This window comes from Oncorhynchus nerka, linkage group LG4, assembly GCF_034236695.1.
Source record: "Oncorhynchus nerka isolate Pitt River linkage group LG4, Oner_Uvic_2.0, whole genome shotgun sequence".
Classification (NCBI taxonomy): domain Eukaryota; kingdom Metazoa; phylum Chordata; class Actinopteri; order Salmoniformes; family Salmonidae; genus Oncorhynchus; species Oncorhynchus nerka.
Genome location: NC_088399.1, coordinates 41,642,042 through 41,714,130, shown reverse-complemented (window position 1 = coordinate 41,714,130; position 72,089 = coordinate 41,642,042). Strand labels below are relative to the sequence as shown.

The following is a 72,089-nucleotide window of genomic DNA, read 5'->3' as shown; positions in this document are numbered from 1 at the left end:
ACGTAAATCCAAGACACTCCATTTAGTTCATTGCGATTAAGGTTAGGAGTTAGGTGAAAGGGTTAAGGTTAGGGTTAGGTTTTGGTGAAGGGTTAGCTAAAAGGGTTACGGTTGTGGTTAAGGTTAGCTAACATGCTAAGTAGTTGCAAAGTAGATAAAAGTAGTAAGTAGTTGCAAAGTTGTCCGTGATGACATTCGAACATGCAACCTTCGGGTTGCTAGACGTTGCTGTTATACGCCTTCCCATCCACCTCGACCAACCACCCTCCTTTCGTTTTTTGCCTTAAGTAAACTTCTATCTTATGTTACCATACCAAATGTAACATATCATATTAACTTGAGTGTCCTGGATTTACATATACTATGTTACATTTAGTCTGAGAGACCAGGCTGCAACATCATGTCACCTGGATGTCCATCAGAGTGTAATAGGAAGTGACATGGCCTTGACATTGTCTGTCCTAGGGCTATGGAGATGAGAGGCCATGTCATGGGACACTGAACATTGCAGCTACTTTACAAACGGTCAATAAAGGATTCGGTTCAGCTGGTAAGATTCCAGTGTATGTGGTTTTTGGGGACATTAAACATGCAGTGAAAATAGATTTGCTATCTAAAACGAATAAAAAATATAGAGGAATGTACCAGCACATACATGTACCTAAAAGATGTACAGTATTGGAGAATTGCAAAATCCTCATCACCAGACATCACATGCATGGGTCACCAAAATATACAGGGGTTTAGAATATGACGTTTTTAAATAACATGAGTCAGGTAAGCTATTCGGATATGGATATGATTTGAAAGCTAACAATTACTTAAGAGGGACGTTATCCACCACAGCAATCTTTCTGATGATTTCCCATGTGTCATGTCCCCCGAGTGAAAATCATATTGGACCTATTTTCTTGTTCCATGTATCCGACTCACACCCAATTTCATGGAAATTAAAGGGCTGGGTGCCTTTTGAAATGTAAATTGGGTATGCAGATTTGGACTGAATCAAAGTCTATCTCCCCTGTTGACACCGAGTGGAATAAGCTTTTCATGACCCATTATGCCTGTGCCAGTTGCAGACTCCACACTAATTAACGATGGGTTACAACTCCAGGACATTTTTTTTTAGGGAGGAGGTAGCATAGTTGACAGTTATGGCCAAACAGAAAATCAAACCAAGTTCCCCGTTTTGAATACTAATGTTGACCCAACTTTTCCATTAGCTGTAGAGAGGTTTATGAAAGGGCAAAACGTCCTGCTGGAAAGCCAAACTCATTGGGGTAAACCTAATCCGACGTAGTGTTAATAAAAAGAGTGGCTTTGTTTTGCAGACCTGTTGTGCTCCCAACAGGTTACGTGACAGGCATCATAAAGCCATGCCATTTGAAAATTGATGTGTCTCCCAATTTGTATGCACACATGCATGTATTCTATTTGTGTCATGTCAATGACGAGCGCGATAATGAGATGCTGACATTTGATGTTGAATTTAATAAGGAGTGACACTAATATTCATGGAACATAATCGCTTCATGAAGTTCATCCTCATCAATGTTCATTTTTCAATATACCACATAATAGAAACTCATTAACATTCAATACCAGGTTAGTCTCGTGGGGATGTTTGGACACTATGGTGAAAGGGCAAGAGAAGTTGCCCTGTCCCTCATGTCAGACAGGAGCAGAGTGTTGGGAGGCGTGTTATTGAAGCTAGCCGCCACACCAGAGTCACACATAAACCTCCAAGCTGCCCTTTGCAGTCAAACATGAAGTGGAAACAAACAGCCAAACACAAGGTCAATGTCAATCCAGTTCACATTGTCAGTGTGAAAGAATGCAGCCGTAAATCTTATCCCGTTAATGAAATCTCCACCTTACGTGACTTGTTAAGATGTTTGGTTTGCTAAGATGTTTCCTAATGAATGGTCTGTGATTCATTTAGCAGAGTGTAGTGGTTGCGATAGTCACTGAGAGTGCCGGCGGTATGTCAGTTTGACACTTGATATTCCACTCACGCCACTCTGTTTCCTTCCCCTAAGTGGAGAGAGTTGGCTCCGAGGTGCAGAGATATCCAAACTACACAACTCAATGCTTCCCTGCATCTATCAGCAGTGGTCTCTGTGTGTTCGCGTGAGCTTATTGGCACAACACAACAGCAAAATCCAGCTCAAATTACAGTTCTTCCACTCATTTTCCTTAGGAGGGAGAAATCAGTAGGCCAATATAGGCATAGGGAGGTACCACAAGTTAATTACTAAGGCCAGTCGCCTCCTCTGCATTTCAAACATAAATGAGCTAGACAGCTCATTGTTCAGAGAAGAAAAGGCAACTTCACTTTAAGACTGTCTCCTCCTCCAGTCTGATCTCATAGACTAGACGTAAAATAATACATGTAAATCTGGGACACTAAATTCACTATGATATATTATGTTTGGTATGGTTACATAAGACCGGTGGTTATTTAAGGCAAAAACAAACAACATTATGTGTGTATCACCTCATGGCAGAGTAGAGTAATTGAGGATCGTTGCTATGTGTGTGTGAACTACGACTGAATCGCTTTTAAAAAGGCTGTTCTCTGTCAACATCTTACACCATGCTCATAAAACTTCACCTGCCTCAATAGTCAAATAAAATTCCTCTCTAATTAGATGATAATATTGTCTTCTTTTTTTAAAGACCTAGGCCAGATGACTTTCAAATTGAACACTTGTGAACTGTTCTTGAAATAAATCCCTTTTTTTCACCTTTAAACAATGATTCCATGAATGCATTATTCATATGTTATTATCAAATGTTTTGTTTAGTTTAGCTACTCCTCTAGGTGTAGGTCTGGTCTGGACATTATACAAACACAAACATTACACGTCAATGATTTTACTCCTTGCTTGAACTAACTCATTTTTAGCTCTTTTGTCTAACTGTTTTGTCTTCCCAGACAAGTCCTTCCCTGCCCTCAGTGGAAGTGTTGAGCTCTTCTCCAACACCATCCATCCATGATGAGCCTGTCCTGCACTGAAATCAATTCTCTGAACACCTCAACGCATGCCTCATACCCTCATTCAATCACTGCTGTGATCCCTTGTGAACACTTTGTAAGTAGACCTCTCATTCCCATTCTCCATAATATTGTAACATAAATGTCTTTATTAAATGCTTTAGGTTAAAATAATGCGTCTTTGATTACCGCCTCCATGCGGTCCGCGCCTATACCGTGAGTCTCCCATCCTCCTCAACTAAGTCATCAGCTTCCACTGGTCTGGAAATTACTCCTCTAGGTCTGAACATTACTCCTCTAGGTCTGAACATTACCCCTCTAGGTCTGGACATTACCCTCTAGGTCTGGACATTACTCCTCTAGGTCTGAACATTACTCCTCTAGGTCTGACCATTACTCCTCTAGGTCTGAACATTACTCCTCTAGGTCTGGACATTATTCCTCTAGGTCTGAACATTACTCCTCTAGGTCTGAACATTACTCCTCTAGGTCTGAACATTACCCCTCTAGGTCTGGACATTACTCCTCTAGGTCTGGACATTACTCCTCTAGGTCTGGACATTACCCCTCTAGGTCTGAACATTACTCCTCTAGGTCTGGACATTACTCCTCTAGGTCTGAACATTACTCCTCTAGGTCTGGACATTACTCCTCTAGGTCTGAACATTACTCCTCTAGGTCTGAACATTACTACTCTAGGTCTGAACATTACTCCTCTAGGTTTGGACATTACTCCTCAAGGTCTGAACATTACTCCTCTAGGTCTGAACATTTCTCCTCTAGGTCTGGACATTACTCCTCTAGGTCTGGACATTACTCCTCTAGGTCTGAACATTACTCCTCTAGGTCTGGACATTACTCCTCTAGGTCTAAACATTTCTCCTCTAGGTCTGAACATTACTCCTCTAGGTCTGAACATTACTCCTCTAGGTCTGGACATTACTCCTCTAGGTCTGAACATTACTCCTCTAGGTCTGAACATTTCTCCTCTAGGTCTGAACATTACTCCTCTAGGTCTGGACATTACTCCTCTAGGTCTGGACATTACTCCTCTAGGTCTGAACATTACTCCTCTAGGTCTGACCATTACTCCTCTAGGTCTGAACATTACTCCTCTAAGTCTGAACCATACTCCTCTAGGTCTAGACATTATCCAACGAGGGAGAATGAGGACTCGAGGGACTTAACTATCATGGTACTGAATCGATCAGCCACTCCCTTATTTCCAAATGGCTTCCAGAACGCTTCAATAAGTCTGTACCATGGAAGGTATACCAGAAGTAGGTCAGGTAAAATCTCTCCTCTGTACCAATGAATTCCCCCAGCATTGAGTTACTGTTACTCTTTTAGACCCGAACAATTTCAATTACTGGGTAAAGCAGGATGGGAATTCCCAACTGCCGCCTGTCGCACCACTGCTCCAGCTGGGGAGACAGAGTATCACTCTGGGAGACGGAGGACGAGAGATTACCTTAAGAGAGGCGTTCTAAGAAACTAATCTGCCTCTGCATGCCAAACAAGCCTTGCGATGCCAGGCACAGAGGGATGAATGTGCAAAGAGGAGATTAATATGGCAGTCAAAAGGAAAGACCAGAGCAGTATTTTAATAGCCCACATATATCTAATTCAGGCAGCTGCTGTCCAGTAATACATCTTCACCCTTGGCTTAAACAATGTCACATCTTAATTGGAAGGGCATTATGGGGAGAATGTAAACATCTGTAAGTCCGAAAATCCCTCTGCTGCACAGCGCTAAATAGCATTGTGGGTATATGACTGAGAAATATATATATGTGACTTAAATGCAACATATCTGGTACAAAGTAAGAAAGAAAGAAAAACAGAAAGCAGAAGAACAATTGGTCCCAATTTATTTGGATAATCCGGATTTAAATGCGCTACAGATGGTCATACTACACTATAAGAACTAAAGTATGTGGACACGCCTTCAAATGATTGGATGTGGCTATTTCCACCACACCTGATTCTGACATTGTATAAAATTGAGCACACAGCCATGCAATCTCCATAGACAAACATTGGCAGTAGAGTGGCCTTACTGAAGTGCTCAGTGACTTTCAATGTGGCACTGTTGTAGGATACAAGTCAGTTTGTAAAATGTCTGCCTTGTTAGAGCTGCCCGGTCAACTGTAAGTGCTGTTATTGTGAAGTAGAAACATCTAGGAGCAACAATGGCTCAGCCGCAAAATGGTAGGCCTCACAAACTCACCGAACGGGACCTCCGAGTGCTGAATCACATAAAAATCGCCTGTCCTCGGTTGCAACACTCTCTACCGAGTTCCAAACTACCTCTGGAAGCAATGTTAGCACCTGTTTGTTGGGAGCTTCATAAAATGGGTTTCCATGGCCAAGCATCCACACATAAGCCTAAGACCACCATGTGCAATGCCAAGCATCGGCTGGAGTGGTGTAAAGCTCGCCGCCATTGGACTCTGGAGCAGTGGAAATGCGCTCTCTGGAGTAATGAATCACGCTTCACCATCTGGCAGTCCGATGAAGGAATCTGAGTTTGGCGGATGCCAGGAGAACGCTACCTGCCCGAATACATAGTGCCAACTTTAAAGTTTGGTGGAGGAGGAATAATGTTCTGGGGCTGTTTTCATGGTTCGGGCTAGCCCCATTTAGTTCCAGTGAAGGGAAATCTTAACGCTAAAGCATACAATGAAATTCCAGAAAATTCTAACTTTGTGGCAACAGTTTGGGGGAGGCCATTTCCTGTTTATGTATGACAATGCCCCTGTGCACAAAGCGAGGTAGATACAGAAATGATTTGTCAAGATCGGTGTGGAAGACCTTGATTGGCCTGCACATAGCCCTGACCTCAATCCCATAAAACACCTTTGGGATGAATTAGAATTGCGACTGCGAGCCAGTCCTAATCACCAAACATCAGTGCCCGACTTCACTAATGCTCTTGTGGCTGAATGGAAGCAAGTCCCTGCAGCAATGTTCCAACATTTAGTGGAAAGCCTCCCCAGAAGAGTGGAGGCTGTTATAGCAGCAAAGGGGGGGACAAACTCCATATTAATGCCTATGATTTTGGAATATGTTCGACAAGCAGGTGTCCACATACTTGTGTCATGTAGTGTATCAACAAACTATCTGTTCATAAGCAACTGCTTACTAAGGTTACGGATAGGTCAAGGGTTAGGTTTCCAATAAGGGTTAGGGTTAGTGTAGAGGTTAAGGTTGGGGCTAGGGTTAGGATAAGGGTTAAGGTTAGGATTAGAGCTAGTTAGTAGATTGTCAGTTGAAATGTTTCTGAAAGTCGGTAGATAGTCTGTAGGGCATCTAGAGATGGACTATCCAAATAAGGTGTCATCGAACAATTTGTAAGCTAGTCCAGAGAAAGACAGATCGAGAAAGAGAAAGACGAGTATTCTAATAGGACAGCCATGATGGTGGTTCCAGCCTCCAGCATTGTTATTCATGGTCTGGAGTGATTGAGGTACAGGGAGGCATCTCACCAAGACCACATGCCCACGTCCTGAACCTGAAATTGCCATTTGATTCAATGACAGTGGAACGAGATGAGAGTGTAATTAGAAACAACAACGGGAGCACAGCTTGGCAAGGAGATGGGATGGCACAGGCACAGGGATGTCTGCACTCTGCAGAGGTTTGCCACAGGAATGGAATGTGTGTTCTCTATCAAATTGCAGATGATTGTATATACCGGCATGTGGCTGAGAGGCTGATGAGGAATTCCATTCAATTCTATCTAAAATCCCCTTCAATGTAATCAGACTACAACACTCACAGGTCCTGAGTAACCAACGTGAATTGTCAGAGAAAACCTTATGCAGTAGCCAATGTCTTATTTCTTACCTAAAGGTAATCATTTGGTGATATTTTACTCTCATCACATAAAATCATCTTGCCGTCTACTAACCAAATGTCCACTACTGTAGAAGAAGTATACTGGAACTAGTATAAGTTGAAGCAATGTACTTATTGAGCCATGAAATGGTCACTGGGTTTTTCTCCCACACTCCTTCTCACCTAGTGCTGCTGCACCATAATGAGCAGTAAACTATAATCTGGATTTCCCAGGTGGTCTACAGTACACAGCGAGAGACAAGGAACTTGGTGACTTGCAGACAGTGACCTGTCAGGGACTTGCATTTTGGGGAGATAAAGACCTAACACAGAGAGTAAAGTAGCAGAGGAGCAGAGAGATGCTGTGATGCTGTTAGAGCCGATTTAGACATATTTGTATAAAAGACAGAAAATATAGCTCCATGTATGAGTGTGCATATACATGAAATAGGAATGTATGTAATTAAATATTAGGTACGTACCTTTATGATTTATATTTACCAGATATATTCCTTTGTTATTAGTGTACTTTAGTTTTGGTCTCCCCCTCTTTCCCATTCATTGTACTGTGGTAAGTGTGTTAGTGATAGGAAAAAGGCAGGAAGTTGGGCCTTCGGGGGGAGGGAAGTCCTAGCTAGATGCGGGAGCGGTATAGTCTTTTGAGCATACATACATACATAGAGTACCAGTCAAAAGCCACACCTGTTCATAAAAAAAAGCCACACCTGTTCACACACCTGTTCATTCAAGGGTTTTTCTTTATTTTTACTATATTCTACATTGTAGAATAATAGTGAAGATATCAAAACTATGAAATAACACATATGGAATCATGTTGTAGCCAAAAACGTATTAAAGTATTTATTACTTGACAAGAAAAATACATGCTATGGCCTCTTTGTATGTACAGTACCAGTCAAAGTTTGGACACACCTACTCATTCAAGGGTTTTTCTTTTATTTGTACTATTTTCTACATTGCATAATAATAGTGAAGACATCAAAACAATGAAATAACACATATGGAATCATGTAGTAACCAAAAAAGTGCAAAAGAAACCACATTTTTTATATTTGAGATTCTTCCAAGTAGCCACCCTTTGCCTTGATGACAGTTTTGCACACTCTTGACATTCTCTCAACCAGCTTCATGATGTAGTCACCTGGAATGTATTTCAATTAACAGCTGTGCCAAGTTAAAAGTTCATTTATGGAATTTCTTTACTTCTTAATGCATTTGAGCCAATCAGTTGTGTTGTGACAAGGTAGGGGTGGCATACAGAAGACCTCCCTATTTGGTAAAAGACAAAGTCCATATTATGGCAAGAACAGCTCAAATAAGCGAAGACAAACGACAGTCCATCATTACTTTAAGACAATGAAGGTCAGTCAATGCAGAACATTTCAAGAACTTTGAAAGTTTCTTCAAGTGTAGTTACAAAAATCATCAAGCGCTATGATGAAACTGGCTCTCATGAGGACCGCCAAGGAAAGGAAGACCCAGAGTTACATCTGCTGCAGAGAATAAGTTCATTAGAGTTACCAGCCTCAGAATTTGCAGCCCAAATAAATGCTTCACAGAGTTCAAGTAACAGAAACATCTCAACATCAACTGTTCAGAGGCGACTGTGTGAATCAGGCCTTCATGGTTGAATTGCTGCAAGGAAACCATTCGTAAAGGACACCAATAATAAGAAGAGACTTGCTTGGGCCAAGAAGCAAGAGCAATGGACATTAGACCGGTGGAAATCTGTCCTTTTGTTTTATGAGAAAATTGAAAATAAGGGTCCGATCCTTATGAGATTAACTTCTTTGGGAATGGGGGGCAGTATTGAGTAGCTTGGATGAATAAGGTGCCCAGAGTAAACTGCCTACTACTCAGGCCCAGTTGCTAATATATGCATAGTATTAGTAGATTTGGATAGAAAACACTCTGAAGTTTCTAAAGCTGTTTGAATGATGTCTGTGAGTATAACAGAAGTCATATGGCAGGCAAAAACCTGAGAAAAAAATCCAACCAGGAAGTGGGAAATCTGAGGTTTGTAGTGTTCAGGTCATTGCCTATCGAATATACAATGTCTATGGGGTCATATTGCACTTCCTAAGGCTTCCACTAGATGCCAACAGTCTTTAGAACCTTGTTTGAGGCTTCTACTGTGAAGGAGAGAGCGACCTGTGTTCCATTGCATTTCTACAAACAAAGGAATTCTCCGGTTGAAACATTTTTTAAATTTTTTTATTTCACCTTTATTTAACCAGGTAAGCAAGTTGAGAACAAGTTCTCATTTACAATTGCGACCTGGCCAAGATAAAGCAAAGCAGTTCGACACATACAACGACACAGAGTTACACATGGAGTAAAACAAACATACAGTCAATAATACAGTAAAAAAACAAAACAAAAAAAAACAAGTCTATATACAATGTGAGCAAATTAGGTGAGAAGGGATGTAAAGGCAAAAAAGGCCATGGTGGCAAAGTAAATACAATATAGCAAGTAAAACACTGGAATGGTAGTATTGCAATGGAAGAATGTGCAAAGTAGAAATAAAAATAATGGGGTGCAAAGGAGCAAAATAAATAAATAAATTAAATACAGTTGGGAAAGAGGTAGTTGTTTGGGCTAAATTATAGGTGGGCTATGTACAGGTGCAGTAATCTGTAAGATGCTCTGACTTTAAAGCTAGTGAGGGAGATAAGTGTTTCCAATTTAAGAGATTTTTGTGGTTCCAGTCATTGGCAGAGAACTGGAAGGAGAGTGCAAAGAAAGAATTGGTTTTGGGGTGACTAGAGAGATATACCTGCTGGAGCGTGGCAAGATGGGAGATATGTGACCAGCGAGCTGAGATAAGGGGGCTAGCAGGGTCTTGTAGATGACATGGAGCCAGTGGGTTTCGAGTATGACGAGGGCCAGCCAACGAGAGCGTACAGGTCGCAATGGTGGGTAGTATATGGGGCTTTGGTGACAAAACGGATAGCACTGTGATAGACTGCATCCAATTTGTTGAGTAGGGTATTGGAGGCTATTTTGTAAATGACTTTTTTGAAAGTCGAGGACACAGGATGGTCAATTTTACAAGGGTATGTTTGGCAGCATGAGTGAAGGATGCTTTGTTGCGAAATAAAGCCAATCTAGATTTAACTTTGGATTGAGATGTTTGATATGGGTCTGGAAGGAGAGTTTACAGTCTAACCAGACACCTAAGTATTTGTATTTCCACGTATTCAACATTTCCAGAGTAGTGATGTTGACAGGCGGGTAGGTGCAGGTATTTCTGAAGACATGCATTTAGTTTTACTTGTATTTAAGAGCAATTGGAGGCCACGGAAGGAGAGTTGTATGGCATTGAAGCTTGCCTGGAGGGTTGTTAACACAGTGTCCAAAGAAGGGCCGGAAGTATACAGAATGGTGTCGTCTGCATAGAGGTGGATCAGAGACTCACCAGCAGCAAGAGCGACCTCATTGATGTATACAGAGAAGAGAGTCGGTCCAAGAATTGAACCCTGTGGCACCCCATAGAGACTGCCAGAGGTCCGGACAGCAGAAACACTGAACTCTATCAGAGAAGTAGTTGTGAACCAGGCGAGGCAATCATTTGAGAAACCAAGGCTGTCGAGTCTGCCGATGAGGATGTGGTGGTTGACAGATCGAAAGCCTTGGCCAGATCATGAATACGGCTGCACAGTAATGTTTCTTATCGATCGGTTAAGATATTTTAGGACCTTGAGCGTGGCTGAGGTGCACCCATGACCAGCTCTGAAACCAGATTGCATAGCAGAGAAGGTATGGTGAGATTCGAAATGGTTAATCTGTTTGTTGACTTGGCTTTCGAAGACCTTAGAAAGGCATGGTAGGATAGATAATAGCAGTTTGGGTCAAGAGTGTCCCCCCTTTGAAGAGGGGGATGACCGCAGCTGCTTTCCAATCTTTGGGAATCTCAGATGACACGAAAGAGAGGTTGAACAGGCTAGTAATAGGGGTGGCAACAATTTCGGCAGATAATTTTAGAAAGAAAGGGTCCAGATTGTCTAGCCCGGCTGATTTGTAGGGGTCCAGATTTTTCAGCTCTTTCAGAACTTCAGCTGAATGGATTTGGGAGAAGGAGAAATGGGGAAAGTTGCTGTTGGGGGTGCAGTGCTGTTGACCGGGGTAGGAGTTGCCAGGTGGAAAGCATGGCCAGCCGTAGAAAAATGCTTATTGAAATTCTCAATTATGGTGGATTTATCAGTGGTGACAGTGTTTCCTATCTTCAGTGCAGTGGGCAGCTGGGAGGAGGTGTTCTTATTCTCCATGGACTTTACAGTGTCCCAGAACTTTTAGAGTTAGATTGAGGAAGCAAATTTCTGCTTGAAAAAGCTAGCCTTGGCTTTTCTAACTGCCTGTGTATAACGGTTTCTAGCTTCCCTGAACAGCTGCATATCACGGGGACTGTTCGATGCTAATGCAGAACGCCATAGGATGTTTTTGTGTTGGTTAAGGGCAGTCAGGTCTGGGGAGAACCAAGGGCTATTATTGAAGATTTATGATAAAAACATCCTAAAGATTGATTCTATACTTCGTTTGACATGTTTCTACGAACTGTAATATGACTTTTCGTCTGAACTTTCGCCTGGACTTGGGCATGTGAGTTTGGATTGGTCAATTGAACAGAAGGAGTATTTGGACACAAACGATGGACTTTATCGAACAAATCAAACATTTATTGTGGAACTGGGATTACTGTGAGTGCATTCTGATGAAGATCATCAAAGGCAAGTGAATATGTCTAATGCTATTTCTGACTTCTGTTGACTCCACAACATGGCGGATATGTGTATGGCTTGTTTTGTTGTCTGAGCGCTGTACTCAGATTATTGCATGGTGTGCTTTCGCCGTAATGCTTTTTTGAAATCTGACACAGCGGTTGCATTAAGGAGAAGTGTATCTAACGTTCCATGCATAACACTTGTATTTTCATCAACATTTATGATGAGTATTTCTGTAAACTGATGTGGCTCTCTGCAAATTCATCGGATGTTTCAGAGGCAAAACGTAACGCGTCAATGTAAACTGAGATTTTTGGATATAAATATGAACTTTATCGAACAAAACATACATGTATTGTGTAACATGAAGTCCTATGAGTGTCATCTAATGAAGATCATCAAAGGTTAATGATTAATTTTATCTCTATTTCTGCTTTTTGTGACTCCTCTCTTTGGCTGAAAAAATGGTTGTTTTTCTGTGACGAGGTACTGACCTAACATAATCATTTGGTGTGCTTTCGTCGGTAAAAGCCTTTTTGAAATCTGACACGTTGGCTGGATTCACAACAAGTGTAGCTTTAATTTGGTGTATTGCATGTGTGATTTCATGAAAGTTTAATATTCATAGTAATTTATTTGAATTTGGCGCTCTGCATTTTCGCTGGATGTTGGCCAGGTGGGACGCTGGCGTCCCTCATATCCCAGAGAAGTTAAGTTGATTGGAGAATCAAGTTTGTCAGAAATAAGAAGAACACACTTTATTTTCACCATATCCCTGGATCTCATTGAATGTTTTTCCGTTTGGGAACATTGAATGTGGACTGTATGCATCTGAAACAACCCCGCTTCAGGCTTGGGCAGTGGCTATGGTCAATTGGTAAGGAAGCCACTACAGATGCTGAAAGATAAGTAATGTGGTCTGGTCTCAGAGGACCAGCCTACTAGAGAATCCTCCCTGGAAACCCCAGGAGATATGCATGGTTAGTTTACTACTTTGTTCACACTAACTTTTCTCTCCATTTCTGTGTGTGTGTATCTCTGTTTAACTCTGTGTGTCTTAACACCTACAGTATGTATTCTCATAAATATAGTCTTTCTATGAATGGAAGTAATATATTTCATGAAGAACCGTTCCTCTGACTCAATCTATAAAGCCATACCAAAAGCGACATTCTATTTTAAGCTTTCTTTGATTTTGCAGTGAGAAGGTTTGCTCTTTCCTCGAGGCAGCCCTTCAGGCTGGCTTACTCTTAGAGCCCATTTGAGAAGTGATTACCTTTTTACAGCTCTGCCCTGTTGGGAGAGTGGAGCTGGGATACAGCAGGGTGAATGTCGTGTAGGCAGGGGCTCAGTGGTGTAAAGTACTTAAGTAGTACTTTAAAGTATTTTTACCTAAGTAGTATTGGGGGGTATCTGTACTTTACTATTTACATTTTTTCTAACTTGTACTTTTAAGCCACTACATTCCTAAAGAAAATAATGTACTTTTTACTCCATAAATTTTCCCTAACACCCAAAAGTACTCATTACATTTCAAATGCTTGGCAAAACAGGAATGGTCCAATTCAAGTACTTATCAAGAGAACATCCTTGGTCATCCCTGCTGCCTCTGATCTGGCAGACTCACTAAACACAATGCTTAGTTAGTAAATTATGTCTGAGTGTTGGAGTGTGGTTATCCCTAAAAATGTTTTTAAATTGTGCGGTCTGGTTTGCCTAATATAAAGAATGTGAAATGATTTTATACTTTTGATACTTAAAGGTGTAATATGCATAGTTTGCCTAATTTCAGTTGTCACAAAACAAGCAGTCATTGTGTAGAGAATCATTGTGCCATCTAAACGAATGTGAAATACAAAATATTGTTTGTATTTTCAGCAGTTTGAAGCTGGTGTACAAAAGTAAGACACAAAAACGTAACTTAAGAACTGAAAGTATAGAAATAGAGCACCTAGAACAGATCTACCACTTCTTAGACTTGCTTTCAATGAGAATGAAAGATCTATAAACACACATGTATATGTGAATTTGGTCAGGTTGACCAAAAAGTTACATATTGAAGCTTTTTAAGTATATTTTAGGAATTACATTTACTTTTGATACTTATGTATATTTAAAACCAAAAACCTGTAGTATTTTTCATGTAGTATTTTTCTGGGTGACTTTCACTTTTACTTCAGTCATTTTCTATTAAGATATCTTTACTTTTTCTCAAGGTACTTTTTCCACCACCACAAGGGAGTGGTGACAGGTCGGAGCTGGAGCCCTGACACTCTGTAGAGGGCTTTCACTCCTCCATAATTACCCCAAACTCCATTACATGTGTCTGCAGGAAGGGCAGCAGGAAGCCCCCTAACTCATCTCCTCTCAGGTCACCTGTGAGTGTGGGGAAAGTATCTGGATGCATCAGCAGGGCTGAGAGGCAGAATCAGAACAGGCAGCACGACTTGCACATTACATAACACCAGAAGCAGCTGCAGTCACCCCTACTGATTTTCAGTGCTTACTTTAATACGCACTGAGGAGAACATGCTTTTTAGCTCAATATTTCCTTCCCAAAGCTATTTATGTGGCCGGAAATGTCACGTCTTTAATTTGCACAGTTGGGTTCTGGTGGAGTTGAGATTAGGTGTTTCATTCACATGGCTACAACAGTAGCTATGCCTCGACTAAGGCTATGAGTCAGAAACTCTCATCAAATAGCAGAAGGTATATAGAGAACTCGTATCATCTGCACAGCATTCCCATGTCAGACACAAAAGAATGGTCCTCATTCCTCTCCCCACTCTGTCCCGTTGTCTCTTCTCCGTTGACAGGCTGTCACTGTCTGACAGCTTCCCAACAAGCAGCTCTCTCTGTGTGCTATCAGATGGGGGTTGTGGTGCATCTAGGGAAGGCTGCTGAGGAGGCAATGGTGTGTGAGCATTTGTTTCGGGTGTATACCATGGAAACGCAGTGACGTCTGTGGTATACAGGTGTTGAAAGTCTCCTCTCCTACCTTCTCCTGCCAGACAGGAGCTCTTATTGGCTCAACAGGAAGGAAGTGATTGGACTTTTTCAGTCTTGTATCTGCTGTCAGCAACAGGCAGAGGTGCTTCTTTGACTGAAAGGCAATGTGTGTGTGTGTGCGTGCCTGTGTATGTGTGGGTATGCCTGTGAGTGAAAGTTTGAGTATATCAATTCATTATCCATCAGTAGGGCCAGCTCAGAACAGTGCATCACCATTGTAATGTCTCATAGCTGTCTACCACCCATGTTCCTGCCAGTTATAATAAATGAATTATACAATAGGCAATAATACAAGTGAACAGGGCATGAATATTTGACGATGTTCATCCCTGCTGTGCTGCTATTTAGTGGCATAATGTCGCCAGTTTCATGTGCGGTAAACATTTTCATCTTGCCCCATGCTGGTTATGCACCCCCCATGCTGTTGATAATTACAGACAATGTGTGATGCCTCTGCACCCTCAGGAGAGAGGCTGGATACCAGTGCTTGATACTCATTCCCAGTCTCTTTGCTTTGATCTCTTGCTTTCAAGTAGTCAGTACAATAGAGCCCCACAGTGGAGGTGCCATAATACCCATAAAAACTAGTGATCAAACAGGGAAATGGTTTCAATCATTTTTTCCACCACACCTTTTTTCCCTTTGTGAATTTTTAGAAACAGTTCAAATAAGGGCTGTGTTTCGTGTTGGCTTACCTTGGCGTGACGTTTTGATAACCATGTAAAAATCTCTCTTGGACAAGGTAACATTCATCAATATATTCGTCTCTATTTACTCTTAGATTTGAGCATGTTAATTAGCAGTCTCGTCCAGATCATCATGGCATTTGTAGTTCTTTATGATAGCCACATTAGAAGCTAAGTAGCATTTAATTTTGGGGGAAAATACAGGTGAATATATTGATACAAATGGAGCTAGGTTTTTTTGGTTTGGTATATTGTTACCCAGCGCTGTGGCGCATTCTGTTTATTTTCCTGAAAAGTTCTGGTTCATTTCCTTGGAGAAAGGTCCATCTTGGTCTAAACGTTCGTCACTTGTGGGTCATTGGAGTCCCCCTGTGGTAAATTCAATTGATTGGACATGATTTGGAAAGGCACACACGTGTCTATATAAGGTCCATTATTTGACAGTGCATGTCAGAGCAAAAACCAAGCCATGAGGTTGAAGGAGGCACAGATCTGGGGGAGGGTGTCAAAACATTTCTGCAGCATTGAATGTCCCTAAGAACACAGTGGCCTCCATCATTCTTAAATGAAAGAAGTTTGGAACCACCAAGACTCTTCCTAGAGCTGGCCGCTGAGCCAAACTGAGCAATCGGGTGAGAAGGTCATTGGTCAGGGACGTGACCAAGAACCCCATGGTCACTCTGACAGAGCTCTAGAGTTCCTCTGTGGAGATGAGAGAACCTTCCAGAAGGACAACCATCTCCGCAGCACTCCACCAATTAGGCCTTTATGGTAGAGTTGCCAGATGGAAGCCACACCTCAGTAAAAAGCACAGGACAGCCCACTTGGAGTTTGCCAAAAGTCACATAAAGACTCTCAGACCATGAGAAACAAGATTCTCTGGTCTGATGAATCCAAGATCGAACTCTCTGGCCTGAAGGCCAAGCACCACGTCTGGAAGAAACCTGGCACTATCCCTACGTTGACGCATGAGGGTGGCAGCATCATGCTGTGGGGATGTTTTTCAGTGGCAGGGACTGGGAGACTAGTCAGGATCGAGGCAAAGATGAATGGAGAAAAGTACAGAGATTCTTGATGAAAACCTGCTCCAGGACCTCAGGCTGGAGCGAAGGTTCACCTTCCAACCAGACATCTACCCTTAAGCACACAGCTAAGATGCAGGGGTGGCTTCAAGACAAGTCTCTGAATATCCTTGAGTGGCCCAGGCAGAGCCCGGAATTGAACACGATCAAACATCTCTGGAGAGACCTGAAAATAGCTGTGCAGCAACGCTCCCCATCCAACCTGATTGAGTTTGAGAGGATCTGCAGAAAAGAATGGGAGAAACTCCCCAAATACAGGTGTGTTAAGTTTGTACAGTCATACCCAAGAAGACTCAAGGCTGTAATTGTTGCAAAAGGTGCTCCAGCAAAGTACTGAGTAAAGGGTCTGAATACTTATGTAAATGTGATATTTAAGTTGTTGTTTTTTAATACATTAAAATACAAAAATGTCTAAAAACCTGGTTTTGCTTTGTCATTTAATCCATTTTAGATTAAGGCTGTAACGTAACAAAATGTAGAAAAAGTCAAGGGGTCTGAACACTTTCTGAAGGCATCGTACATGTATACACAAATGTGAGTATTCAAAAAGTAAACTACAACAGTGAATATGGGGAATTTATTGTTGCAGTGTGAACATCCCTTATGCATTCGCTATGACTGAAATAAAAGGATTGACAGTCAATTTAAACTGTCCTTGAGCCAAATTCCGTCAGTGGCATCTACATAGGGAGCTAAACGTACACTCCGTTGTTTCTAGTTCATGATATTATTGAAATCCTTGACTTGATTATTTAGGAGAAAAACACCTGTTAAACAGCATCACGGTATGGACATTCATTAAAAACATACTGTATACAGTGCATCCGTGTTGTATTACACCTATTTGCTTGAATTGACACTTTTCATTTCTAAATACAAACAAAGTTGCCTTGTTATAATATTTCACTTGCAATACTCAAAAGTCTGTTTTGCTATCTATTACACTAGTTTTGGGAGGCGGCCAAGGGAATTGGCAGCTGTTGGTGCTGCGGATTATGGACATAATGTAAAGTACAGACTTAACAGTTGGATATGAAAACGGCACGTTTGTGGCAAGAATCATTTTGAAGGCTAAAGATACGATTCATTTTAAATGAGAGGACGCAGACTCTCACCTACTGACATTACAAATGGCTGCTTCAAATCCTGAGTAATGGGTCTGCAACGGTAAGCACAGACATGGAGTCGGGGGAGAGTAAGGAACAGGTGGTGTATATTGTGGGCACCTGCCTTCTGTCGGTTTTGATTTGATAAGGGCTTGACAGTGGCCTACCCATGGGGCTCGAAGTCAGGGCTGTAGAGGGGAAGAGGTGAAGGCTACAGACGGACCCAGCAGGGTTCATCGGCCATCTGTACCTTTCCTCCATCACAGGAGTGACAGATCTAGAGGAAGAAGGCAGGTGTAAATCTAAGGAAGGGTGAGAGGCCAGGGTAGAGGAAAGATACACAAAATAAACAGGGAGAAGATCTGGGAAATAGAAGGTTAAAGGTCGTAAGTTAAGAGTGTATATGTTCCTTAGTAACTTATGCTGCAGTGTTATTTTAGCAAAGAACAATCGTATCTTCCCCTATCTTTCACTTCAAGCATGTTTTACTGTCATTTATCATCACTTGCCGTACAAAAGCGGTGCAAAACATTTAATCAGTGTTACTGAATATATTGACATGATTAAATCATAGTTGATGATAGTATTTTTCATTAACTGGGAGTGTTTCCAGGAGCTTGAAATATGATACGGGCCTCAAAAACCAGCATCATGAGAAATAGATAATAGTTCCTCAACAATGCACCATGCTTCAACGCATCAATGATGAAAATGACGATTACTAACTTCTTGACCCACTTTTTATTTAATGCTTGAACATTCTTCTGATTTATTTTGCTGTTATGTGAAAGATGAGTTGCTATCGATGAGAATCCACTAACTCTATTCTTCCCCAGAGTTAGACTCCCTAATTATAATGTCCTGTCAGTAATATAGCTGATGCTACAGTAAAACACCCACAGAAGACCACTATTAAGTTTCAACAATAGCCACACTTCAAGTGCAACTGCAATATAACATTTTAGTACACAGACGATGGAGTGTAATGGCCAGACTGAATATGTGAATGTGACATATCCCCAATGTGTCTGTTTATGGAGATAAATTATGCCATTCTCACTGCTTTCGTGTTTCCATTGGCAGCATTCTAGGAAGAAAATCCCTTCCTGCACAGGTTGGATTAGCCTGAGCAACAAAACGTTTCAACTCAAATGAAAAATGAGTTTCTAATTGTTTTCCCACATCACGCTTCTCCAGGTCTGCCTTGCCCTATAAGAATTCAATTCCTTTCTGTATAAAATGGGAAATGAACAATGACGCATGGAATGAAATATGCCAGCTTACATACCAGGAAGGTTTAATCCGTCTGTACATTACTGCACACAGAGGTACACAAGCCACCATGAGTCATATTTTACACACTGTGGGTTCCCTCTGCACATCATTGAGGACATTCTCACAAACCCGCCATTCTTAAAATGCAGCTATTTAATCCCATTGTTAGGAGACCATTGCTGACAGCCTAATGGAATCTCTTTCTCTCCCTTTGTGACACTGAGCAATGAGAGCAACGAGCTGTAGAACCATGCAAATGCATCTGTATACCACAAACAGCCTTTGGATTGAGTCATTTTCATTTTCCCTCTTTGATGTGACGGAGCAGGGAAATCAACCCCTTGCTGCCTACATATAGTACATTAGGTTGTGAAGGTCATTCCTATACATTATATTGCTTACTGACTAAGCCAAGCATACTGTACTTCAGCGCTATTGCACAACACTATGGCTAATACAGCATGAAAATAGTAGGCTACGTATATAATGAACCTTCTATGAATGCATTTCCAAGCAATCAAATGAATCATTGTTTATCCCCCAACCAGTCCCCTCGGATATTGTTGTCGAGGTGAATTCATTTGGCATGGAGATAACACTAGTTTGTCAGGCAGAGCTCATCTGGGTACCATGGGGGAAAACTGCAGTATGTAGAACAAGATCAATGCCATTGTGTGTGTGTGTGCATACGTGTGTGCGTGTGTGTTTGAGTTAACTGCTTTCACCCCGGAAACCCTGGAATAGTCAAACCTGATATTTTCCTGCTATTTCAATCACAGGGAAGAGGGTCAGAGAGTCTGCTGCTGTCTTACGCCATCTCTCTCTCATTTGTCTATCTTTCATCTCACCCTCCCTTGCCCTCTCTCTCTCCCTCACTCTTTAGTAAGGAATAGAGTTTAACTGGGCAAACTATTTGCATTGACAAATTCCAGTGATAACCTTAGGAAGACTGTTAATTTAAGATAATTAAAAACAAATCTGGATATACCTATGTAATCATATTCATGTACTATTAATGTTAAATCTGTATTATGTTTGAGTTGTCATTGAGATAATCACATTCGGAGATGTTTTTGAGCTGTCAAATGTCCTGTATGGCCATGTCTAGACTTGACAATTAAGTAATCTGTTAATTGAGATCTGATAAAGGAATTCCGAACCAGTTATGCATCTACACCTACGTTTAAATGTGTCTACCGTGTCAACAGCGTGTCCGGATTCCCTTTTACCGTTCTATATTCAAATACCAGTATGCATTCTACAAACAGTAGCTAACCTCTGCAGCTAGCCAGCAAGCTAGCAAGCAATGCAAAAGGGATTACAAACAGGTTAGCATAACTTTAGCCAAAGAAAAAAAAAATTCTTCTAAATATTAGCTAGGTGGCTTGCATTTATGAGGCCAGCAAATACGTTCCTCACAGGCTAGGGACATATTTCCTCCAATGTTATCATGAAAAGGTGCCTATCGGTTCCAAAACACACATCTTCTGGAGACTTGTGCTGATGATGTCGCCCACTGTATGTGCTTTCAGTAGCCTGCTAGCATCCAGACTAAGGAGAAATCCACACACAATGCATCCCTGACCACCTCCTGAAGTGGTCAGCCAGATCTGAACACAAAGTGACTTTTGTGCATCTAATCATGTCTTTTCAATGCAACATTCGTATTGAAGAGTCAAGTGTAGACACAACCTATGTGAGTAATTAAAAAAAAAAGTAAACTTTATTTAACTAGGCAAGTCAGTTAAGAACAAATTCTTATTTATAATGATGGCTTACCCCGGCCAAACCCAGACAACGCTGGGCCAATTGTGCATCGCCCTATGGGAGTCCCAATCACAGCCGGATGTGATAGAGCCTGGATTTGAACCAGGGACTGTAGTGATGCCTCTTGCACTAAGATGCAGTGCCTTAGACCGCTGCGACACTCGGGAGCCCAGCTTACATTAGATGATTGATAGTCATGTACATTGTGTAGTAAGCACTGATACCGTGATTGCAAACACTGTCCAATCATGTTCTAGAGGGTGACTGGAAGGTTAAAGTCATTAATAACTGTAACGTTACCCATCCCCTACTCCCAACTCATTCAGTTACCAGTCATGGCTCAGTGCTCTGGTCACTACTTTGAAGTGAGGCCAGTGTGATCAGGTAATTTAACACTCCAGGCTTCACCCTTTAATGAGTTTTCAATCTGATCTCCCAGGCTGGTTAGAGGGAAAGTCATTTTGTAACTTTTAAGTTCCAGTACAGCTCGACATTTTTCTATCACGTCAGGATCTCTAAGATATTAATAGGCTTTACACAGTCAGCTTAAATTCTGAGATGAATAAATTGTGTTAGCTGAGATGCTTACATTGCGATTGCAGCGTTCCTCGTATTACATTTGCAAGCCTAAAACCCCTATCAATATCACAACACAGTAGAGTTTTTTTCAGTGAGCATTGCATATACTTAATTCTAATCCCCACTAATGCATATTACAGTAGTGTAGTGGAGATATACGCCGAATCAATTAATAAGGCTCATGGAACAGATCAGAATGTTTAGCTGAAAATGTTGATACAGTATTATTTCTTCACATTTTAAGTTCAGCTATGTGCACACGGCGGAAGGTCTACCCATGAATGTTCCAAAATGCAATTTGCAGGAAAACAGTTCTAAAATGTGTACCGCACATGTGAGTGGGTATGGAGATATCTGTTGGAAATGTAGAAAGAGGGGAGGGGGTATCTAAAAATGGAACAGCTACCACGGGTTGCTTATATGACTACGATAATGCCTTTGGCTGCTAGACAATGACAGAAAGTTGATTTGGAAACCAATACAAAAGAAGAGCACATATGAGGAAGTATTTAAAAAAGATTTCCCTCAACAATTATACTGTACTACAGCACTATTGCATAACCTGGTTGGATTTTGTCTTTGCTATTTTAAAGTAAGGTAAGACATGGCTCATAATATGAAGTAAAACGTCCAGGTATCAAAAAATTAAGCAACAGAAAAAATATAGTGATGCTAATAATAGGCCTGTCTTCTGGTAGATGGAAAGGCTTTCCCAAAATCTTCTCAATTAAATGTCAACTAGCTACAAAGTAGCCTATGCCTACCTGGCAGAATGATACAATTATTATTTGTATCAATCCTGTGGCCATTTGTTTAGCAAATAAAAATCTGAATCTGAATAAAATCTGAAACCTATGAATTTCTGACTCAGTTGAAAGCCTCATCCATCTTTTTCTATAGTAGACCCACCATAAGCCCATGTGGACAGTGCAGCTTGGGTTGGCATGACTGTGAAAGACTAATATGGGATTTACCATTTTAGGTCATTCAGAGTATCCCAATGTTCTCATACAACTTTTCACACAGGCAGCCTTTACTTCGCTAGGCGGGCCATTTGGAAAATGTTCAGGCCTCAGAATTATTACCTTCATTAAATTTCTCCAAGACATTTATTTCCCAACTCTGAACAACAAACAAAGGATTTGACCTCAATTATAAAAAACAATCTGCTCAACCTGCCTCATTTTGGGCGTTCACAACTGGCCATCGGTCAACTTTCCATGCGTCTCACACCACACCTGTGCCTGTATGGGATGAAGTGAGAAGGAGAGAGGGAGAGACAGAAAAGGACAGAGAGAGATAGAGACAGATAACGAGAGAGATGTTCTGTTCCTCGGCACCCCCAGGATGTCCTCTCTCTCTGAGCAGCTGTTGTCTGAGAGCTAGAGGCAGGGCTGCGGCGCCCTGTCAACTTCTTTTCCTGTGAAAGCCTTGTGCATGCAAAACAGTTACACACTGCCCCCCTCTCTCTTGCATGATGTCACATTCTCTCATTATACAAAACATAGGACATTATTTAGTGCATGAGCCAGACACAAAAGCAAATAGGTGAAACCACTCATTTATCAGACCAAATTGACTATGTATTAAACAGGCAGCACCTCTAAGACATTTCCCGAAAAATAAGAAAATGAATGACATGTTCAAAATTGATTGACCTGTGCAGCTTGTAATGTTCTCTGCTCCCCTCAGCTGTCAGAAGCCATTTGCAAGAGGAGGATTAAACCATGTCAAACTATTCTCCGGGCTTCAAGGTACCAATTTAAAGTACGAACTACACCAGTCATGCATATGTATGAAGTTAAAATACAAGGCACCAGATATTGACTATAACCACTATTGTGTCCATTTCACCATTTGTTTGACACTTTTGGGGACTTTTCCGTTTTTGTTTTGTTTTTACGGACAGGTGGTGTGTTTAGTGTGTATATCCATACCAGTAATAGGTTACTGCATGGAATTTGTTAGGAGTGCTTTATAAAAGGCACTGTGAGCAACGAGAATATGAACTCGTGATTTCACGAGGTTGGATCTGTTCAGAGCTCATACACGGTGTGAAAAGCTGAGTTTCTGGGTGAAATCGGATCTGCTATATTCCTATGAAATTTGAGGTGCACGGTCGTATGTGGAAATTTCCTACGCATTCCTGCAAACTCCCGCGTATTCACAAACACTTGCGTGATACGGGAATTTCGGGGATAATTTCCAATTATGCATTAACAAGTTTCAGAAAATTTCCAGACTTTGCAAGTCACGTAAATGTTCAACGGCTACAGGCGCGTGACTCCCTATTTCGTCATGTGTTGGAAGAGAAGCCAACTCTCGGTATCTGCATATTTATCCTGTTATCAGGTTTGTAACATTTATAAGCATATTTTAGTTCTCAAAATCAAACTGTTATGAGTATTCTGGACATTTTGATGTATAATTTAAGTGTTTTGACCAAGTGAAAAACGAGTGAGCTAGCTAAGCTAGCTAACTTTGTATGTAGTTAAGTTAATGAGAACAAGATGGCGTCTCGGGTCATTTTTATTTCTGTTATAAATATTTTGGTTCTTAAATGTTAAGTGTAATGACATGTGTACATATGAACCATGCAAATTCTATGTATTTTAAAAGTTTACTTTTCATATTTTTTCAAATCTTAGTCACATGCTAATTGCTAAACACAAACGTTAGCTAGCTCAGCGCCAGGTGCTAGCTAGCCTACATTTTCCCCTATTAGCTAGCTTGTGTTGTTACTAGCTAGCTGTTCATATTTTTATATTACATTTAATACACAACACTCATATAATTTGCTTGTACAATTAGTACTGTATAAATAGAGTGAATGATATGTACTGTTTTTGCCCACAATGCATGGGTGTGATAGCCGCATACACATGTACTTAGACAAGGCTGTTTATGAATGAGAAAAAGAGTGAAACTCTCAAAGTTATGTTTAATGCCTTTTTTTACATTCGATAGCAACAACATAAAATGTACCTTTTGCTTATACCCATTGCACTGTCTTGTGCCACCTATTATGAATATGTGAGGTGGGAATATGTCTCAGGCTTACATGAGAACATAGGGGACACAATATTGGATAAACATGCAAAGAAGTGTTGCCAGCGGAAAAAGCGGGTAAGCCTTTTTGTACATTTACATTTAATTAATTTAGCAGATGCTCTTATCCAGAGCGATTTACAGAAGTGAATGCATTCATTTTCGTACTATTTCTTACTGGTCCCGCCGTGGGAAACTAACCCAAAACCCTGGTTTTGCAAGCGCCATACTCTACCAACTGAGCAAGTAGCTTCTGTGTACCTCTAGGTCTATTACTCCTGGTCTTAGGAATACAAAGTGCACACATGGCCCTATTACATTTTTTAAGTTATATATTTGAGTCTCAAGAGAAGAATGAAAACAGACGTTGCTATTGCCCCCCGTTCCATTAATAATCATTGATTGGTGTACTTGTTGGAACACTAATTGCCTCTGTATCAAAACTATATTGACGGTTTTACTGAAAATAGCAGAAATCATAAGCTAGGTACAAGTTTTGGAAAAAATTATGTTTACTACTCTAGTCTACATGCCTGTAGCTATGTGCACTGCCAGTATCATATGCATAACTTTTTGCATATCTTGTTTGATTATAATGACCTTTTGGTAGGTGTTTGTGGGTAATACATCCAGTGCAGAGCCAAAGGCATGTGGAGCCCCTTTCAGCTTTTGTTTTCAAAATAGTCCAATAATCTCAGTAGTTCCACAAGATATCAAAAGTTGTTTGGGTGAACTACCATAAAGGCCAGAGTGATATATGTCAAAGGTTGGAATTCCTCATTATTATCTCTCAATCTGGGGTTGGTGGGGCTTGAAAGTTCAGACTTGAATTTTATGAACATGCATGACTTGAGACTGATGCATTTGTTTACTGTGTTCTGTTGTTTTCTCCATTTTTTTGCTTCTAGAGGCACGGTTGAGAGCGCTTGGATTCTAGTTTGAACCTCTGCTGTCCTCGCCCGGCCATCTAGATGTGTGAAAGTTAGTGTATAAGCTAATGATCCATCATGTATGTGTTTAAACTTAAATGTTGTATTACCATATCATTTTTGTATGTTCTCTATAGTTATGTACTTATCAATTGACCTATTCGGGAAACATTTGGGCAGACTTGATACAAAATATTGTCCAGTACTGCCATGCTTCACTGGATTAATCTGAAACTTTTCACACACACTGCTCAAAATCTAAATTGCGCCTAATCTGCAATATTATGTGATGGCCTTTCTCTTGCATTTCAAAGATGGAACAAAAAGGAAATATACATTAATTTACACACACTTCAAAGTGTTTCCTTTCAAATGGTATCAAGAATATGCATATCCTTGCTTCAGGTCCTGAGCTACAGGCAGTTTTAGGTGAAAATTGATTTAGCCACAGAGAAAGACAGCAACCTTCCCGCTATCCATGATTGCCTGTGATAATGAGTGGGCTGGAGAGATGAGTTCAGATTGGTCTGCCATGTAGCACACTTCTGTCTATTTGGGTTGCTCAGTATGTGTAGGTAATCCTGTCTAATGTGGCTATAAAAAATATATATTGCATAGAAGAACTGCGTAAGTGTTGCTCTCCAATATCTAGAGGACCGAGTTTTGCAATCAGTGGAATTAGAGTATGATAGCTACGGAGATGGAGAAAAGACCTGTCTCCCGATTACATCTTAAAATTAAGGGCAACCATGGCATCTGTGACAGAGATGGAGATATGTCCATCCATGTATATGGTTAAGATAATCTAGCTAGCTACATTTTCAGATATTACATGTTTCTAATGTTGTCAGGAAGTTGTTTTCATTTCAAGTTAAAGTGTACTGTTAGCTAGCTAGCTAAGCTTAGCTGGCTGGCTCGCTAGCTAACGTTACGTGTATGATCTGTGTAGTAATATTATTCGTATCTCAGAGCCATTTGCATTGCTCGTTACAGCCTAATGTTAGCTAGCTAACATTGAACCTAGTTGGTTAGCTACCTGCAGATTCATGCATGGTAGGAACGTCATGAGTTGGGATTATAGTTCATTATTTAGCTAGCAAGCTACATGTCTTAACAAAAAAGACTCCACTATGCAAGTAACCATTTCAATAGAATGTTAATGATGTCACTACAACAACTGTTCATATGTGTAGCTGGTAAATTCGCTTTGGCAATCCAGACCGATTTCAGAGCACTCCCATCTGAGTGTGCCAGAGCGCAGAATAACTGACGAATTTATGAACAGTCAACACCCATTGAATATGGCCGGTGTCAGTAAGCATTGGCAAAAAAACGTAAATTGTAGCCAGTAGCACAATTGCAGTCACAATGCTCTGGAAAACATAAAAACAGCTTAACCAGCTCTGCTAGGGTGAGTAAAATGGTCAAAGTGAGCTGTTCACTCATTTGTGTCTGGAAGTAGCTAGCAAGCTAGCCATCGTTAGCCAGTTAGCTTCGGTGCTTGACTGCTGTTGTTAGGACAGAACGCTTGGATCAACCCTTAATTTGGGCTAGACGTGGCGCTAGCGACCCACCTCGACAACATCCGATGAAATTGCAGAGCGCGAAATTCAAATTACAGAAATGGTCATATTTAATTAACATTCATGAAAATACAAGTGTCATACATCAGAAAAAAGCTTAACTTCTTGTTAATACAGAAATAGTGATAAAATAAATGCCTTACCTTTGAAGATCTTCTTCTGTTGGCACTCCAAAAGGTCCCAGCTACATCAAAAATGGTCCTTTTGTTCGATAAAGTCCTTTTTTATATCCCCAAAAACTCAGTTTAGCTGGCGCCCTTCATTCAATAATACACCGGTCTCCCTCCTTCAAAATGCATACAAAATGAATACCAAACGTTACCAATAAACTTCTCCAAACAAGTCAAACAACATTTATAATCAAACTTCAGGTACCCTAATATGTAAATAACGATCAAATTTAAGATGGAGATTCGTTATTGTCTTTGCCGGAGATAAACAACAAAGTGTGTGCGTGAAAACACTACAGCCAAAATGGGAGCCACTTAGAAAAACTACAAATTCTCTAATTTTTCCAAAAACAAGCCTGAAACTCTTTCTAAAGACTGCAGTTCCTAGGGCTTCCACTAGATGTCAACAATCTGAGAGGTTTTCCCTTCATATTAAACATGACAGCCATTGGAATCAGTGGTGGGCTGAAACTTTTTTTTTCTGGATGGTTCGTCCAGGTTTTCGCCTGCCCTATCAGTTGTTATACTCACAGACAAACTTTAGAGTGTTTTCTATCCAAATCTACCATTATATGCATATCCTAGCTTCTGGGCCCGAGTAACAGCCAGTTTACTTTGGGCACGCTTTTCATCCAGACGTCAAAATACTGCCCCCTAGCCCAAAGAGGTTAAAGAGAAGGGTGGGCCTAAAGCTTAAGACGGTGTACACAATTCCAAATGGGTGTAGACAAAGGAGAGCTCTCAAGTAGTTGTACCAAAACATTCAAAGGCCATTTTTTCCAAAGTGAGGTGACAAGTTTATCAACTTTCAAAGCAGAATGACTTTCCCATTTTTCCTCAACTGTAGTGTATGATATACCATTTTCTAGCTCTGAGTGTCTACTTTTATCCAATGTAAAAAAACACCATTTACAATTTTGCCGGTCAGTCACCCTATGTGTTTTGATAAAATCAACTATATGCATTGAGCTTGTCTGATGCTTAAAGCTTACGGTTAGATGAAATAAGGCAAATGCATCACGAGGGCACCAGAGATCTAGATAACAATAAGAAAAAAAACTTAACCTGACCCAACTATTCTCCTCCAGCTCCTGCTAGCTTTCACAGATTCTGCCATTACTCTCCTGAAGTTGCCGTGGCAACCTTTCTCATGTTGAATGCCAATTTACCATTTATACCAATCTGCGAGCGAGTTATGGTTTTCATATGCACATTTTCTTGAAACAGTTGCATTTAATTTATAATAATGTCTTCATATCTCAAAATCAGTCATGTGGTTAATCAAAATCTAAATGAAAATCTTAAAAGTAACTTTTATTGCCGTTGCAAATAAATAAATAAATAATCCTACATAAAGCCAACAAATAAAAACATTACAGCCTGCAGGTAGAAAATGTGTTTTGGCAAAGTGGGTGGGGTTATATCCTGCCTTTTTGGCCCTGTCCATGGGATATCATCGGATGGGGCCAGTGTCTCCTGACCCCTCTTGTCTCATCCTCCAGTATTTATTCTGCAGTAGTTTATGTGTCGGGGGGCTAGGGTCAATCTGTTATATCTCCTATTTCTCCTGTCTTATCCAGTGTCCTGTATGAATTTAAGTATGCTATCTCTAATTCTCTCGTTTCTTTCTTTTCTCTCTCTCAGAGGACCTGAGCCTTAGGACAATGCCTCAGGACTACCTGACATGATCACTCCTTGCTGTCCCCAGTCCACCTGGACGTGCTGCTGCTCCAGTTTCAACTGTTCTGCCTGTGGCTATGGAATCCTGACCTGTTCACCGAACGTGCTACCTGTCCCAGACCTGCTGTTTTCAACTCTCTAGAGACAGCAGGAGCGGTAGAGGTGCTGACCTGTTGCACCCTCGACAACTACTGTGATTATTATTAATTGACCATGCTGGTCATTTATGAACATTTGAACATCTTGGCCATGTTCTGTTATAATCTCCACCCGGCACAGCCAGAAGACGACTGGCCACCCCTCATAGCCTGGTTCCTCTCTAGGTTTCTTCCTAGGTTTTGGCCTTTCTAGGGAGTTTTTCCTAGCCACCGTGCTTCTACACCTGTTTGGGGTTTTAGGCTGGGTTTCTGTACAGCACTTAGATGTCAGCTGATCTAAGAAGGGCTATATAAATCAATTTGATTTGATTTGAAAAAAATGTACATCCTATAAATCACATTGTCTACACATGTCCTGTCAGCAACAAACTTGAAACATTGTATCAACTATTAAGTTGGGTCCAACCCTGAGCTAGCGAACTTGCAACATTGTATAAACAAATTCTGTGCCCTGTTCTACTGCTTGAGCTCCTGAATATTAGCTCAAAAGTATTGTGGAGCTCCTGCACCTAAATATAAACAGTATCTGCACCGCAAATGAGTACCGGAACATATTTCAGTCCAAGTCAAGCACTGATAAGAAGTAATCAGGTAGGCCTATTTTACGACGTTTCCACTGGATCAGAGCATGACATTTTTCGCTTTCACGCGGAGTTGTTATCAAAAGTCAAAAAGCTGGAAAGATTTCTCAAGTAGCCAATAGGCCTATTTCTATGCGTTCTTACTCAACATTGACAGGAGCGCTCCAAACAAAAGAAAATGACTAAATTCACAAAACTTTTAAATGGAATGAAATAAACCAAAACGTGTTTCTCACAAGTGTAGCATAGGTTGTGCACTCTGCAAACAATGTGTCCACTCAGACAATGAGAACGGGAAGACTGGAATAATAATATTGAATGCATTCAAATAATTACAGTAACCAATTTAACAAACATTGTAGATTAGAAATGATAAGAATTAACAGTAAATGTACTACTGGTGATATATGTAATACACAAACTATCAAACGCAAACAATTCACACAAGTTGTGAAACAATGAATGTGGGCAAATTTGTGGGAGCAGTGGTGATTTTAGCATCTAAAATGTTTTTTTAGATGCATGCCAGCAAACCCACTACACAACGCAACACTGAACAATACATGAATTGCACTTTAACGGTGAAAAAAGGTGCCCACACACTGTTAGGGCCTACATAAAGCTGTCCCAACAGCAGTCCCAAACCCTTACTACCGTTACACATGGGTATCAGCAGAGCCTTGTCTGGCAGCAAAACAGTTCATTCAACCTCATTTACTGCCTCTTAAAAAAACATAGCTGATATGGCTGACTTGATAAAAAAATGTGGTTTCTACGGACAATTGAGATGTACAAACTATAGCATAAGGGCACGAAGAGTGGATAAGTGGATGAAGTCACTATTTGGTCAGCACTTTTGAAATGTACAGCGACAGAATCCCACTCAGTTCTGAGTTTCCAGTAGTTTTGAGCACAGCAGAAGTCATGCTGGATTGACACCTTGGCCAATGTTGAATGCCTATCCTTTTAAACTTGGAAAAGAGACCCTTAAACCCAGACTTGGGACCACACACCCACTCCACTGAATAGCAAGCTAGTGATTGCTTTTCAATGATTGAGGTTAGCCACTGATTCCTTCCAGACCACTCACTGTTGAATTGCGATTTCCAACTTGTTGTGTAATGTTTTTGTCCAATGGCCGATGAGCACCGATATATTTCATCTATAATTTCTCTTCATATGACAAGGATTAAAAAGGAGATTGTCGACTTGATTCATAATGATGACTGATAGCTTGCCAGCTAAGATTTTGAAAGTATGATGTTGACATGATCAGTCCAATGAAAGCTGTTGTAGATATAACGTGATTTGATGTCATTTTATTTGTGGCCAATGACCTTGAGCCTTCTTGGATGGGCACTTCTATTGTAATCCATTGGCAGCACTCAAGGGAGTGTTTCGAGCTCTTCCTTAGATTTGGCGGTGACGTAGTATCCCCAAGAGTGACAGAACACAGCCAATCACGGCGCAACTAGAGAACATTACCAACCACTACCCTCCCACCTACCGTCAAACAAGCATGTCAATGCGAAGCTATACAGAGCCCTCCGCATTGTTACAACATTTGGGAGGCACATGGCAATGTGGTACAGAGCTCGATTTGGTCTCTTCATGCCTCTGGAGGCTCCACAATTGCGTCACAACCTCCATATGGAGCCTCCGACCACATTTTCGGATCAAGCATAAATTGGCATTTAGTCTAGGCCTCCGCAATGGATTAGTTCACTGAGATGGGCGCAAATATAATAATATATATAATCTCGTTCGACCAACAGCCTAACGACCAAACAATCGACCAGTCAACTAATTGTGGTCAGTCCTAAAGCAGAGTACTGGCAGAAGTCGTCCAGCTTGGCCCAGGTCATGTCTCCATGTTGGATACTTTAGTTTCAGGCCCTGCTTAGCCTAAATTATCATCCTTCAAGAAGTGATTAAGTGGATTTGTATGTTTTATTCAAGGAAATAAGAGATGTTTAGCGATAGCATAGTATAGCGATGTCGTGAGATGCTGGGAAACCTTGATGGGGTGGGGTGGGAAAAAAAATCTGAAAAGGTGTAGGAACCCTGATATGGGATTTTAATAATACTAAAATAAAATAACAATTATTCCTTTATTCATAATTCACTGTAATTAATGCATTCAATAATTCATTGTGTATTTAATATACCAGTGACAGCCACTAAGGCAAGCTAGCAGTGACTAGCATTCAGTGGGGGTGAATAAGCATGCGCAGCCTTGAGCATTCGCACAGTAATTGACTGACATTTATTGGAGAGATGTGGGCAGACGTGGATGGAGATGTAATGCAAATGACGTTAAAACGTGCACTGGAATTTCAAGATATGTCCTGGTAGTGGGTGGACATGTGTGGTCTTTTCAGGGATTTACTCAACTTCTTATGGATAGGGGGCAGTATTTGGAAGTTTAGATGACTGAGGTGCCCAAAGTAAACTGCCTGTTACTCAGGCCCAGAAACTAGGATATGCATATAATTGGTAGTATTGGATATAAAACACTGAAGTTTCTAAAACTGTTAAAATAATGTCTGTAACAGAACTGATATGGCAGGCGAAAACCCGAGGAGAATCCATCCGGAATGTGTTTTTCTTTTAGGTGACCACCCATTGAAATGGCTGTCTATGGGAAAATCAAAGGAAATCCTCCCAGATTGCTGACATCTAGTGGAAGCCATAGGAACTGCAGTCTTTAGAAAGGGTTTCAGGCTTGTTTTTTGAAAAATTAGCTAGAATTTGTTGTTTTCCTAGGTGGCTCTCATTTTGACTCTAGTCTTGTGGCGCGCGTGGATGAGGGTGTGCGCACTTCGTTATTTATCTCCGGTATTGAACACACTATTCTCCGTCTTAAATTTGATCGTTTATTTACATATTAGGGTACCTGAGGATTGATTAGAAACATTGTTTGACTTGTTTGGACGAAGTTTATTGGTAAGTTTTGGGAGTCCTTTGTATGAATTTTGAACGAGAGGAACAGGTGGATTACTGAATCAAGAGCGCCCACTAAACTGACTTTTTTTTAGATATAAAGAAGGACTTTATCGAACAAAACAACCATTTGTTATGTAGCTGGAACCCTTGGGATTGCAAACAGAGGAAGATCTTCAAAGGTAAGTGATTTATTTTATCGTTATTTCTGACTTTTGTGATGCCTCTACTGGTTTGGAAAATGTTGAATGCTTTTGTATGCGGGGTGCTGTTCTCAGATAATCGCATGGTATGCTTTCGCCGTAAAGCCATTTTGAAATCGGACAAAGCGGCTGGATTAACAAGTTAAGCTTTTAAACGATGTAAGACAATTGTATTTTCATGAATGTTTAATATTACAATTTTTGTATTTTGAATTTCGCACTCTGCAATTTCACCAGATGTTGTCGAGGTGGGGCGCTAGCGGCACGTCTAGCCCAAAAACTGTTTCCGGGTATATACACGCCCATCCAGGTCCTCGCACAAAAGTGGTCCGTTATTGGAGACATGTTTCCGATGCCGTACACAGCTGGACACTTGCCACAAATTTTCAGAAATGGCATGTTTTTGGAAAAGTGCACCGGATTGTTCGACCCGTAAATGTGCCTTTTCATTCAGTGATACTCTCCACTCTTTGACCTGCCCCCTCTAATGTGTTCTGTGTTCCACTGAGAGTACAGGCTAATTTAAAAAGCCATTTGCCAACAGGGGGGGCATCCATAAATGACTGAGGAATATAATAACGAACCTGTTCAAACGGACATAGGAGCTAAATATTTAAACGTTAACCCACTGTAAAATTCATACGTGCTTGCATACTGAATTACTATTGCTTACATTCTCCTGCATAACATACTGTGCTATGATTGGTTAAGACCAATCATGAGGTCATTGCAGTTCTTCATGGCCTGAGACAGGAACATGCCTGAGTCTAGCTAATAAAGTATAGCGAGCTTATTATAAAGATCCTGTCATCCTGCATTTTATTATTATGTACCATATTGCAATAAGACATCAGCCTCTGTCTCAGAATGAGATGGGAGATGGTGAAAATATGGATTTGTAAACTTTCTGTTATTAAGCAACCACGGAGGTGTCAGTGTTGGGTGCCTGTCGGCTGAGGGGATTGCAGTCTTGAGCCAGGCTGTAATCTCAGAACCGTGACATTGTGTAATAGCTCCCACTATTGAGCTTTCAGATTTTCTTAGATTGGCTTTTTAATTTCAAGTAAATACAAGTGTATGAGATTCTAGATAACTCTGCCTGCTCACTATCTTGTCAGAAGCACAACATTTACAATGCACTCACGCTCTGTGGCAGGTTTGGATTGGTTATTTGCTGTCTGTACAACATTTCCCCATCTACATTCAACATGCATGTATTTTTAAAAATAGTTCAAAATCTCCTTCATACAGAATTACAATCTTACCTTTCCCTGTGGGCTAACTGTTGCCAAATACACTAGACACACCATGGCACTTAGTGTGCACCTGTTCCTTAGTTAAGTGGCAGCTAGACTCATTCATTTAATATTTGTTAATGTGCATAAGAAAAAAGTGTCTGTTTAAACTGCCATGAATGATCATTGATGTGTCAGTGACTAAAACCATCAGCATCAGTAGCCATTATGTAAAACCCACACACTGCTTTCTATTTGACACTAACGGAGGCGTGATACAACAGTGTAACTATAGCCCACATGCTTATAACGCAACATACTGTATGTATAGTGCTCTTGTATAATAAACAATGTCTTTATAAGGCATAAAATACATACACAAAACCCAGTGTGCCTCTGTGAAAATGGCTGAGGGTCCAACAATGCCATCTACTGTACATGTAATTACTTTTCAGTCATTTGGTGAGATGGGTTCCAGAAAATGCTTTCTATAGTTAAATAACTGCTGCCACCATGTGGTATCCTTCAATAAATACATGTTGAAACAGAGAATACAGAGAAAAGTGTGGTATATTTTTGCTCTCCCTATTACTAAAGAATAAAAAACGAATTAAATTTTGTGAAACACTTCACATCTATTGTAAATCCTTCTAAAATAAAATATGGTATAAGGGGGTTAATAGTTTATTTCATAAACTATCCTACAAGTGCATCTTGTATCTGTTCCAAAGATGATGCATTGTGAATGATGACTGCAGCATGTCAAGGTCACCACAGTTCCCTCATTCACTGTGACAGTGCATTTTGTAGTGTGAAGCTTGAGTAATAGAAAACATTGTGGTTTCACTGAAAAACTCAATAGTGGTAACATACGTTTATGTAGGCTATAATGGCTACTGCATATTTCACCCCAAATAGTCAAGTAACAAGTAATCAGTCAGTCCAAGTCTCAACCACCCCAATAGCCTACTCTGTCTAGATAACAATGTGAAGAAGTGTTTTACTCACCAATCCTTCAACTGGGGCCTATTTATGTTGTCTTTACTCATGACGTTATTTTGGGCAATTATTTGGCCATTTAAAAAAGCCTGAAACTTTATTAGTACTTCCTCTGTAATCCCCCATGGTCCTCTTTTTCTTCTATTTTCAGTTTCTTAATTTTTTCTGCTTTCTATTTTCCTGGTTTCAACCTGGTCTCAGAGCATTTTGTATTATTCTGTATGTAAATCTGAGATACTTCATATAGTATGTTATGTTATTAATTTGTGGATGTCCATGACCTATTACGTATGATATGTTACGTATTACAACTCGTAATACAGTACCAGTCAAAAGTTTGGACACACCTACTCATTCAAGGGTTTTTCTGTATTTGACTATTTTCTACATTGCAGAATAATAGTGAAGACATCAAAAATAAGAAATAACACATATGGAATCATGTAGTAACCCAAAAAGTGTTAAACAAATCAAAATATATTTTATATTTGAGATTCTTCAAAGTAGCTACCCTTTACCTTGATGACAGCTTTGCCCCAGTCTTGGCATTCTCTCAACCAGCTTCATGAGGTAGGCACCTCCAATGCATTTCAATTAACAGGTGTGCCTTCTTAAAAGTGAATTTGTGGAATTTCTTTCCTTCTTAATGCATTTGAGCCAATCAGTTGTATTGTGACAAGGTATACAGAAGATACTGTAGCCTATTTGGTAAAATGCCAAGTCCATATTATGGAAAGAACAGCTCAAAAAAGCAAAGAGAAATAACAGTCCCTCATTACATGAAGGTCAGTCAATCTGGAACATTTCAAGAACTTTTAAAGTTTCTTCAAGTACAGTCGCAAAAACCATCAAGCGCTATGATGAAACTGGCTCTCATGAGGACCGCCACAGGAAAGGAAGACCCAAAGTTACCTCCACTGCAGAGGATACGTTCATTCGAATAACTGCACCTTAGATTGCTGCCCAAATAAATGCTTCACTGAGTTCAAGTAACAGACACATCTCAACATCAACTGTTCAAAGGGGACTGCGTCAATCAGGCCTTCATGGTCGACTTGCTGCAAATAAACTACTACTAATGGACACAAATAATAAGAAGAGACTTGCTTGGGCCAAGAAACACGGCCAATGGAAATTAGACTGGTGGAAATCTGTCCTTTGGTCTGTTGAATACAAATTTGGCATTTTTGGTTCCAACCGTCGTGTCTTTGTGAGACGCTGAGTAGGTGAACAGATGATCTCTGCATGTGTGGTTCCCAGCGTGAAGCACGGAGGAGGTTTGATGGTGCTTTGCTGGTGACACTGTCAATGATTTATTTAGAATTCAAGGCACACTTAACCAGCATGGCTACCACAAAATTCTGTAGCGATACGCCATCCGATCTGGTTTCGCTTTTTCAACAGGACAATTTAACCAAGGAGAGTGAAGGAGTGCTGCATCAGATGGCCTAGCCTCCACAATCACCTGACCTCAACCCAATTGAGATGATTTGAGATGAGTTGGACCACAGAGTGAAGAATAAGTAGCCAACAAGTGCTCATCATATGTGGGAACTCCTTCAAGGCTGTTGGAAAATCATTCCAGGTGAAACTGGTTGAGAGAATGCCGAGATTGCCTTTATGACAGCTTTGCACAAAGGGTGGCTACTTTGATTTGTTAACACTTTTTTGGTTACTACATGATTCCATGTGTTATTTCATTGTTTTAATGTCTTCAATTTTATTCTACAATGTAGAAAATAGTAGAATAAAGAAAACCCCTTGAATGAGTAGGTGTGTCCACATTTTTTGTTGGTACTGTATATGTTACGAATTTGCTAAATGTGCAATATAATAAGAATTTGCTAAATGTACAATATGTTACGAATTTGGAAATCGTATGATATGTCGAATTCTAGCTAGGTGGCTAACATTAGCTAGCTCGCTAACGTTAACTAGGCTAGGGTTACAGTTAAGTTTAGGAGTTAGGTTAAGGTGACCAGATTTCTGACATTAAAACCGGGGACATTTCCAGTTCGGCGGTCAATATATCATTAAAATATCCAATGTTATTATCTATGAAATAAAAAAAGGGGGACAATTCCGGTTTCATGTATTTAGTCTAACAGGCACACTGTGGTAGAAAAAACTACTTTATTACAGAAACATTACAGACAAGACAGAACTGTCCAATCTGAACAGCCATTCAGTGGTCCTGGTAGTCTGGGTAGAATAAGAACAGAAGAGAACATGAGCAAAATTGAAGAAAAAAAAAACCAGACAATAGTATATGTGAAATACTTAACAAAATAAAGAAATAAAATGAGATTGGTAACTACATAATATACTTATACCAACCTAATCTGAATATTTCTCAGCAGAATGTATCTTCTTCAGGATTGCTATGTCTTTGGCCAGCTTCTCCATGAACTCCTGGCAGAGGAGGTTGAAGTTTATATTCACAATAAGCATAGCCTTGATGGTAGGAACCTATTTCTTGCTGCTGTCCATAGATCATTCATTTGGAGAACACTCTCTCAACTGGTGTACAACTTCCAGGTAAGCACATGACAACAGACGCTAATCTAGCCAGGTTAGTGTGTGGGATGTTGTTCTCTTTGAAGTGGGTAACCATCGTGCTCCATCTCTGACTAAGCTATGTCTCAGATGTTTTCCATTCTTCAAGCAATCCTCCCTTTAGGAACTTTTGCTGGCCAGTAACCTTGTCAAACAATGCATCCTCATTGATGGCCACATTGGGGCATTTTTCCTGCAGTGTGCCTGCTGCCTTCTGGATCTCTTCACGCTGAGGTTGCCTTTTTAAAAAGGAGACAATGTAAATCTTTTAGATTATCTGTGTGCTTTTCCCATGCTTGCAAGTAGTTCACAGCCGTAGTGAAGAATGATTGGGATGTTTTGAGAAAGCTGTCTTTAGACTTGGCTCCATTTTCCTCCAGCTCTCTCAGAAGTCCTCTGACTAAAACTGGAATGAAGTTGTCATCACGTCTTGCAGTCAATTTTGCCTTAATGTTTCTCAGAATTGCAGCTGACTCCACAGCACAGCGGTCCTGGCCTTCAAGCATCTTGATTGTGTCACTGAATAGGTCAGGTTTCCATGGACAAAGGCCAAAATTCAGTCGGTGGATCTTCGAACATTGTTTGCAGGACAACAGGGTATTTGTCTTCAGAAAGAAAAAAGGATTTCCATGGCACATACATTTTCAGCACTCTTTCTAGAGCCGGGAACATGGACAGCCAGCGAACATTTCTGTGTCCTAAAAAAAAGCTCTTCAGTCTTTCTATACAAATATCCAAATATCTTTGTGAGCAGGTACTCATCATCAAGGGGAATCATATCCAAATCTGTTCTGGCCGTGTTATGAATGATGCGGGCAGGACAACCTAATCTAATCACCTCCCATTTCAGAGCATTTTTAACTTTGGTATGGACATTGACCCTCCCCAGCCTATTCAGTCCTCCAAAGTTGGTATTTGTGTTGTCGGCAGAGAATGCCACGACTTTGTTTTCCAGGTTTCATTTTTGGATGAACACCAGGACCTCAGCAGCAATTTCCTCGGCTATTTCTCCTTGCAATTCAACAAAATCAAGCAGGTTTGTTTCCACGGATGTGTTGCCATCATATATCTTACAATATCTGACTAGTATTGGCAGCAGCTTTACATGTCCATGATTGGACGCATCAATGGACAGGGACACAAATTCAACCTGGTCTAGGTCCTGTGTTACCAAAGTAGTTAGCCATGGTGTAAACACGTTACTCGCTATGGCTTCACATTTTGTCCTAGCACATGTAAACTTCGGCTCATAAAGCTTCCGTGTCAGTTGTGCTGTGCAGCCCAGAGATCTGTAACTATGATTGTGTTGCATAGTGTGGTATGCAAAGACATCCCTCCTCCTTCTTGGGAAGGCTCTACCTTCTTGAAGAATGTGGTGAAAGAGAGCATACCAACACGGCCAATCAGAGAGGCTTTATGCTTTTTTGTCTGTTGATGTTCTACCACTGCCATTCTTCCCCCGCTGCCAATTGAAAAAGAGGAATTACAAAGGGTGCAGTTAACCATTCTATCGTCTTGACCTGAGCGTATAAATGGACATTTTCTCATGTTGTCATTAAAATGGCATTTCAGTTTCTTGGAATGAGCCATTGTACCTCCTATGTCTGCGCTTCTTCACTCTCCTTGTGTCACTCTTCTTACTCTCTTAACTTTTTCTTCTCCTCCAATCTTTCTCATCCTCTTTTCTTCACTCCTCTTCCTGCTCTTTTTTCCTTTCCTTCTCTTTACCTTTCCACCTCACTCTTCCACACTCTCCTCGCTTCACTCTTTTTACTCCCTTAATCTTTCCTTCTCCAATCTTTAATAATAAATAGTACACTATTAGATAAAATTAGATAAAGATTCCCATTGCATGCCTCATTTTTGTATTTTATCTCAAAAACATTGGTTGGAATAATACATTGGCAGTCTCTGTAATCATATCTTTACCTTTCCTCCTCTTTCTCTTTCACTCTTCTTCCTATCCAGTCTTTGTCCTCTCCTTCCTCTCCACTCTCTAACAGGAAACATTATGCTAATCTTATCCATGAAAATGTCCAAATATATTTTCACACTACTTATTGTAATCTACAAACGTTTAATCTAGCTACTATGACAGTAGCTAGCTAACCTAACTAGATAACTTAGTCGACATAGCTAATGTTAGCTAACATAACCTATTTAAAACCTTATAAAGCATCTATCTATATAATCAATTGTGACATTATAACCTCATTAGTTAGTATCTCAAATGATTGTAACTTACCTGGCTTGAAAAGACGTTTGTGGTGATGTTGTCGATTCACTTGACACTTGCTAGCTTTTGGCTGAGTTTTCCACATCAGTTTTCTCTAAAAGTAGCGCGAGCAAGTAGTTAGTAGAAGAAGAGTGAATGAAGATGATATAGTGAGCAGCCCCCTCTGCTGGACAAAATAAGCATAACGCGATTGAGACGTCAACCGACAGACTCTGCTGTCTGGTCTTTCTTGCCACGTAAAATATTATTTCACTTTGCAGTCTGTTTTTAGCGCAGCTCCAGCAGGGGACAGGCCACCAGAAACGGGGACGTCTGGTCACCCTAAATTAGGTTAAAGGGTTAAGGTTAGAGTTAGGGGAAGGATTAGCTAACATGCTGAGTCGTTGCAAGGTAGCTAAATAGTAGTAAGTAGTTGAAAAGTTGCTAATTAGCTAAAATGCTAAAGTTCTCAGTGATGAGATTCGAACTCGCAAAATTTGATTTGATTTGCTAGACGTTCGCATTATATGCCTACCCATCCACCCTGACCAACCACCCTACTTTCATCTTTGCCTTAAGTAACCATTTGCCTTATGTAACTACACAAAACATAACATATCATACATACTAAATGTAATGTATCAGATTTACTTACAGAATAATACGAAATCCTCTGAGTCTTCTCCCCAAGAAAACAGAACTGCTATATATTTGTTTTAGGAAGGTTTGGCTTCAAGGTAGACTTTAGAGGCACAACATTGGTCAATTTCAACAAACGTTTGGAATATGGAAAAATATGGAATATTTTATATATTTTATATATATTTTATATGGCTGGGTTACATTTACAGAGGACTGCAGGGCAAGTGATATGAATGCAGCTCATGTAATAAAGCGTTAAACATTGAATGGCGTACTGTACTACAGTGTAGCATAAGTAGAACACTGCTGACTGTAGTATGAGAACTAGATCACAGGAACCTAAATAATGCACTGTTGAAGAAAGTGTTGTGTCGTTGGATAGCCAAGTTGCGGAAGTGCGCGCTCAGCAGAGGCTGGCAGCTTGAAATGCATTTACATTAGGACCTTGCGCAGCCTACAGTACATATCGACCTGTAACATGATTTGTTGTTGGGGATATGATAATGAAAGAATATCTATTCCACTGAACTGACACCGTTTCGAGTTCAGTAGCCTACCTGCGTTGTCCTGAGTGAGACCAATCGTTATTTTCATGCGTCTGGATTGGTCGGCTGGCGCGTTTACAGAGTTATGGGTGCATTACAGTCGTTACCTGATGAACCCGAATACAGAGATCTCTCAGAAAAGACCGGCTGTGAGTATTACGTTTTTTTCCTGTAGGATACGATTATAATTGTTGCGAATAATCATATTTCTGGGCTTATGTAATCCTGCGCTAAAGTGTTTCATTATTGTGAAATGAAACGCCCCACAGTACAGGATCACTATAACAACGTCATCTTGTGTGGTAGGTGTTCTGGGGGCTATTTCCAGAGCAAAACAGCATGAGTTATAGATTGCTGTAGGCGACAGCACTACTGGATGAGAATCTTTACAAGTAGCCTATTACAGTGTTTTCCCGAATGCCTTGCAAGGAGAAGAGCTACTGTTATACCCCTGAAAGGGGGGGAATATAGAAATGAATCACACAGAGGTTGCTTCAGCTTCACATCAGTGTAATTAATATTTTGCATAAAATCATCAACAATTTACATGCATTTCTCAAGTGCACAACTAAATATATTCTTTACATTTGCATAGCTTTTACTATTGTTCAGTAAACCAAGATGCTACATTTATCAATGTATTCTTATTTGTTATCCCTTTTTAAAATGACATTATCAAATGCAATGGCAAACCTTTTAACATTTTTAAATGCATGACACAGGCCTTTATGAATTATCACTATTAACTATCCTTGTACCGTTTCTATCTTTATACCATTGTTATCTATTTTATCCCTATATAAACTCACTCATCTTCACATTTCCCAAAAGTTCTCTCACTCACCCATTCACTAACACACACACACACACACACACACACACACACACACACACACACACTCACAGGAGATGAGCATGGCCCTTCCCAGCTAGGTAGTTTATGCTTGTGGCTAGAAACTTCAGCGAGAATTTGAAACTTGGCTACCATAACTGGGACTTGGGAGAGTGTTCAGAATCATTCCGTAATTCTTCAGTTTTTAAAAAACTAAAATGTAGACGTTAATGCCTTAGTTGTACATTTTCAGTGAAAATCACTGCAATAAATGTGCTTTAGCTGTCACCCAGGCCTTATATTGACTACTCTAGCTAGCTACTTCCCTCTCTTTACTGCTGGACAGCAGTTCTTGAACAAGTAAGTGGAAGTGAAGAACACTGTGCCCTGTGTCGTTGCGGTGCCGGCTTGCAGCACAAACTCTCCCCATTGTAGTTAGATTGTATCACGGTGACATCGAGATGGTTACAAATTATTTATTGTGTAGGCTATCCTATTCTAAATCAAATCAGTGGGATGGACAAATTGGCCACGTTAGCTACTGCCGGCGACATGTGATACAGTTTCCCAGTGGGAAGCAGCTCACGTTGGCAAGTACCTTGATACACCCTGTTGCACTGGTCATTCTCATCGGCTTGTTGTTACGTTAGCTAATTGGCAGGTCAAGGTGACAAATACCACAAGTTATTTCTCCCATTGAAATAAGCATCATTTTATTTTAACTAGTGCCATGCTGCTGTTCTTGCCAGCATAAACTATACTGAACAAAAATATAAACGCAACATGGAACAATTTCTAATATTTTATTGAGTTACAGTACATATGAGGAAATCAGTCAATTGAAATAAATACATTTGGCCCAAATCTATGGATTTCACATGACTGGGAATACTGATATGCATCTATAGGTCACAGATACCTTAAAAAAGGTAGGGCCGTAGATTAGACAACCAGTCAGTATCTGGTGTGACCACAATTTGCCTCATGCAGCGCACCACATCCAATTTGCATAGAGGTGATCAGGCTGTTGATTGTGGCCTGTGGAATGTTGTCCCACTCCTCTTCAGTGGCTGTGCGAAGTTCCTGGATATTGGCGGGAATTGGAATACACTGTCGTACACATCGATTCAGAGTCAATGGGTGACATGTCTGGTGAGTATGCAGACCATGGAAGAACTGGGACATTTTCAGCTTCCAGGAATTGTGTACAGATCTTTGTGACATGGGGCTGTGCATTATAATGCTGAAACATGAGGTGATGGAGGCAGATGAATGGCACGACAATGGGCCTCAAGATCTCGTCACGGTATCTCTGTGCATCGCAATTCCCATCGATAAAATGTAATTGTGTTCGTTGTCCATAGCTTATGCCTGCCCATACCATAACCCCACCGCCACCATGGAGCACTCTGTTCGCAAAGTTGACATCAGCAAACCACTTGCCCACACAATGTGATACACATGATCTGTGGTTGTGAGGCTGGTTGAATGTACTGCCAAATTCTCTAAAACTGTGACTTCCACCAAAGCCGGTTCCTCTCCTTGTTCGGGCGGCGGTCGGCGTCACTGGTCTTCTAGCCATCGTCGATCCACTTTTTTGTAAGTGCACTTGTTTACTGGTGCGCGGCGGGTTTTTTGTACCCATATTCTGTTGTATTTTTATGCTGTTGGTTTTTGCATTAAACTGCTCCGGCTATTACCTACTTCTGCTCTCCTGCGTCTGACTTCCCTGCCACCAGTTACGCACCCCTTTACAGTTTGAGCAGCTATGGAATGTCCTTCTGACTAAAGTCAGATGAAAGAAATGAAACTTGGTAATAGTATTAGACCAGATGAATCTCCTATATTTATTTAAGGGCTGTATTCTGACATGATGATAGAAAGACACTAGTGTAGGCCAGATACTGTATCTCCATGCAGTGGCTATAAAATATTCAAACTGCAAATTGCATGTGTAGTAGCAACGTTTTTCTCCGGGTATCTTATGTACGTTTACAGTGTAGGCTTGATTGAACCACCATGAATAATAGATTAGATATTGTGTTTACAGCTTCAGAAAAACCTTGCAAGCAATGAGGCCATGAACAAAGAGGCTTTTGTTTTTCTCTGTTTCTAACATTGTCTGAAATCCCCACCCTCAGTGAGTTTCCTCATACCACTGGTAATCCAATATTAGCTCATACTTGTTTGCCCATACAATAACCTGAGGAATGTATTGTTTGTACACACTGAAAAACACTCACTCACTCACTTTGTCTCAATCACTCGCTCACTCATAAACACTCACTCGCTCTCAATTCAAATATTGTGGCGATTGTTAGACATCAGTCCTTGTTTGAATTAATTTAAATACTTTGAGCTTATCCCTACTGTTCAGCCAGAACAGGTTTTTTCTCTCTCAGACTACATGTAATATATAGTTTATTTAAGTTACATTAGACATACACATTTAAAAACAATGTATTTCTCTATACTCTATGCACTCACATAAACAATGACTGTCACGTTCTGACCTTAGTCCCTTTGTTATGTCTTTGTTTTAGTTGGTCAGGGCGTGAGTTGGGGTAGGTAGTCTGTTCTTTTTTCTATGTTGTGTTTATGTGTTTGGCCTGGTATGGTTCTCAATCAGAGGCAGGTGTCGCTCGTTGTCTCTGATTGAGCATCATACTTAGGTAGCCTTTTCCCACCTGTGTTTTGTGGGTGATTGTTTTCTGTTTAGGTTTTTCCCTGACAGAACTGTGCGCTTTCGTTTTCTCTGTTTTGTCATTTTGTTTGAGTGGTTTTTTGTGAACATTAAATATGAACAATTTCCACGAAGCGCTTTGGTCTCATTCCAACGACGATCTTTACAATGACAATGGGAGAATGCAAAGTGAAATAGTTTTTACATCTGAATATACACTTTTCACATGAGGAAGGATGGCATCAACTGAAAATAGATGCTGAATAGACATTCAGCACTGCACTCTGCTTACACCGTGTGTATAATGTGTTAGGTCTGAGGATGTCAAATCAGGCAGCCTGAATGATACATTAGAGATCAGAACAGGACACAAACATAAATTGTATTTGCAAAGATTATAAAACAATTATGTTCCATTAACAGCATTACTGTGCAGTTTGTCATGGTTTCCTGCCTGGCATTTTGCTAATTGGAGATGCCTCTTGAAGATGCACATAATTTCCGCTCCATCCATCTAGGCCTCTAACCTGCTGTGGTAGGTTGGCAGGATGTACCTCTCTGTCTTGGACTCACGACAGTCCCTTTTTTGTTCCTCAGTTTCCTTCGAGCAGATTGGAATCCTGCATAAAAGATTCAAGCAGTTGAGCCACAATGAAGACACGCTGAGGTAGGACTCTCTAATCATTTTTGGCATTTATACACATCCTAACACACTTTATTTTTGAACTTGGGCTGTTGTTACTTTTGGGTTTTTAGACACACGTGGGTGTAATCCTGGCATAATGCATTTCTGATTAAGTGGTTCTTCCCATCTCTTTAGCATAAACCAGCCTAACAGGTTTTGTTTTGCCTTTTGTTTAGTAGGTGTTATAATTGACGCGCTTCCTGCTGCAAACCTAATTATCTTCTTGTCTTTTCACTTGTAGACGAGATGACCTCAACACAATTCCAGACCTGTCATGCAACCCGATCCGAACCCAAATTATAGAGGCCTTCTTTGACAAAAGGTGGGTGTTTATCATGTTTATGTTAAGTACCTCATCAAGAACAAGACTTAAGGTTAACTGCTCTCAATATGCCCCCAGCTTTAACCTACATAGTATGATTTTCATTATACAGTAAGTTTGGTGGTTCCTCACAGGATTAGTCAAATGTGAGCCTGGTCCAGAAACAACCCCTAGCTACCCCTACCCACTAGCATTTGTGTAGATCGGAAAGGATTGAATATATATAATCTATATGGCAGTCATACAACCTAAGATATCAATATGCAAGTTGGAGCTATTACCATATTCTATACGGTTTCCATTTCATTCACATTTATGTGAAGTGCCTAGGACGTAGTGCCTGTGTGTTGTTTCTAGAATGACACATGGTTACTTTCTAATGAGCATTACAGAAAATATATGTTTACACAATGAAGATATTTATGTTCCTTGCTCGTATGCCTCTATAGAAACTTCCATCAGAATGGTGAGGGGACTGTCCAGGAGATCAGCTTTGAGGAGTTCCTGGTGGTCATGTCCCACTTCAGACCTCCAGCACTGGACATGACAGAGGAACAGAGAGAGATTATCAGGAGGGAAAAACTCCGCTGTGAGTGCCATCATTCAAATGTTACTGTATGGTGGTGTTAAGATAGATGTATTGCAGTTCAGTATCATTGGAAAATGTTACACTACATTGAAATGGATACCCAACATTATTGTTAGCGTGTGTACTTACTACAATGACATTGAAATCATTGGTTGTACAAGATACTGTGCACGTTTGAGGTGTACTATGGCTCACACTGTGACGAATCAATAATGGGCACAATAATCTGTCAATTTTCTGACTTTTACAAAATGGATTCAGCAACTTCTCATGGAACAATAGGGACTGTGAGGGCATACACACACACACAGATACACTCGAATGCGCACATTATTTTATAGTTGTATTGTTGGTGTCATTTTGTTGTTGTATTGTTTGTATAGCGTTGTATTTTACATTTGTGTGACTCTCCTTGTCTATTAGTTGTCGTGGAAATTCAACACAGGGACACTCAAAGTCAATATTAAATGAATCACTCTTTATTGTCAGCGAGCTGGGCGTTCTGCCAAAAGGTCTGAGGAGGGGGTCATGACTGTCTCCCCCTCTTATCTCTACCCAGAACCTATAGGAACCAATGATTGAGTGAGACAAGATGTACAATTCAAGGCTGTCCCCCCAGTCTATACATTTTTCTTCCACATTCCCTACTTTTATCACTTCCATGATAATAATTGTTAAACATGTAATGAGAGACACTTTCAAACCCTTCATTCTGGGTTATGCAATCTAATTAGTATGGTCATACTATCATCATAATAAAGGTTATATTTTTATTAACAGGAGTGAATTTATCAAAAATACACACACATACACACCAAGTTAATAACACAATTATGCAAACTTTTTTGCAATTTGGGATCCTCAACTTCCGAACAGGGATCTGGTTGTGGGGAATTTTTCTTAGCAGTGGCAATGTATTCGGCGAGGTCAGTCATATTAGAAGAGTGATCTGGGACAAAAGTACAGCATTCATCGCAAATGATTGGACAAGTCCCCCCTTGACCTGCCAAAAGATAGTCAAGAGCCTCTCTGTTTTTCAGAGCCAATTTACACAATTCTTTTAGTTCCCCGTTCAATTGTTCCAGGGCAATTTGGTCATCCCTAGATCCATCACGACTGGTCTGCCGACGTAATCGTCCGAGATGGTTTCAACAGGCTCTTCCATTGCGACGTCTCCAGCCCGCTAGCTGTCTGAATCGCTGTGTCTCCAGCTCGCCTAGCATAGTAACGACTACTAAATGGCTCCCTGACTCACCTATTGCTACTCATTGGACCCTATGATCACTTGGCTACACATGCCTCTCCCTAATGTCAGTATGCCTTGTCTATTGCTGTTTTGGTTAGTGATTATTGTCTTATTTCACTGTAGAGCCCCCAGCTCTGCCAAATATGCCTTGGATAGCCCTTTTGTTCCACCCCCCACACATGCGGTGACATCACTTGGCTTAACTGATGCCTAGGTTCACCTCCACTGTACTCACATCCTACCATACCCTTGTCTGTACATTATGCCTTGAATCTATTCTTCCACACCCAGAAATCTGCTCCTTTTACTCTCTGTTCCGAACGTACTAGACGACCAGTTCTTATAGCCTTTAGCTGTAGCCTTATCCTACTCCTCTGTTCCTCTGGTGATGTAGAGGTTAACCCAGGCCCTGCAGCCCCCAGCACCACTCCCATTCCCCAGGCACTCTCATTTGTTGACCTCTGTAACTGTAAAAGCGTTGGTTTCATGCATGTTAACATTAGAAGCCTCCTCCCTAAGTTTAATTTATTCACTGCTTTAGCACACTCCACCAATAAAGGTTTCAATCCCCAACTACAACATTTTCCTTCAAGATAGAACTGCCAAATGGGGAGGAGTTGCACTTTACTGCAGAGATAGCCTGCAGAGTTCGGTCATACTATCCAGGTCTGTGCCCCAAAAAATGAGAGCTTCTACTTTTAAAAATCCACCTTTCTAGAAACAAGTCTCTCACCGTTGCTGCTTGTTATAGACTCAGCCCCCAGCTGAGCCCTTGACACCATAGGTGAATTGATTGCCCCCCATCTATCTTCAGAGTTTGTACTGTTAGGTGACCTAAACTGGGATATGCTTAACACCCTGGCCGTCCTACAATCTAAGCTAGATGCCCTCATTCTCACACAAATTATCAAGGAACCTACCAGGTACAACCCTAAATCCGTAACCATAGGCACCCTCTTAGATATCATCCTGACCAATTTACCCTCTAAATACACCTCTGCTGTCTTCAACCAGGCTCTCAGCAACCACTGCCTCATTGCCTGCGTCCATAATGGTTCTACGATCAAACAACCACCCCTCATCACTGTCAAACGCCCCCCGCTTCTCCTTCACCCAAATTCAGACAGCTGATGTTCTGAAAGAGCTGCAAAATCTGGATCCCTACAAATCAGCTGGGCTAGACAATCTGGATCCTCTCTTTCTAAAATTATCCGCCATAATTGTTGCAACCCCTATTACTAGCCTGTTCAACCTCTCTTTCGTATCGTCATCCCCCTCTTCAAAGGGGGAGACACTCTAGACCCAAACTGTAATAGACCTATATCCATGCTGCCCTGCCTTTCTAAAATCTTTCTAAAAGCCAAGTGAACAAACAGATCACCAACCGTTTCGAATCCCACCATACCTTCTCCACTATGCAATCTGGTTTCCGAGCTGGTCATGGGTGCACCTCAGCCACGCTCAGGGTCCTAAACGATATCATAACCACCATCGATAAAAGACAGTACTGTGCAGCAGTCTTCATCGACCTGGCCAAGGCTTTTGACTCTGTCAATCACCACATAATTTTCGGCAGACTCAATAGCCTTGGTTTCTCAAATGACTGCCTCACCTGGTTCACCAACTACTTCTCAGATATAGAGTTCAGTGTGTCAAATCGGAGGGCCTGTTGTTCAGACCTCAGGCAGTCTCAATGGGGTGCCACAGTGTTCAATTCTTGGGCCGACTCTTTTCTCTGTATATATCAATGATGTCGCTCTTGCTGCTGGTGATTCTCTGATCCACCTCAACGCAGACGACACAATTCTGTATACATCTGGCCCTTCTTTGGACACTTTGTTAACAGACCTTTGAACAAGCGTCAATGCCATACAACGCTCCTTCCGTGGCCTCCAACTGCTTTGAAATGCTAGTAAAACTAAATGCATGCTCTTCAACCAATTGCTGCCCGCACCCGCCCGCCCGTCTAGTATCACTACTCTGGACGATTGAATATGTGGACAACTTCAAATACCTAGGTGACTGTAATCTCTGAGTAGCAGGCAGTTTACTCTGGGCACCTTTTTATCCAAGCTACTCAATATTGCCCCCCAGTCCCAAAGAAGTTAAGGTGCATCCTTTCTAACCAATTAAAAACCCACTAAAACCTAAATATAAAGACCCCACACAATAAATCAAACACAGTGTTAACGCCACTAACAAATATTCATAACAGGTGGGCTGTGTGTGGGTGCTGGTGTGTGGTAAAATGTAGGGTAAAAACAAACCAAATGTCCAGGCCTTACTTAATTTGGGAGTTCCCTTAACAACCAGATCCGGGTACCTTTTATATTGTATAGTACACAGTCTCAATAACAGCTCTCCTAAGGCACCTGCCTCAGGAAGCCTTTCAAGGGGAGAGATACAGAATCATTGGTAAACATGTATAAAAAAAACTTGTTAGCGCACATTCCATCAGTCCTGGAAGAAAGAAAATAAACATTTACTTAGTTTTCACTGTGCTACATTTTAATCTGTCCTAAAAATTCTTAGTCTTAATAAAGTTTACTGCATCTTGGGCAGGAAGTCTTGATAAAACCATGTGTGTACAGAATTATACTTCAGACACATCAGATGATACAGTGTCCTGTTAAGCTGAACCTTCTAAAGTAAACCATGTAGACACTTCTCTTATAAATGCCTACAGACTGCTGTCAGCGGGGCTTTATCATGGTACCGTTACTTGCCCTCACTCTAGTCTTCTCTTAAGACTAGTTCTAGCCTCAAGACTAGTGGTACCATTTTATGTTTATTTTAATTTAATTTTTAATTATACGAATTCATTTAAGTTGACTAACTAAAATTCAGATGACATGTTCCTCAGAGGTTCACAGATCAGGTATCTTCTTCCGGGCAGCTCTCAGTAAAAGTCTGGTCTTGGAGGGTCCACGTTGTCTTTGGTCAGACGGGAAATTCACTTACGCTTTCTCACTGTCTCCCTTGCAGACCTTCACTGGGATGCTCCACAGGTGGAATCACTGATCAAATTGTCATCTAAATTCAACACAGGGACACTCAAAGTCAATTTGAAATGAATCACTATTTGCTTTGCCGGGGCAGTCCCGTTACTTCTCTTATATACTGCTTACACAGACAAGCTACATAGGCATGGTACATAGGGTTGGTTCCTGCGTGTGTCTGGCACCGTCTCATATCTTAACTTATAGAACATATTCTGTGCATTCTTCCAAAAGGTCTGAGGAGGGGGTCATGACAGTCTCCCCCTCATATCTCTACCCAGCACCTACAGGAACCAATGATTGTATGAGACAAGACAATTCAAGGCTGTCCCTCCAGGCTATACATTCCTCCTCCACACAGTGTATCAGTGTTTTGTTACTTGTCATGTTTTGTGTTTTTTTGTGGATCTCAGGAAGAGTAGCTGCTGCTTCTGCAAAAGATAAATCAACAAACAATAACAAATACTGTATATCCCATAATATACAGCATTACTCAGCAAATGCATTACAGCGATGCCTCGTGACACTTGCAGACCTTTGTTAAGGAAATATTTGTAAAGACAGAGCAACAGAAAAGAGTTGAACACTTTCTTATTTTTTCCCCCAGTCCTATTTAACATGCACGACACAGACAATGATGGAACAATCACTCTGGAGGAGTACCGACATGTAAGCCACTGCCTAGGCCTATCTTTCAAGTACACTAAATACACTATCTGCCTATCACTGTTGTAACCATGACTGCCTTGCCCCTGTATGTACTGTAGGTAGTGGAGGAGCTGCTGTCTCGGAGTGGAGCCCTGGGGAAGGAAACGGCTAAAGGCATAGCAGACGCTGCCATGCTGGAGGTAGCCAGTATCTCCATGGGTCACATGGTACGGCTGCTTTATAAACATTACATTCCTCACTCTGAGTGTTAGACCTGGAACCTATTATTATTTTTTTTTTTTTTAAAATTATATTCAATTAATCTCATTCTTCATTCTCAGGAACCAGATGAGTTTTATGAGGGGATCACTTTTGAACATTTCCTAAAGGTTTGTAATACAACATTATTTTGTGTCTAAAAGAAGTCATGGCTTTAGCTTTTCTTTTTCAATGGTTTTGCAAACGAACACTGTATAGCTTCAAAATATGGATAAAACTATAATTTTGATATGATGGATGGTCTGTCCTTGCATCCATTGCTCTGTCTTAGAATTTTAAAGTGGTTACATTTTGCCAGCCCCATCCCTCTGCTGTTTGCCAATAGCAGCACAATTGTTGTCTTGTTATTAGAGTACACATAGTTGAAGGCATCATCAGAGTTTAGTAACTATGTAATATACTGGTAGTAAAACTATTTATTTTCAGATACTGAAAGATATTGAGATCGAGACAAGAATGAACATTCGCTTTTTGAATATGGACACGACGAACCTGTGCAAGTGAGGATCTTCCACCTTTTTTATTACTATGCAGCACCAGCACTCTTTTATGGTTTTTATTTAGTGGCCAGTTAGGGCACACTTTAAGCAGTGACGTGCGGTTGGTGTCTGGGTAAGCTGTTATCAAAGCCAGATTTACTCACAAATAAACCTTCATGAAGCCCAAGTTCACCATACAACAGATAGCTCCAACAACCAGAGTGACACAGGCTATTAACCAAAATTGACAACAATGTTCACCAAAATGTGACCAACCGGCTCGATTCGGTCTTATGTATCAACATTTTAAATGGTGTTTTTTACATTGGATAAAAGTAGAGACTCAGAGATCTAGAAAATGGTATATCATACACTACAGTTGAGGAACAATGGGAAAGTAATTCTGCTTAGAAAGTTGATAAACTTATAACCCCACTTTTGAGAAAATGTCCCTTGAATGTTTTGGTACACCTACTGGAGAGCTCATCTTTGTCTACACCAATTCAGAATGTTCACACCCTCTTAAGCCTTAGCCCCACCCATCTCTTTAAGGATTCACATGTGAGGCCATGTGCTAAGCAGAGTGAGTACAGTAGTGTACTAAACAACCAAAGCTTTCAAGATTAAGGCTGGTTTACACTACGTCTAGCGTCATGCCTGTAGACATTTGTCGCAGTGACATCATGGACAGTCTATTGTCGTCCCACAACAAGCTTGTCGTTATGAAAAAGTATAAGGACAAAACTGACAGGCTGCATGACATCAGCAGCCTGGTGGTCCAAAATAGCATAACTGGTGTATTTTAACACCAATAAATCCATCCGCTTAAAAATGTATTTAGTATATGTCAATCTAGCAAACCAGACAACTAAAACTAACTTTCTAAATAATGTTGTGGTTCGATTCTTGCTTGTTAGCCAGCTATCTAACGTTGAGTTAGCTGGCTAGCCAGTTCAAATAATGACCATATCATATTGCTGACAATGTCTTTACTTTAACTAATTTATATTCTTTATTACAGGAAAATAAACTCACAACAAGATCATTATTTACAAGTTAATGGTGAGCAGAAAATAGCTTAAGGTTGTGAGTGTGATAAAATAAAAGCAGGGCATTCTACTGGAGAATTTTAGAACTTGAACACTGTCTCATTGGCCTAATGTTATATCCTAATTTGACTTTGGTGCAGGTCATTTTGTTCTTCACCTTACTGTCTCTTGTAAATGCACACTTTATCAAATAAAATCAAAGTTTACTTGTCACATGCACAGGATACAGAAGGTGTAAACGGTACAGTGAAATGATTACTTGCATAGTGGAGTTTTTTGTTTAGACATGTAGCTAACTAGTTAAACAAACGATAATCCCAACTCATAACGTTACTACCCTGCATGAATCTGCTGGTAGCTAAAAAACTAGCCAACTAGGTTCAATATTAGCTATCTCGCTAACATTAGGCTATAACTAGCAATGCAAATGGCTCTTAGATACAAATAATATTACTACACAGATCATACATGTAACATAAGCTAGTGACCCAGCCAGCTAACGTTAGCTAGCTAGCTAACAGTACACTTTAACTTGCAATGAAAATTACTTTCTGACAAAATTAGAAACAGTTCATTTCTGAAAATGTAGCTAGCTAGACTCTCTTACCCGTGTACATGGATGAACGCTTCTCCCTCTCATCGATGCCATAGTTGCTCTTAGTTTGAAGATGTAATCCGGAGACTGGTGTTTTATACAACAGCCTTCTGTGTGTTCTATTTTTGACTCCTTCCGCATATTTGCTATCAAACGGCAGAATTTTCTCCATCTCCTTAGCTATCATACTCTGCTTTCACCGGACATTCCGCTGATTTCAAAACGTAGTCCTCCAGAAAGTGAAGCACATTAGCAACACTTTTGTAGTTCTTTGTGATATCTTTAAAAAAAGCTGCGCTAGAAAGGATTACCTACACATACTGAGCAGCTTATGTTATAGACAGAACAATCTGAACTCATCTCTCGGCATGTCCAGTCCATCCATTATCTCAGCCAATCCTGGCTAGCGGGAAGGTTCCTGTCTTTTTCCGTGGCTAAACCAACTAAGCTCGTAATTTAACAATTGTATTTCATATTTACAGATGGCATACAAGTTATTAAGGCACATGAAAGTTCACATGTCCCAGAAGGCATTTCTGGCCAAAAAACACATTTTGATTTAAAAAATGTATACATTCAATTGCACTCCTGTGAAGTAGTGACACACAACATACGCCTAGTTAACTGAAACCAGTCACAAATGTAAATACCTATGTAGCCAAGATACGATTGCGACATATTTCATATCATCTGACAAGATGATGCACTGCTCAACTCAGCAATAGACCAATCTAGCATCCACAGTTACAACTGGTAGGTGGCACTAAAAGACCAATATATGGACACATTTCATCCGATTAATTTGCAACACTAACTCCAGCGCCTTTCACAATGGATTTACAAACACACACACACACATAATAATATTACCATGTGAAATATTATTACACACACACACGTATATAATAAATAAGGTTCTAACAAAATGTTCATATCAACAATCGAAATGACTGAAAAATGCATTCAAACGGTCGCGTGGGATACACATCTCCAAGGCCTCCTTCAGTTCCATTTTCACATTGACTCAAAAAGTAATTCCCATTACGTCCACAAAGCTAAAGCAAATGTCCAAGATGTCTAAAAGTCGGGGTAAAACGTCTTAGTTGGTACAGCCCAGTACTCACTTTTCGCCTGCCTGACACATGACACCTGTCATGCCACGTCTTGTAGAGATCCTGTATGCTGCCTCTATATGGTCTTAACTTTAATTTTAGTTGACATTCCACTCTTTGAACCCTCTAAACAGTGCGTTCCATTATTTCAACTTTGAAAATCGTTTGAGGTGCAGTATAGTGTCAATTTGTCAGGTTATTTTTGCTAGTTAGCTAGCTTTGTTCAGTTCAAGCGGTGTGAGTGTAAAATTATGTAGACATGTCCAAATGCACAGTTTACCCCAGGCAATACCCACACAACATGTTTAGGCAATACGCATGCGTAAAATATGAAATTGGCTCAAAACAACACATGAAGATACGTCAAGCTAGGCAAAGCAGTGATGCCTAAGCTGACCCTGTCTATTAACAGTGACTGGAGTCAGGAACGGCCGCAGTGTCAATGGCTTGAAAGGAAGGCATGAATATCCTAGCGACTTTCCTGAGGTTTTGCATAAAAAACACCAGATTCACTGAGAAAAAACATGAACAAAAAAAAGAATGAAAATGTTTTATACAATTTGTTTTTTTGATTTGGCTTTTCATAACAGCTTTTTTTATGACATTATCACAGGGTCAACAGGGCCTACCCTGACTGCACGTCACTTACTAAGTACACTGACAAACTATTAGAAAGCTCTGTTTATGGTTTGGTTTTGGGTTGTTATGAGCTTTTGATCGGGGGAAGATTTAAGCTTCTACTGTCTAGTAGCTTCTGACTCTGTTATGTTTTTACAAATGGACTGCATTGAAAATATGAATGAGTAACTATGCAAATATACACAGATTAACAGTTGGTATGTTATGAATTTAGCATGCAGTTTTAATGACAACCTGTATCTGTCACAACATACCTTTTTATGCAAGAATATAAACAATGCACTAAATGTTATCAATCAATAATCAATTCAATAGCAAAGCAATAAACCAGTAATAATATCGCAATAAAGCAATAGCCAATCATGCAGCGCTATGATTAAAGTGCATGCAATTCATCTCCTATTATACTGTATCTATGGCACTGTGTGGAATGAGCAAAAAGAAATTGCACAAGGAAAACCAAGAGCATGCGTCTTCTGTCTATACCATCATGCACACCAAAATTGTTGTGCTGCCACTGCCATCAATTTGGAATCAAAGGTTAGATTTCCATGTTCATTAACAAGTTACTGACCAATAGAAACAAAGTACTTATTGCCGTTGTGATGTTTGACTGACCAGCCTAGCATACTGGTATACAGTATAGCATACTGCAAATGTACTTGAGCTATGGCAACACCCTCCTGATATTGAAGATTGTTCTTTCAAGTCAAATGTGCATCCGACTTTTACAAAGAATGAAACTTTCGCAGACAAGCATTTGTTGACTGTTAGAAATGGGAACAATGTTATCCCCCATATATGAATGTTAGCTACGCATGTTAGCTGTCTTTGTATTTGAATATACATACATCCATATACTGTATGTTTGTACTGTAAAATAAAATATTTTCATTCCTTTTTTGGGATGTTATTGTAGCGAGGAATAATGTAAATGATGTGACCTTCTCTTTTTATTGGGATAACATTCAAATAGAACATGTGTATGATTTTTGTATTAATTTGAATGATGATGTAGGAATTGCAGCTCTCGTACAGCCTTGGAGAGAGATCAAGAATGAAACTTGAATTTGCTTTGAGCTTAATCAACATCAAAGTGCATTCATGTAATTAACCTTCTCAAAAACCGTCAACTTCCACATACCTCATATACTGTTTTCCCCAGACATCAGTTAAATCCTTACTCCCTCAGTCATAGTGTGGTGAGGGTGGTCACCCTTACCTTAGCCAAACATGACAAACACACCACAGACCTCACTGCCCATCTAAACTAGTTTCCATTCCACTCAGGTTGTACTCTCGCGGTCATCATGCTCTTAGCAGCGACCAGCCGCAAAGTTTCTCTGTCTGTGTTTGTTGTTTTGTATTTGACCAGTTTTAGATCATCTGTTTTAAATCACTGAATTCAATCATCTAGTAGATCAATGAAATAGAAAGAGCAGTGTTGAACTCTTCCTCTATTTCCTTTCGGGGACATGGGGTTAGCAGCGTTGTTTTTATAGTGGACGGTGTTTCACCTGGCACACATTTTGCAAGAACTTCCCCATTCTTAATCAATGGATCCAGTACAGCAGGAAGTGTTCTTCTCCAATGGAATAATCCCCAGAATGCCAATCCTCCCTTGGATCTAATCTACCCAAACCTTGATGCATTTGATTATAATAATGGTCAATGGGATTCTAGCAGCAGGCTGCTGGCGGGCTACACCGCAACATGAGAAAGCAGGGGAAGAGTGGAGTCCGGGAAAGGGCAAAGCGCCAATCTGTCACGCATTCTCCTGCCTTCTATCATTCTAGAACATGCCCAGTCTCTTCGCACAACTGATGAACTGCAAGCCCATGTTCGTTTCCAACATGAATTCAGAAATGCCTGTATTCTGTCTCTTACAGAGACATGGTTTAAGAATATGGACTTGGACTGTGAGTTGGTGATTGACTGGTTTGGGGCACCTATACGCTTGGAACGAGAGGCCCGAGGTTACTGGTAAGACACTGGGTGGTGGAGTGTCTTTATGTGAATGAGCGCTGGTACAAAACTGTAGCCTACTGTTTAGGGAAAAACTATGCACTAAGGATGTTGAACTGCTATACGTGTGTTTGCTCCCCCACCATCTGCCCCAGGAATTTCCTTAAATATTCCTCACCGTGGTTTGCATTCACCCGAAGGCAAATGAGAGTAATGCCGCATAGCTAATACTCCAAATTTCCAGATGACCCGAACATCATCCTTGGGGGCTTTAACCACCGTATTAAGACACAAACTTTGGGTCAATTTCATCAGTACGTCACATGCCCATCAGAAATAACAACATCCTGGTCTTATGTTACGGTTCTTTTAAGGGAGCGTATAAATCCCCCCCTACCCCCGAAATGGGCACAGCTGACAACAACTGCATGGCCCTTATCCCGTATCGCACAGCCCTGTGGAGGGGTAAAGTGCTTACATAGCGGATTAAGAACTGTACTGAGATTCCTCCCTGACCCTTCAGGGGTGTATTGAATGAGTGTACAGACTGGGACATGCTTAAAGAGTCGTGCTGATATTGACGATCTCACTGATGCTGTTAGCTCCTGGGTTTCATATTGTGAAGATGTAGTCATCCCAGATAATGTTGTGAAGGTTTACGTACCCCAATATTAAGCCCTGGATTAGCAAGTCTCTCAGGGTGCTGTTAAACAGTAAGATAAATGTTAAGATGGAAACCTTCAGGAGAGCTAAACAGGTGTACAAGGAAACAATTGAAAGAGAACTTGGTAACAATTTAGTCTCTGCCTGGGATAGTATGAAAACTATTGTGGGGATAATAACATTTTTTTTAAAGGTGTCACTAGATGGCTTTAATTCTGACAATCAACTGGCACAGGAGTTTTACCCGGGACCAGACAATATAGGCAGCCGCCTGCTCACCTCCTGTGCAGAGAAACTAGGCCCTATCTTTAATTATGTCTTTAAGTCGCTCAGCCAGCAGAGGGTGCCAAATCTATGGAAACAGTCTACTGTGATACCAGTCGCCAAGAACAACCACCCAAAGGTTTTTAACGACTACAGACCAATCACCTTGGTCATTACATCCTTTGAGAAACTGATTAAGAAAGCACTTCTGGACAAGACACCTTCTTCACCTTCAAGACACCTGGACAAAGCACCTTCTTGATCTGTTTCAGTTTGCATATAAGGCTAAGTGGGGTGTACAGGATGCTACTGTCACCCTAACTGACCTTCCGTGCAAACATCTAGGGTAGAAAAAACGAATGGAAAGTTTTTATTTGTTGATTTCTCATCTGCTTTTAACACCATTCAACCCCATCTGTTTGTGAACCAACTCACTAATGCTTTTGGTGTAGACTCTCATGTAGTGGGTTGACCTCAACTTTCTAACCAGCAGAACCCAGAGCGTGAGGTTGAATGGATGCCTGTCAGGGGAGCTGTCATCATCAACAGGCTCACCCCAGGGATCTGTCTTCTCATCACTCCTCTATACCCTGTACACTGATGGTTGTCGTAGCCAGTACGAGAACTGACACGGAAGTCCCCCTACCTTCAGAACATTATCATCAAAGGACAGGACAGTGTAGACAACTACAAGTATCTTGGCACAATGATAGCTAAAATAGTGAAAGTGGGCAGGGAAGTCCAGCAGAGTAGTCTGTCTGACCTGTACAAGAGAACAGATAAGTGGTGATGAAGGCAGAATCGATCCTGTCTGACTGTGCCTATCCCCTACACCTCGAGTTCCAGGTCCTACCCTCTGCCTCCCGGTGTAGATTCCCCACTGTTAATACTAATAGGTACAAGCACACTTGTCACCACAATAGCCATTTCCCTTATGAATATAGGGAAGATAATGAGGTAGGCTAGGGGTGATTTTGAGGATGATGATGGTAAAATGTTGTTGATGATGTGATGAAGGTGATGTTGCCGTTGTTTTGGGGGTTTTGTCAGCACATTGATGATATGTTGTTGACAAGATGACCTAATATAGGGAATATAGAACACTTTACTTATTAGACAACTTTGGCTCACTGTACTTTTGTGCTTCTGATAATGTCGGTCACTAGTAGGCCTACTGTATATATTAGTATTGATGGCTATTAGTATTGATGGACCAGCTAGACCGTTGTATTCACTAGAACTGTGTGTCATTGTAATCCATGTGGATTTTATACTGTTTGTTCAATGTTGTTTTTAATTCTCCTTTGCTGCTAAACCAATTTCCCTCTGGGACAATTAAAGTTGAAACTTGAACATACTGACCTAATTGTATTGTGCGTGCATTCTTGTAAATGAACAATGATTTACCATAGTTGACTGTAATTTGCTTTTATTTGTAGTTTTCAGCACAGTACATTACATTTACATAAACAACTCCCAAAGGGGAATACTCCTGCAGACTTCCTGGTTCTCCCATAAAATTTGCCAAATTTATCTGAAGGGAGTTTTTCTCTGTCTGTTCTTTGTGAGCTGACTGACTTTTAGCTGACTGTAGCAGCTTTCATCATCCTCCCATTTTCCCTGTATATATATATGACCTTTCGCCTCATCTTGGATATAGAAGATAACATGATAAATAGAAAACTTAGGTTCACCTAAAAAGGATGATTATCAAGTCTGTTTCAATCCCAAAGGGAATCTATGTTAATGACCTTTTATTCCAATTATGTTTTAGGATTTCAGATGTTGCCCAGACTTACCCACTTGTCTCTTTAAATAAAGTTCTGGGTTAAAACAGGGAACTTGATTCATGACCTAGAGTGTATCCCTCCTCAACTTCCAGTTTTGCATGAGCTCGTGATCTAAGGAAAGCCTAGAATATTTCTGATGGTATTTGTCTGTACTGCTTATTTGGATTGTTTTCGACAGATGCTCACTGTTACCAAACTGTTACATTCATTCATTCATTCATTAATTCATTCATTCATGTCAACTGCCAACACGTTTACTTAACAACCGTTATCCACCCAAGTAACACTCACAACATACTTTGGTTGTAATTGGCACCTGATCATGTAAACTGACAGTCCATTGATAATTAGTTTGACATCGAATGTTTGAATAATCATGGAACTCTTGTATTGCGCGCCAGTACAGATCTCCCTCATATGGTGTAATGCAGATTATCATTACATCTACATCTACATCACCCCAGAACACACAGATAATCTGACCCATACACACCCACACCTTGTGACTGGCCAGACAGAAGCCCGCCAGTTTCACAAAATCTTTCCAATCAGATGCTGTGCTGTCTTCAAGACATGCGTCATTGTGAGATGAGATCACAGACTCAGTGTCTCAATTGCTTCCTGGTTTAGAATAATCTCTCATGTTTGGACCACTGGGTTGAATTTTTGCAGTGTAAGGTTAACATCATAGACTTTACTTGAGCACATCCTGTGAAAAGCATTATGTGAAATTAGCTTAAAAAACTATAAAAGTGACTCAGATTTTATCAAAAGACATTAATTTTAAAATCTCACAGTATTTATGACCCTATTGTACAAAAATACTGCAGGGCAATATTAACACGAGTTAATACATTCTCCACACGAACATAATATACAGTGTGGCAAAAAAAGTATTTAGTCAGCCATCAATTGTGCAAGTTCTCCCACTTAAAAAGATGAAAGAGGCCTGTAATTTTCATCATAGGTACACTTCAACTATGACAGACAAAATGAGAAGAAGAAAAAAATCCAGAAAATCACATTGTAGGATTTTTCATGAATTTATTTGCAAATTATGGTGGAAAATAAGTATTTGGTCAATAACAAAAGTTTATCTCAATACTTTGTTATATACCCTTTGTTGGCAATGACAGAGGTCAAACGTTTTCTGTAAGTCTTCACACACTGTTTCTGGTATTTTGGCCCATTCCTCCATGCAGATCTCCTCTAGAGCAGTGATGGTCTGGGGCTGTTGCTGGGCAACACAGACTTTCAACTCCCTCCAAAGACTTTCTATGGGGTTGAGACCTGGAGACTGGCTAGGCCACTCCAAGACCTTGAAATGCTTCTTACGAAGCCACTCCTTCGTTGCCCGGGCGGTGTGTTTGGGATCATTGTCATGCTGAAAGACCCAGCCACGTTTCATCTTCAATGCCCTTGCTGATGGAAGGAGGTTTTCACTCAAAATCTCACTATACATGGCCCCATTCTTTCTTTCCTTTACACGGATCAGTCGTCCTGGTCCCTTTGGAGAAAAACAGCCCCAAAGGATGATGTTTCCACCCCCATGCTTCACAGTAGGTATGATGTTCTTTGAATGCAACTCTGCATTCTTTGTCCTCCAAACACGACGAGTTGAGTTTTTACCAATATTTTGGTTTCATCTGACCATATGACATTCTCCCAATCTTCTTCTGGATCATCCAAATGCTCTCTAGCAAACTTCAGACGGGCCTGGACATGTACTGGCTTAAGCAGGGGGACACATCTGGCACTGCAGGATTTGAGTCCCTGGCGGCGTAGTGTGTTACTGATGGTAGGCTTTGTTACTTTGCTCCCAGCTCTCTGCAGGTCATTCACTAGGTCCCCCCGTGTGATTCTGAGATTTTTGCTCACCGTTCTTGTGATCATTTTGACCCCACGGGGTGAGATCTTGCGTGGAGTCCCAGATCGAGGGAGATTATCAGTGGTCTTGTATGTCTTCCATTTCCTAATAATTGCTCCCACAGTGGATTTCTTCCAACCAAGCTGCTTACCTATTGCAGGTTCAGTCTTCCCAGCCTGGTGCAGGTCTACAATTTTGTTTCTGGTGTCCTTTGACAGCTCTTTGGTCTTGGCCATAGTGGAGTTTGGAGTGTGACTGTTTGAGGTTGTGGACAGGTGTCTTTTATACTGATAACAAGTTCAAACAAGTGCCATTAATACAGGTAACGAGTGGAAGACAGAGGAGCCTCTTAAAGAAGAAGTTACAGGTCTGTGAGAGCCAGAAATCTTGCTTGTTTGTGGGTGACCAAATAGTTATTTTCCACCATAATTTGCAAATCAATTCATTAAAAATCCTACAATGTGATTTTCTGGATTTTTTTCGCTCATTTTGTCTGTCATATTTGAAGTGTACCTATGATGAAAATTACAAGCCTCTCTCATCTTTTTAAGTGGGAGAACTTGCACAATTGGTGGCTGACTAAATACTTTTTTTGCCCCACTGTAACTGCGTACATTAATCATACTCCTAATGGAAGTTTCCTACTTGGCACAAACTGGTTGGATCAACTTTGTCCAACTTAATTTGTCAACGTATGGTGACGTGGGATCTACATGGAAAATACATTACATTTGGAGAAAAAAAATCAACATAAACTGTTGTTTGAGGGTGAAATTTCAACCACAGGATTATGTCATCATGGTAACCAATTTTCAGCATAGGCAACCTTGTATAAAATATGTTGAATTTATACCCTTGAAACTATGTCAGATCGTCAACATTATATCCACTATCAGAATGAAATAATACATCTGGGCAGCACATAGTAGTTGATTTATCTACAGCTATCAATCTGGTCTCCCTTCCAGGGTTTTAACTTAGGCTGTCCCTGCTTAGCTTTGATATTTGTCACTGACTATTACCAATGTGCTATTGTGAGAATAATTATTAAGAGATCTCTTAACAACTAAATAGATTCACTGTTGCTTGAAGTCATTCCAAAGGGTAGGTTTAACAGAGCAAATGAAATGTAACCGTACTTGGTTATACACTGAGTGTACGAAATATTAGGAACACCTTCGTAATATTAAGTTTCACCTCATTTTGCCCTCAGAACAGGCTCAATTTGTCAGGGCATGGACTCGGTGTCGAGAGCGCTTCACAGGGATGCTGACCCATGTTGACTCCAATGCTTCCCACAGCTGTGTCAAGTTGGCTGGATGTCATTTGGGTGGTAGACCATTCTTGATACACACGGGAAACTGTTGAGCGTGAAAAACCCAGCAGCGCTGCAGTTCTTGACACACTCCAGCCTGGCACCTACTACCACACTCCGTTCAAAGACACTTAAATATTTTGTCTTGCCCATTCCCCCTCTGAATGGTACATATACACAATCCATGTCTCAATGTTTTTACATTTAGTGTATATCACTAATGACACTATTTGCAAAACATTAAGAACGTTGTAGAGTCCATGCCCCGGCGACTAGAAAGTGTTCTTAATGTTTTGAACACTCAGTGTAACATGTGCGAAGTCTTCAACAGCTATTGCTTAAATTCAACCCAGGGTTCAGCTAAAAATAGACAATAGATATACACCTAAGGTTTCAAGCTTTGGCAGATTTAAAATGTAATCTTAAAGTCAATAATTCATATGTTGGATTCACGTCTCCAGCTCAACCAAAAATCTAAGTTAAAGAATAGGACTTAATCAGGTCAAACTTGATTTAAAATGCATTTGAAGTTTGATTTGATTTAATCCTATTCTTTAACCTAGATTTTTGGTTGCGATGGAGACGTGAATCCAACATATAATTCATTAATTTGTAGACAAACTGGATATTGAATTATGTTTAGCTGTCAGTGCCACACAAAATATCAACATTTTAAGGAAATCTAAAACAAAAATCCAGAAAATCACATTGTATGATTTTTAAGTAATTAATTTGCATTTTATTCTATTACATAAGTATTTGATCACCTACTAACCAGTAAGAATTCCGACTCTCACAGACCTGTTAGTTTTTCTTTAAGAAGCCTTCCTGTTCTCCACTCATTACTTGTATTAACTGCACCTGTTTGAACTTGTTACCTGTATAACAGACACCTGTCCACACACTGAATCAAACAGACTCCAACCTCTCCACAATGGCCAAGACCAGAGAGCTGTGTAAGGACATCAGGGATAAAATTGTAGACCTGCACAAGGCTGGGATGGGCTACAGGACAATAGGCAAGCAGCTTGGTGAGAAGACAAGAACTGTTGGCGCAATTATTATAAAATGGAAGAAGTTCAAGATGATGGTCAATCACCCTCGGTCTGGGACTCCATGCAAGATCTCACCTCGTGGGGCATCAATGATAATGAGGAAGGTGAGGGATCAGCCCAGAACTACATGGTAGGACCTGGTCAATGACCTGGAGAGACCTGGGACCACAGTCTCAAAGAAAACCATTAGTAGCACACTACCCGTCATGGATTAAAATCCTGCAGCGCACGCAGGGTCCCCCTGCTCAAGCCAGCTCATGTCCAGGCCCATCTGAAGTTTGTCAATGACCATCTGGATGATCCAGAGGAGGAATGGGAGAAGGTCATGTTGTCTGATGAGACAAAAATAGAGCTTTTTGGTCTAAACTCCACTCGCCGTGTTTGGAGGAAGAAGAAGGATGAGTACAACCCCAAGAACACTATCCCAACCATGAAGCATGGAGGTGGAAACATCATTCTTTGGCGATGCTTTTCTGCAAAGGGGACAGGACGACTGCACCGTATTGAGGGGAGGATGATGGGGCCATGTATCGCGAGATCTTGGCCAACAACCTCCTTCCCTCAGTAAGAGCATTGAAGATGGATTGTGGCTGGGTCTTCCAGCATGACAACGACCCGAAACACACAGCCAGGGCAACTAAGGAGTGGCTCCGTAAGAAGCATCTCAAAGTCCTGGAGTGGCCTAGCCAGTCTCCAGACCTGAACCCAATAGAAAATCTTTGGAGGGAGCTGAAAGTCTGTATTGCCCAGCGACAGCCCCGAAACCTGAAGGATCTGGAGAAGGTCTGTATGGAGGAGTGGGCCAAAATCCCTGCTGCAGTGTGTACAAACCTGGTCAAGAACTACAGGAAACGTATGATCTCTGTAATTGCAAACAAAGGTTTCTGTACCAAATATTAACTTCTGCTTTTCTAATGTATCAAATACTTATGTAATGCAATAAAATGCAAATTAATTATTTAAAAATCATACAATGTGATTTTCTGGAATTTTGTTTTAGATTCCGCCTCTCACAGTTGATGTGTACCTATGATAAAAAATTACAGACCTCTACATGCTTTGTAAGTAGGAAAACCTGCAAAATCGGCAGTGTATCAAATATTTGTTCTCCCCACTGTACACTACCGGTCAAAAGTTTTAGAACACTCATTCAAGGGTTTTTCTTAATTTTTGTACTATTTTCTACATGTAGAATAATAGTGAAGACATCAAAACTATGAAATAACACATGGAATCATGTTGTAACCAAAAAAGTGTTAAACAAATCAAAATATATTTTATATTTGAGATTCTTCAAATAGCCACCCTTTGCCTTGATGACAGCTTGGCACACTCTTGGCATTATCTCAACCGGCTTTACCTGGAATTATTTTCCCACTGTCTTGAAGGAGTTCCCACATATGCTGAGCACTTGCTTGCTGCTTTTCTGTGGTCTGACTCATCCCAAACCATATAAATTTGGTTGAGGTCGGGGGATTGTGGAGGCCAGGTCATCTGATGCAGCACTCCGTCACACTCCTTGGTAAAATAGCCCTTACACAGCCTGGGGGTGTGTTGGATTATTGTCCTGTTGAAAAACAAATGATAGTCCCACCAAGCCCAAACCAGATGGGATGGCGTATCGCTGCAGAATGCCTTGAATTCTAAATAAATCACAGACAGTGTCACCAGCAAAGCAATCCACACCATAACACCTCCTCTATGCTTTACGGTGAGAAATACACATGTGGAGATCATCCTTTCACCCACACTGCATCTCACAAGACATGGCGATTGGAAACAAAAATCTCAAATTTGGACTCCAGACCAAAGGACAAATTGCCACCGGTCTAATGTCCTTTGCTGGTGTTTCTTGGCCCAAGCAAGTCTCTTCTTCTTATTGGTGTCCTTTAGTAGTGGTTTCTTTGCAGCAATTCGACCATGAAGGCCTGATTCACACAATCTCCTCTGAACAGTTGATGTTAAGAAGTGTCTGTTACTTGAACTCTATGAAGCATTTATTTGGGCTGCAATTTCTGAGGCTGGTAACTCTAATGAACGTATCCTCTGCAGCAGAGGTAACTCTTGGTCTTTTATTCTTGTGGCTGTCCTCATGAGAGCCAGTTTCATCACCGAGCTTGATGGTTTTTGCGACTGCACTTGAAATTTGCCAGATTGACTGACCTTCATGTCTTAAAGTAATGATGGACTGTCGTTTCTCTTTGCATATTTGAGCTGTTCTTTCCATAATATTGACTTGGTCTTTTACCAAATAGGGCTATCTTCTGTATACCACCCTACATTGTCACAACACAACTAATTGGCTCAAACACATTAAGGAAAGAAATTCCACAAATTAACTTTTAACAAGGCACACCTGTTAATTGAAATGCATTCCAGGTGACTACCTCATGAAGCTGGTTTTGCGAATGCCAAGAGTATGCAAAGCTGTCATCAATGCGAAGGGTGGCTATTTGAAAAATCTCAAATATAAAATGTATTTTGATTTATTTAACACTTATTTGGTTACTACATGATTCCATATGTGTTATTTCATAGTTTTGATGTCTTCACTATTATTCTACAATGTAGAAAATAGTTTGAAAAAAATACAGAAAAACTCTTGAATAGTGTATAAATTATGAATTTGTAGACAAACTGGAATTAAAGCTAGAATAAGTCAGTGGAACAGGTGGAACTATCCAAGCAGAAGATACATTTCCTTCAAATGTTGATATTTGGTTGCGTCACTTACAACTGGCAATACTTTATAATTTAAGGCTGTCTTACAAATGAATGTATCAGTATTTATACAAACTTAAAATGAGCAACACATCCACTGCCACATTGAGGTTACTGTAACCATAAATGTCTTCTATAATCATCGAAAGCATTCATGTTCAAGATAGTATGCAAAAGGTCCCAGGTCAGTGGAGATCTTCACAATTGCTATTTGAATCTGCACAAAATCTCCAACAGCATTGATTGCTTGCACTATGTACTTTTAATGTAATCTCAGCTGCAAAACACTTCATTTGGTTGCGCTATTAGATGAAGCACAGTGATAACACATTAAGTTGTTGCATAAATACAAAATATCTGACATTTTATTCCCATTTGAACTTTGTTGTGCTATATAATGGTTGAAAGTGCAGCGATAATACATTTACAAAAAACAAAAAAAATCTGACATTGTTTTTCAATGGAATTTGGTTGCTCTTTTAGATGGTGGAAAGCATATCGATAACACATTGGGAATACAACAGAATTCTGGCTGTCTTTTTGAGTGGAAGAATGAAGATTGAAATCTCATTGGTTAACATCTCAACCAACTTTACACAAACGACGACGTTCAAATGACGTGGTATGCACAGGGGATTATTGCTGCCACTGAAAAATATTGGCCGGCCATTTTTTCTTTCAGTGGCAGCAATAAGCCTCCATACCTTCAAGTGTACAATAAATAATAAATAAAATAAATAGAAGGTCAGCCTCAGAACAGTGCATTTGTGTCTGCAAATGTTGTCCTCCTAGTGCACACTTGGTTCTTTAGGGTCCTTAGTTCACGTGTGACCCGTGACAGGAACTCCTTGAATCGCTTAAGAACCACACAGCCATAGACCTTCTGCTGGAACACGTTCTGGGAGGGGGGTACTGAAGTCGGTCCGTCTACAGGTTCAGGTGGGATGGGCAGGTTTGGAAAGAGGGTTTGGTAAATGCAGTTTATTTGGTTGGCTAGACCATTGGTGCGGTTATGGGCAGTAGAGAGTTTGCTCAGCAGTGAGCTGGATGGTGGCTGTAAGTCTGTCTGTTGCTCAGTGACCCTCTTCAGGTGTGGTAGGAAAGCCGTACAGTGGGAGTAGATGCTCAACATCCGCTCTGAGGGGTCAAGGCCAGAGATGTTTGGGTCAGGAACGTTGTTGATTGACATCTGGCAGAACAGCTCTGACATGTCTCCTTGACTGAGCTTCTGGAGATCAATGAAAAAAACATCAAATTACTGGAAGTTCTTGGAAGCCCTTTTACAAACTCCAACAGGTAGCCTATAATCCATTATGATTTGGCCATAAAATAGCTTAAAAGTAGTTTTACATTTCCCATTAGACTGTGGATGATTCCATAATATACAGTTGAAGTCGGAAGTTTACATACACCTTAGCCAAATACATTCAAACTCAGTTTTTCACAATTCCTGACATTTGATCCAAGTAAAAATTCCCTGTCTTAGGTCAGTTAGGATCACCACTTTATTTTAAGAATGTGTCAGAATGTCAGAATGATAGCAGAGAGAATGATTTATATCAGCTTTTATTTCTTTCATCACATTCCCAGTGGGTTAGAAGTTTACATACACTTGTGTCTTGCACAAATTAGATGTCCCAAACGACTTGCCAAAACTATAGTTTGCTAACAAGAAATTTGTGGAGTGGTTGAAAAACGAGTTTTAATAACTCCAACCTAAGTGTATGTAAACTTCCGACTTCAACTGTACATGTCACCCGAGGCTATAATTAAGCCAATCAGCCAATCAGCATTCAAACTGGTTACCAACGTAATTAGAACAGTAAAAATACATGTTTTGTCATTTCCGTGGTATACAGTCTGATATACCACGGCTGTCAGGCAATCAGCATTCAAGTCTCAAACTACCCAGTTAAAATACTGGACAAATATTATGCCTTGACTTACGTATGTTTTTAAGAGGTCCACAGATTCCTTGTGTATGAGTTTGGTTAGCTTCAAACTTCTTTGTAGGGAACTCCCACACGGTTGCTTCCTACATACTACTCCAGCACTCACTGAATCAATGGCAGCAACCAGTAACAGAGAGAGCAATGCTGAGGAGCAAGGTGAGACAATTAAAATCACGACACTAACACCTATATCACAGACTTTAGCATAGTTGCATGACAATCTAAAATAGAAGTATGAAATGTATTGCGATAAGTAGCTGTGGTAACAGTTACAGTATTTAAAATGTCTATATAATGAGTAAAGGACACAATAAAAGTTGAGACGACACATACTTAGTTGTACCTATGCATATGAGTACAATCATTCATACACACACAAAAAAAATCATTATTCAACATTTGCACATCATCATTCATTTAATGTCGGCACATTGATGTGCCATTTCAGCAAGTAGAGTACAGTATCCACATGGTTGAATAAATAGTTATTCACTGTATATGAAATATAGCAATAATGGTTTTATAATGTAATTTTACTTACTTCTTGCTGCTTGTGATATGGTCAGCTGAGGACACATATTCTTTACATGACCACTCATTTCCCATACAATCACACAGGCCAAGTGTTAGACACAGACTAGTCATGATCACTCCCCTGAAAAACGTTTTAAAAGACTGAAACCACGCATTTGTCATTGGAGGAAATGACGTGCTCAGCTCTTTCTTTGTGAAGCAACTGCATTTCCCAGATTTGTTTTTCAGACCTGAATTGCTTTTTTTATTAACCAAATCTAAATGTATGTGTATGTTCACCCTTGTCTATAGTCTGAGCTCACTCCCACAGGGTTCACAGATACCAGATGTATCTACAGTATATATTACAGCATTGCAGGTATATTCATTTGTATATTTTCTATTTGATTATTATTTATTTATTTTTTAACCTTTTTTTAAAACTAGGCAGGTCAGTTAAGAACAAATCCTTCTTTTCAATGACGGCCTATGAACAGTGGGTTAACTGCCATACATTTACAAACAGTATAACTGTCAACGGATTACAATCTTTGAGTTGAGGTAGTGTACTGTAAAAGCTGTGCTAACAAATTCATATAATATCCTATGCATATGTGAGGTCATTTGTTTTATACCAGTCACAAGAGGTCAACCCACTCTGACACAATTCATTGTAGTAGTGCTGTCGCCTCCTAGAGTAAGTGGTTGTGAAGTTTTAAAAGAAGTTCATGCAGTGTGGCAATCTGTTCAGTTTGGGTATCATATGATGTCGTTTTAAATTGTTTATTTAACCTTTATTTTACTGAGACCATGTAACGTTCGTCGTAGGTGGAAGAAGAGGAGGACCAATGCGCAGTGTGTTAAGTGTCCATATTCTTTAATAAAGTAATTGAACACTGAAACAAAACAATAAAACGATAACCGAACAGTCCTGAATGGTGCTGAAAAAAACACTGAACAGAAAATATATAAAATATTCCCACACAGGTGGGAAAAGGCTACCTAAGTATGATTCTCAATCAGAGACAACTAACGACACCTGCCTCTGATTGAGAACCATACCAGGCCAAACACAAAAACACCACACAGAAAAAGGAACATAGACAACCCACACAACCCACGCCCTGACCATACAAAAACAAAGACATAAAAGAACTAAGGTCAGAACGTGACAGTCCAAGGTCTCTTTTACAGATTAGCCCTGAATTACATCAAATAGAGACATCAAAATATAGAATGCAAGCAGAAAGAAAGAAATGGTAATCAAAACACATTCATCAGTAATAAGGTCCTCAATGAGCTTTCTGAATTGCCTTATTGGCACCAAAGAACATCAAATTTAACAACATTTTGAAGATTGTTCCACAAATAAGGTGTAAGAAAACGAAAAGCTGATTTACCTAACTCAGTAGAGACCAAAGGAATGTCCAGAGTTAGCCATCCGTGAGACCTGGGGTGGTGACTCGAATGTCTAAAGTTTAGTAATGATGTTAGATACAGTAGGACTTTTTGTAAAAGGGATTTATACATGAAAACATAGCAATGTATCAACCTAGTTGACATCAAAGAGGGCCAACCAACTTTCTGGTAGAGAATGCACTGAGTACTAAAATTGTCGCCCGTAATAAAGTGCAGTGTGCTGTGATAAACTGCATCTACCGGCTTTAATGGGGTGGGAGATGTATTCGTATAGATGATTTCGCCATAGTCTAGCACTGATAGGAACGTCAACTGAATAATCTGCTTTCTACCATTTAGCGAGAGGCAGGACCTATTTCAATAGAAGAAGGCCATTTATATTCCCAGCTTCTTTACTAACTTATCAATATGCTTTTTAAAAGACAGTTTTCATCTATCCAGATTCCCGAATATTTGTAAGCAGGGACACAATTAGTACGGACACCATCCAAAGTACATATGGTTAAATCATCAATGTTATTTTTATGCGCTTTAGAGAACAACATCAATTTTGTTTGTTATGTTATTTAACCAGGCAAGTTAGTTAAGAACAAACTCTTATTTACAATGACGGCCTAACAGAAGGCTAAAGGCCTCCTGCGGGGATGGGGGCTGGGATTCAAAATATAGGACAAAACACACATCACGACAAGAGAGACAACACAACACTACATAAAGAGAGACCTAAGACAACAACATAGCATGGCAGCAACACATGACAACACAGGATGGTAGCAACATAACATGACAACAACATGGTAGCAACACAACATGGCAGCAGCACAACATTGTTGGACACAGACAACAGCACAAAGGGCAAGAAGGTGGAGGCAACAACACATCACGCGAAGCAGCCACAACTGTCAGTAAGAGTGTTCATGATTGAGTCTTTAAATGAAGAGATTGAGATAAAACATTCCAGTTTGAGTGTTTGTTGCAGCTCGTTCGTCGCTAGCTGCAGCGACCGGAAAAGATGAGCAACCCACAGTTACACATAGTAGTTGCATGGAATATATACTGAACAACAATATAAACGCAACATGCAATAATATCAATGAGTTCACTATAGTTTATAAGGAAATCAGTCAATTGAAATAAATTCATTAGGCCCTAATCTATGGATTTCACATGACTGAGCCCAACCACTGGGGAGTCAGGCCCAGCCAATCAGATTAAGTTTTTCCCCACAAAAGTGCTTTATCACATACAGAAATACTCATCAGTTTCATCATCTGTCCGGGTGGCTGGTCTCAGACGATCCCGCAAAGGAAGAAGCCGGTTGTGGAGGTCCTGGGCTGGCGAGGTTACACGTGGTCCGCGGTTGTGAGGCTGGTTGGATGTACTGACAAATTTTCTAAAACAACGTTGGAGGTGGCTTATGGGCGAGAAATTAACATTAAATTCTCTGGCAAAAACTCTGGTGGACATTCCTGCAGTCAGCACGCCAATTACATGCTTTCTCAAAACTTGACACATCTGTGGCATTGTATTGTGTGACAAAACTGCACATTTTAGAGTGGCCTTTTATTATCCCCAGCACAAGGTGCACCTGTTTAATGATCATGCTGTTTAATCAGCTTCTTTATACACTACACCTGTCACGTTCTGATCATCGTTCGTGTGTGTTTTCCTTGTTTTAGTGTTGGTCAGGGCGTGAGCTGGGTGGGCATTCCATGTTGTGTGTCTGGTTTGTCTATTTCTATGTTTGGCCTGATATGGTTCTCAATCAGAGGCAGGTGTTAGTCATTAGGTAGCCTGTTTTGTGTTGGGTTTTGTGGGTGATTGTTCCTGTCTT

At 40.4% G+C, this 72,089-nt stretch overlaps 2 protein-coding genes and 1 long non-coding RNA gene across 6 annotated transcripts; 1 reads left to right on the top strand and 2 right to left on the bottom strand.

Annotated features, from left to right (window-relative positions):
• Nucleotides 1-36,730: 36,730 nt before the first annotated feature.
• LOC115128925 (uncharacterized) lies at nucleotides 36,731-39,509 on the bottom strand. Of its 2 annotated transcripts, XR_003863567.2 has the most exons (3): nucleotides 39,418-39,509; nucleotides 36,954-38,634; nucleotides 36,731-36,818 (listed from the first exon to the last, which is right to left on the bottom strand). It is a non-coding gene; the product is annotated as an uncharacterized LOC115128925 (long non-coding RNA). The 2 variants fall into 2 exon arrangements; XR_010463777.1 differs by having other exon boundaries at nucleotides 36,731-38,634.
• An 888-nt stretch (nucleotides 39,510-40,397) lies between these two features.
• LOC115125078 (calcineurin B homologous protein 3-like) lies at nucleotides 40,398-58,984 on the top strand. Of its 2 annotated transcripts, none has more exons than XM_029654586.2 (9): nucleotides 40,398-40,723; nucleotides 44,687-44,756; nucleotides 45,016-45,096; nucleotides 45,546-45,685; nucleotides 50,538-50,599; nucleotides 50,698-50,805; nucleotides 50,920-50,967; nucleotides 51,284-51,357; nucleotides 58,117-58,984. In XM_029654586.2, exons 1-9 carry the CDS (start codon nucleotides 40,660-40,662, stop codon nucleotides 58,250-58,252), a joined length of 783 nt encoding a protein of 260 aa, XP_029510446.1. In that variant the 5' UTR covers nucleotides 40,398-40,659; the 3' UTR covers nucleotides 58,253-58,984. The 2 variants fall into 2 exon arrangements, with proteins under 2 accessions (XP_029510446.1, XP_029510439.1); XM_029654579.2 differs by having other exon boundaries at nucleotides 58,114-58,984.
• A 7,630-nt stretch (nucleotides 58,985-66,614) lies between these two features.
• On the bottom strand, nucleotides 66,615-68,963 carry LOC115128924 (uncharacterized). Of its 2 annotated transcripts, none has more exons than XM_029659062.2 (3): nucleotides 68,865-68,963; nucleotides 68,319-68,467; nucleotides 66,615-67,599 (listed from the first exon to the last, which is right to left on the bottom strand). In XM_029659062.2, the coding sequence occupies exons 1-3, from the start codon at nucleotides 68,920-68,922 to the stop codon at nucleotides 67,123-67,125; spliced, it is 684 nt and encodes a 227-aa protein (XP_029514922.1). In that variant the 5' UTR covers nucleotides 68,923-68,963; the 3' UTR covers nucleotides 66,615-67,122. The 2 variants fall into 2 exon arrangements, with proteins under 2 accessions (XP_029514922.1, XP_029514923.1); XM_029659063.2 differs by having other exon boundaries at nucleotides 66,615-67,596.
• Between the last annotated feature and the right edge of the window lie 3,126 nt (nucleotides 68,964-72,089).

What these genes read in the sequence shown, in the direction of transcription:
- LOC115125078 (XM_029654579.2), top strand. Translation starts at nt 40,660, where the DNA reads ATGGGTGCATTACAGTCGTTACCTGATGAACCCGAATACAGAGATCTC. An exon ending in TCTCTCAGAAAAGACCGGCT is followed by an intron (nt 40,724 to 44,686) that starts GTGAGTATTACG and finishes TTTGTTCCTCAG; the next exon opens with TTTCCTTCGAGCAGATTGGA. An exon ending in GAGGCCTTCTTTGACAAAAG is followed by an intron (nt 45,097 to 45,545) that starts GTGGGTGTTTAT and finishes ATGCCTCTATAG; the next exon opens with AAACTTCCATCAGAATGGTG.
- LOC115128924 (XM_029659062.2), bottom strand. Translation starts at nt 68,922, where the DNA reads ATGAGTGGTCATGTAAAGAATATGTGTCCTCAGCTGACCATATCACAA. An exon ending in CATATCACAAGCAGCAAGAA is followed by an intron (nt 68,468 to 68,864) that starts GTAAGTAAAATT and finishes CTTGCTCCTCAG; the next exon opens with CATTGCTCTCTCTGTTACTG. An exon ending in TGGACCTCTTAAAAACATAC is followed by an intron (nt 67,600 to 68,318) that starts GTAAGTCAAGGC and finishes ATTGATCTCCAG; the next exon opens with AAGCTCAGTCAAGGAGACAT.